Source organism: Camelus bactrianus, chromosome 25 (genome assembly GCF_048773025.1).
Source record: "Camelus bactrianus isolate YW-2024 breed Bactrian camel chromosome 25, ASM4877302v1, whole genome shotgun sequence".
NCBI lineage: Eukaryota > Metazoa > Chordata > Mammalia > Artiodactyla > Camelidae > Camelus > Camelus bactrianus.
The window spans coordinates 10,530,280-10,602,124 of record NC_133563.1 but is presented as its reverse complement, the minus strand read 5'-3'; the positions used below and the strand labels follow the sequence as shown (position 1 = coordinate 10,602,124).

Below are 71,845 nucleotides of genomic sequence, written 5' to 3'. Positions count from 1 at the left end.
AGAACAAGGTACAGGGAAAGGTTTATACAGCGAAGCTCCAGGAATGGTTTGCTGAAGATGTGGCCCCTGATTCCCTCCCAAAGGACACTTGTGGGCAGCCAGGTGCCAGTGGACATTGGTCACCATATGCTGGATTCTGCTGCCCTGGCACACTCATCCCTGGGCATTCCTGACTGTACCACTGTCACCCTAATAATTTCTAACTGACCTTGTATCTTTGAGACATGCCCTCATGACTCAAAGTCCCAGGTAGGAGCCTCTGACTGGCCTTGTTCTATATGCCACAGGAGAGGAGAGAAAACACTTTCTCCTGTCTTTGGCTTCTACAAGCCTTGGCTTCTATAGTGGGAACTGGGACCCTGCATCCCAGAGTTTTGTGATTTCCCAAATAAGAAGGGCTTTTGAATGCTGGCCAGCCAGTGACGAATGTCTGCCATAATGCCAAAACCCTCCAACAGCTTCCCCTGTCACTTCCGAGTAAAATCCCCAAATCTGGCTTTCACAACTGGCATGATCTGGCCCCTCAGACTTTCTGACCTCACCTCACGTCTTACTCTTGCTTCATGCTCCAGGCCCATGGAGATTCTGTCTGTCCCTTGACCACGCCACACTCGTTCTGACACCAGGGAATCGCTCCTCCCTCAGTCTGGAAGTCCCTTCCCTGCTCTTCTCAAGGAATTTCCTTCTCACTTCCAAGTCTTAGCTCAAATATCTCTTCCTCAATGAAACCTTCCAAAGAGTCTCCACTGCACAATTCTTTCCTTCACAGCACTTGTTTGTGCCTGATATTTTCTTGTGTGTTGAATTATCTGCCTCCCTTCCCCTTGTCGGTCAGTTGCTGCAGTCTCCCACACCTGGGAGAGTGCCTGGCACAGAGCAGGTGCTGAATGCTTGTTGGATGGATGGATGGATGGCTCAATTTTGTTTATTATAGAATTCTACCTGATTAAAAAAAGCAAAACAATTTTGTAATGGAGGCAATGGCAAATGAAATTACATGGATGCTTTTTACAATAATTAACTTTTTGACATCCATCCATGACACTTCTTTTGGAAGTTTTACTAAGGAGTGAGAGCTCTGAGGTGGGCCCTAATAAGGCTGTTTCGATCTTCTAGAGAAACCATGGGTTTCCTTCTAATGGCCACCAGCTGGGAGTCCTCCATTTTGTGAATTAGAGTAGATGGTAAAGTTTAGGTAAGGAAAACCACAAAGCACACCACACTCATACTGAGCATGAAAGAAGCCATATAGCATAATTGCTATAAGCATGGAGTTGGGTGTAAGACAGCCCTGAGTTCTACTCCCACATCTGATTCCTATTAGTAGTGTGTTTGCTGGCTCTGCATTTACATTTGCAAAATGGGAATATCCCTACATCATAGGCTTGTTGTGAGGGTTAAAATGAGTCAATACATAGAAACCACATAGAAAAGTGTCTGGCATATAGTTAGCTTTGATAAAGCACAGTATAGCATAAGCTATTATTACAGTTAGGATCATGTTTGTCTGTTGATAAGAGAAACTTGAACAAGATAGAAGTGTGTTTATCTTTCATATAAGTCAGAGATAGGGAGCCCAGGGTGGGTACGGCAGTTCTATAGTCATCAGGGACCAAAGTTCCTTTTTTCTCCACCACCATCTAATACATGGTTTATATCTTCAAAGTCCAAGGTGGCCACTGAAGCTCCCGTCACCCCAACTGCATTTCAGGCATCAGGAAGAAGGAACAGAAAAGGACTTTATGGCAGAGTCAACACCCTTTAAAGACTCTTCCCAGAAGGCCCACATAGTACTTCCATTTGCATCTCATTGGCCAGAACATAGACACGTGACCACACCTAGCTGCAAGGGGCAATGGCAAATAGAGGTTTTTCAGTGGGTGCATTACCACCCCAAATAAAATTGGCACTGTATCACTAAAGAAAGGGAAAATGGATATTGTACCTTGTGTAAGTTATTTAACCTCTCCAGATTTTAGTTTTGTCATATAGCATGGGAAAAATGGTTCACACCTCATACAACTGTCTGGAAGGTTACATGAAACAGAATCTAAAAACTACTAGCACCGTGCCCAACACATACTGAGTAAGCATTAGCCATTATCCTAAGAAGGAAAAAATATCTCTCTGAATGCTTTTATAAATAAGCTAGACAAAACCAAATGGAACAAAAAGAAGAAAAAATATCCTCCCCCAAAAAGGACTGATTAACTTCAGAAAGAAGTTAAGTTTCAGAAAGAAACTGCCTCTACCTGAAGGTTTCTCCCACCTTTCCATGGCTTTGGCCTCTTTGTCTCAACTAATTCTCACCCGACAAAGTTCCAGTTTTAAATATCACATTACCCTGCCTTACTGCTAACGAAGGGCCACTGTGTCTGGGTGGGGCTGTCTCAGACTCACTGTTTGTGATCTTTCCGGTCTCATCCACCATCCAACTTCCGTCCATCTGCGTCAGTGTTCTAGACCAGCGGATTATGAACCTGGCTGATTCTAAAACTCACTCTCTTGGAGAGTTCAGTAAAAATACAGACTCAGCCCCAACCCCAGGAACCAACCTGGAAAACTTCTATATCTGCCTCACCTGTGTCAAACTGACGCTGGGTTTTTTTGGACCAAATGACTCAGCAACTTGAACATTGACATAATATAAATGAATGTATTCTGAAACACAAATGTGGATTGAATGTCATTAGACGCCAGGCATTTTTCTAAGCACTTTGCATGGACTAACTCATTTAGGTACTATTATTCCTCTTTATACAGAGCAGAGGCACAGAGAGGATATGCAATTTGCTCAAGGTCACACAGCTAATAAATGGGGGAGCTGGAATTCAAGCCCAGGCACTCTGACTTCTGAGAGCCTGTGTATTTAACCTCTATCTTCTACCACCTTCCCATCTCCCATGATCAGCCGGGTTCATATTAAACAGTCAGGGCACTCCAATACAAATTATTTAAAAATTGGAACAGATGTCCTCCTAGCATCTATTAAGTAAATTGCAAGATATTCTTACTCATGATCATTTATCTTCCCAAGCACACGGTGGCACAGATAAGCCTGTTTCAAAGTATTTTAAGACAGCCATCAGAAATGGTGTTGAAACTATATTTTTGTGTGTGTATATGTTCATTGTGATGGATGCTCTTCAGGTAAAGAAATATATACACACACACACGTACACATACACACTGCATATGCCTACAGAAAGTATGGCAGAAAACACAGCCAAGGGTGGCAGTTAATTCTGTGTGGTAATATCATCCTTTTTTAATTTATCTAAAATAAGCATTTGAATTTCGTCTAATCAAAAAACTCAAAATTTAAAAATAAGGTGTTTTGAAGCAAAAGCAATGGAAGACAACAATTATATCCCCTCTGTTTTCTCAGAGAGTCTTACAGGCTCTTCATTTAAAAGTTCCTCCTGTAAGACCCTTTAAAAGGGAATCTGATGGGGAAGGATGAAATTACAGGTGTGTTTCCATAGTGGCTGAGCTCTTGGTTTCAGAGACTAGCAGATATGGGTTTAAATCCTGAGAAATTTCCCGGCTGAGACATAGATGTCAGACAGGTCACTGACTGGCCAGCCCTCACTCAGGCACCTGTGAAAAAGGTCCAGGGGCCGATGCATTTTGCAGGGCGGAACACAGGTCTACAGGAGCTTGATATAAGGTAATAACTGTGGTGAGCAAGCATCACCATCAGAACATACCTCAGGATCGTTAAATGCCGATCACAAAACCAGCACCTTTTGGGCTCATAACAAAGATTGTAACTACATTACTGACCAGAGTTAAGAACCCACTCTTGTGAAGATAATCTGAGGAAAGGAAAAGGTCAGGCTGCCTTCTGGAAACAGCTGAGGCTGGTTTAAGGTACTGTTTCTAGTTCTGTGCCTGTATGTTACCTGGGACTCACTCAACCCCTCTCCACTGTGGCCTACTAGCTTCTGAATTTTCTGTTTTCCAAAATACAATACAGATTTATCCCTGTCCCGTTGTGCTGTCTCTGCGGTCAGCTGCTCCCATCCCACCCCGGGCCATTCCCAGCTCTCGGGCGCCACTGGAGGCTCTTAAGCCCTTGCCTCCTCCCTCGGCCTCCATCTGGCTGCCTCCCCTCCAGCACTGCTGAAGCTGACGTCTCAGAGGTTAGGGTGACATTCTCATTGCCAAATCCTGGGTTCAGCCTTATCTTCCTGGACCTTGCTCAATTAATCATCATTCCTGCCACGTCTCCAGGCACCTTCCTCTCAGTCCATAAACATGCTCGAATTTCTGGTAGCCTTAAAAAAATAATACAAATATGAATAACCTTGGCTTCACATTGCTCTCCAGCAACTGTCACATTTCTGGAATCCCAGCTTCTGAGAAGCCAAGAGTTTGGACACTGAAGACTTCAGCTCCCTGTTCTGTCACTTCCAACTGTGTGACGTTTTGCTTAACCTTTTCTGTGCCTTAGTTTCCTCCTCTGTAAAAAAAAAAAAAGGCTCTGGATAATACCTACCTCCAGGTTGTTGTGAGAATTAAATGCATTAATGCAGAACTTTGCCATACAGAAGGTGAGCGATAAATGTTAACACTGGGAGTCCTACAGTCTCACCTCCCTTTCATCCTTCAATGTAGCAGAACCGGGCTCAGGCCCTACCACTCTGTAAACGTCACCAATGACCTACTACTTGTCAGTCCATGGTGCTCTGTTGCACTTGACATTATTAGTTACTTCCTCCTTGCAATATTCCAAATCTCATCTGCTGCCACTTCCTGCTGCACACATCATCATGCCCTAGTTTACTCTGAATGAACACACACACACACACACACACACACACACACAACTAGGGTTTGTTTCTTACCTTCAAGTCTCTGCTGTTGCTGAAACTGCACCACTGCGTTACCACAGAAGGCACCTTCTCACCTTCAGTGGCCAACCCTGCCTTGTCCCCCTCCCCCTCCAGATCCTCCTCTCCCTGCTGGCTTACCCTGGTTAACTTCCTCTTATCCTTGTCCTCACTTCCCCAGAAATCCCATCTTAACACCCTGAGTTAGCTGCCCCTTCCTGGTGCTTCCATGACACTTACGTAGCTCTCACACTGCATTATACCTCGGTCCCCCTAAAATGACGGTGAGCAACCTGGTACAACTACCAGAATCATTTCTTCTTCTCCCTGGAGTTTCCAGCACTTGATACGGTGCCAGATACACAGTAGGAACTCAGTAAATATTTATGGAATTAAATGCTCAATTAACTGATATGAATACTCGTCTATATCCCCTGAGTCTTAGGCAGTAGGATTCAGAGCAATTAGACTTACAGGGAGTTAAGTTAGAAAGAAGTCAGGGATGGGGGAGAGTGTAGCTCAGTGGTAAAGCACATGCCTAGCATGCACAAGGTCCTGGGTTCAATCCCCAGTACCTCCATTAAAATAAATCAACCTAATTACCGCCCTCCCAAGAAAAAGAAAAAAAGTTTTTAAAGAAAGAAATCAAAAGCAAGGGGGGAAATGCACAAGGTCTGACAATGTGTGGTAAGGAAGTTGGGGGAGGCAAGCAGCATTTGGCAGGAGTAAGAGGGGCTGTCGTGTGCAGAAACACTCAACATGAAGAGGCAGTGGCCTTGGGCAGGCTGACTTCCCTAAGCTCTTAAGTTCTTACAAAATCATTAGCTAAAAGGAAAGCAGAAGAAATGTAAAGTATGTTCATGTTCCTTCTTGCTTCTTTCCAAAAGAGCACAGTTAAAACCATGATACATGCTAACTCTTTGTGTCCTCCAGATACATGCTATTTGTTTTTATGCTAGAAAAGTGAGAAAGAAAAAAATTTGTTTTCAAAAACGGAGGAGAAATTCAGAACATTCTCTGCAGGCTGATACAGATTCCCACCGGCACAGTTCATCATCTACTTGGGGGCATCTCCTTTGCCAGCCCCTATTGTACCCTCAAGCAAAGGACTCAAAGAATGTAGGCATTTTTAGTATCTTTGTTATCACTGCTTTTGCCTCTGACAGTAGTAATTATTAAGAGAGACTAACCACTCCTAGAACAAGTTATCACCTAAAAAGTAAGAGGTATTGAGCATTAGTACTAATAATTAAATTAAAAAAAATCAGTCTTCAGCTTTTTAAAAAACAGATAATGCATTTACATAGTTCAAAATTCAAAATATAAGAGTGTAGAATAAAATTTTTTTCTTCTACTCTGTCCTTTAAGAGGTCTTCTGCTATACAGAAGAATACACACACATATATATTTTTTTCCTACTGCCTGCTTTTTGCTAGATCCTACTATACACCCTGTCTTGCACCTTGTTTTTTTCACCTAACAATCTGTTTTCACCTAACAATCAGTACAAATAGAAAATGTCCCATTTTATTTGTTACATTATATAGACAAACCACAATTTATTTAACCACTTCCCTACTCATAGACCTACAGGTTGCTCCCAATATTTTGAAACTCAAACGGTGCTGTAAGGAATAACTTCTACATACATCATTTTGCACATGTGCCAGAATATCTGCAGCATAAATTCCTAGAAGTGGATTAGCTGAGCCAAAGGATCTATGCATCTATGATCTTGTCAGCTGTTGCCAGTGTTCTCTGCAGGGAGGCTGCTGTACCAATTCACCCTTCCACCAGCTCCCTTATGCCTCCACCAACAGTGTCAGCTGACCTTCTAGGCTTTGCTAATTTAGAAGGTGACAAATAACAACTCAGTGTATTCAAGCTTGTGTTTTTCTTATCACAAGTGTGGCTGTACTTTTTTTTTTTTGAGTCCTCAGTGCTATTTATACTTTCCTCCCTCTAAGTATAAAATAATGATAACAATAATAATAATAGCTAACACTCATGGGATGGCTTGCCATCTGCCAGGTACGTTACAGTTCTGCCCCTCAACAGTTCTACACTGTAGGGTGTTTATTATCCCCAATTTACAGAGAGGGAAACTGAGGCTTGGGGAGTGGAAGTAGCTTGCCCAGCGTCTCACAGCAAAGTGGCAGAGCCAGGGCTTGAACCCAGGCTCCTCTGACCACAAAGCCCATGTTCTGAAAAACTAGGCGACTTCCCCTATTACTCAACAACCACATCAAAAATAGAGGACCTGGGGTGTTGACTCTCAGATTCCCTCCCTGAGATTCCAAGAAAGTAGCCTGCTGGGGTCTTCTCACACTCTTGCCTCCTTTCGTGTTCCCTCAGGTTCTTGCTTCTCTTCAAGATGTGCTGTAAGGGGCCCACAGAGATGAGACACTGACGGAAGCCTCCCAGAAATGCAGCCACGTGAGAGGAGTAAGTGGCGTTTAAGTGGACACGAGCTCATGAACAGCAGCCTCAGGCCTACAAGTAAAGTTCATTCATTCAGCAAACATTTACTGACCATCCACTGTGTGTCCAGCACTGTTCCAGGCACTCAAATGTGGCAGTGAGCAAGACGAACCAGGTCCTGGTTCTCCTAAAACTTGCATTACACTGGACGGTAAATAAACAAGAAAAAACAAAAAGGATAGCAATAAGTACCATACAGAGGGTTAAAACCGTGTAATTTGGTAAAAAGAGGCTGCTTTGGATTGGTTAGTTGAAGGCCTCTCTAAAGGAGGCGCCCGTTATACTGAGAAGTAAATGATGTGGGGGAAGCAGCTGTGGACGTTCAGGGGAAGAGCAGTTCAGGCAGAGGAGCAGCCAGTGCAAAGGTGCCGAGTTGGGAACAAGCTGGTGCATCTACCACCAAAGGGAAAGCCTGGAGGAAGAAGGAGGGGAGGTTCTGGCAGAGGCTGGAGTGGAAGGTGTGACCAGATCTCACCTCAGGGCTCTATGGACAGGAAAGAAAACCTGGATGGTACCAGGTCCAGTGGAAAGCAGTGGGAGGTTTACGTGGTGTGAGGGAGTGGGGAGAGGGGGGTGTGTATGTGTGTGACATAATCTGATTTAATTGTTCTTAAAAAACAATTATTCTGGCTGCCAGGAGGAGAGCAGATTGCAGAGAGGTGAGAAGGTAAATGTGGAGATGAGTTGGAGGCTATTGAGGCGGCTTGAACCAGAGATCATAAAGACTTAGACCTTCTCAAACTTTAGAGGGCATCAGAATCCTCTGGAAGGTCCCATCCTCAGAGTTTCTAACTCTGGAGAAGACCCCAAGATCTTTGCATTTCTAACAAGCTCCCAGGTGACGCTGATGCTGGTCTGCAAATCACACTTTGAGTAGCACTGGACTGACTGGAGATGGAAGAAGTAGACAGATTTCAATAAATTTTGGAAGCAGGGTCAACAGGATTTATGCATCTGGAGGATGAGTGAAGGAGAGGAATCAAGGATGACTTTGGGGTTTTGGTTAAGCATCCAAGGAAACAATTCAGGCATAGACGGAGACTAGAAAATGGAAGGAGGGGCAGGTGGAGGGGGTGAAAAACAAGAGTTCTGTTTGCAGCAGGTGAAGTGTGAGGGGCCTGGGACACATCCAAACGGAAATGTCAGTCATCGGGTGGTGAGTTCTGGTGTTAGAGTGAGAGGTCAGGACTGGGGAGACCTCAGCAGAAAGATGAAATTTAAAGTGATGGGGCTCTTCCTCGGCACTAACCACGGAGGTGGCAGCCATCTCCTAGTTGGCATCACGGCTGCCCTCAGACCCCTCGTGAAGCCCAGGATCATCAAAAAGAGGACCAAGAAGCTCATCCGGCACCAGTCAGACCGATATGTCAAAATTAAGTGGAAGTGGCGGAAACCCAGAGGCACTGACCACAGGGTGCGCAGGAGGTTCAAGGGTCAGATCTTGATGCCCAGCATCGGCTACGGGAGCAACAAGAACACAAAGCACATGCTGCCCAGAGGCTTCCGCAAGTTCCTGGAGCTCGAAGTGCTGCTGATGTGCAACAAATCTTACTGTGCTGAGATTGCTCACAACGTCTCCTCCAAGAACCGCAAAGCCATTGTGGAGAGAGCAGCCCAGCTGGCCCCTAGAGTCACCAATTCCAATGCCAGGCTGCGCAGCAAAGAGAACGAATAGACAGCTCATGCACATTGTATTTGTGTTAATAAAACCTTTCATACTCAAAAAAAAAAAAAAGTGATGGGACTGGATGCAATGGCCCAGGGAGAGGTTACACCTGGGGAGGAGAAAGAGCAGAGGACTTCGCCCTGGGCAGCAAGCATCTAAAGGTCAGGAAGGGCAGAGGGATCAGTGGGCAGGAGGACAACCTGGACACTCAATGTCACTCGTGCCAAGAGCCGAAAGCCTTTTAGGAAGGACGGAATGGCCAGCAGTGCAGGTGGAGGCAAGGTGTGCTACGAGACATCCAGAGAGCTCAGGAGAGCATCCTGGGGCCAAGACAAGAAGAACCAGCAAAATGACTGACGAACTTGAGAATCTGTAGCTCTCTGTCACCTGAGATGGAGTCTTTAAAAGGCATGATTAACCATCAGCTCAAAGGAAAGGGCCCTACGCTTTTCTCTGAGGAAAGTAAAGACGTGAGGAAGCCTCTGATATATTACAGCTCACTCTCCAGCCAGCCTCCTGTCCTGGAGTGGCGGCCGCGTTTGAGGAGGGAAAGGAACAGAGTTCCGGGAACGGGGCCCGGAAAGGGGAGTATAGGTAGGAAGATGTCTTGAGATTCAGAAATGACGACAGGTGGCTTCTCAGACAGAAAGGCTGTACCATTCTGGAACCGTCTTCACTTTCACCTCACAGAAACTAGCATCCCTGTTCCTGACCAAGAGCAATTCTTCACCCAGTGTTTGTGAGTCCGGTGTTTGTGGGCCGCCTGCCGAAGCTGAGCCCTGGCTCCACCGGCGGTCTCCTCCCTCGTCTGTATTTTGATGGTTTCCTCTGGCCTGGCTCCTTCCCCTCAGACTACAATAATGCCACTCCAGCCCAAAAGAAAGCCCTGTTCCTCCACCCTTCCTCCCCTGCAGCTCCTGCTTTCGTTGCTTTCACCCCAAACTTCCTACACCCATGCCGGTGCTTCCTCACTTTCTTTCTCGTCTGCACCCACTGGAATTTGGCTGTGGATACTGTCTCCAAAGCCACAGCCACTGCGTCAGAGTCATCAAACCCAGGGCCCGCTCCTCCAGCTCCTTAACCTCAGCCCATCTCCCTGCAGCGTTTCACACAATGGCCACCCGCTCCTTCTGGAAATCTTTGCCTCCTCCTCCCAGGGTCCTCCCCGTCCCACACCATGCTCTCCCCTCCCTCATCATGGCCTCGGAGGGAACAACCCTCTGAGTTCCATGACCGGTGGTCCTGTCTCCTCTGCCCTCTCTCAGATGACCTCATCTAGACCCTTCCACAATCACCTGGCTATGGTCTGATGATTGATGACAATTTATGCTGGTATTTCCAGCTGCCCATGTGAGAAGCCCATGTTCTGCAGGTGTGTCAAAGATGTCTGAAATGAAACCTAGACCTGCAGTTTGCACTTCATAAATGGATATTAAGAACACGTTTATTGAATGAACCGTTTCCTGTTTGCCCACTCTTGCCTTCTACATGTTAAAGAAAAACCAATAAACAATAAACAAAACACAAACACGTCTTCCCCTTCCGTCTGGATTAGTGGAATCACCTCACACCCTCCTCTCTCATACATCTAATCACTCACAGAGTCTTGGTGATTCTGAGTCCAAAACGTTCCTGAAATTGCTCCTCTTTCCTCCTTTCCACAGCTACTCTGCTGCAATTATCCTCTTTTCAGCTGACTGACAGTAGCCTAACTCTGGTTCTCCAAGCTGGCTATGCATCAGAATCACATTAGAAAGAAAGATTTTGAAAGTCCTCATACCCAGCCCCACCCCAGACTAATTATCAGAATGCCTGAAGGTGAAGCTAGTGCATGGGTATTTCTAAAAAACTCTACAGATGATTATAATGTACAGTCAGATTTGAGAACCACAGATAATTTCCTTCTCCAGTATCCAGTATTTCCTTCCCTCCTCCTCAAAGAATCAAATATCAACACTCTTCTGCTGTAAAACTTCGGTGACTTCCTATATCTTACAGCTGGATTCTTAATATGGAATCCAGTTTTGAAGGATCTGTGAACCCTATTAAATTATACACAAAACAGTGCACATATGGAGAAGATTCATCCATTCTTAGAGGAGTCTGACTTGAAAAAGGTAAAGAACTATGACCCGGGTAGTAGTTAATAGTTATTCAACACCTACTGTGTGCCAGGCACCGTGGTACACACTTTACATACACTAGCTCGTTAACATTCAAAACTGACCCATAAGTGTATTACCCCCATTTTACAGATGATGGTTAAGTAATGTCCCCGAGTTAGCAAGCCCTTGGAGTCTGGACTCACATGCAATTAGATTTACTCTTTACCACCTTCCTCGTTTGCAGGACTAACCCACACCCTTTAGCACAGCAAACAAGACCCCCTCCATCTAGGCTCCGGTTAGCCACTTTCCTCCACTCTCTCGTCCATGCCTCTGTCCACTTCAGGCTGTAATCACTCCCTAGCATGTCTTCCCTTCACTTCCCTGCCAGGCAGAATCCTATTTACACTTCAGCACAAATGTCCCCTAAATTCTCTGAAACCTTCCCTCCCCTCTGATACTTTCCCAGAAGACACTGATTATGGCACTTTCAGCATCAGATGATAGTGGGGTTCACATCTCTCCCCTGCCAGGCAGAGTTCCTTGAGGGAAAGGACTGTGTCTTGTCCACCTGCAGCTCCCCCAACATCTCACAGTGCCCTGAGCCATAGGTGGGGCTCAATAAACATTTGTTGAAAATAATATAATCTAAGTGTGCTTTCTACTTCTACTAGGGAGTACCCAGGTTCTAAACAGGGGGAGTAAGCCTTTGTCCTGTGACAATGACGTTTGGGATGTTCTTATGTTGCCAGGATGTCCCCACCGATCTCATAGGGTTATTGTTAAGATTAGATGAAATAATTATTTAAAAGTACTTTGCATTGTTAAACACACTATGAAAAAGGCCTGATTATTAACCAACCCTCTGCTCACATCCAGGGGCTAACAGACCATTATGAATGTCAGGAAATGCAGATTAACAGTCACCAGCTACATGCCTTAAAAAAATGTCTGTCATCGCATTGGCATCTCCTGCTCTGAAACAAACAATTTCCTCATAGCTGTGGCATTCTGCACAGCTGAAAGAGCCACACCAGGAATGCTCAATTGAATTAATACTTACTTAAAATTAGTTTTGTAAAACGTGTCTCAAGTGTCTGAGAGGTTCAAACAAAATTGCTTCTATAGGGGTGAGAGAAAAGAGGCATCAGGAGTGCAGTTGTACATACATGGGCAATTATGAAGTTCCTGATTTTGAAGATATCCTACTGAGCTAACCTGAAAAATAGAGCCTTTGGGAACGAATGAGATAAAATTGGTCTTTTAATGAAAATTACAAAATTGTGGCAAATTCATAAAGTTTGACCCTAATTTTGAATGTTTTCGTACTTTCTAAGCACTCTTAAAGGTTACCCTAGTTTGTCCCACATGCTAAAGAAAGACTGGGATATTTCATTTGTGGGGAGTGCTTTCCAAGCCCAACCCTACAGACTGGTGGCAGAGAAAATTGTTAACCTGATAATAGCATAATATGCCAAGCATCATAATGTGTGAGTCATTTAGCAACTTATGAACAAAACAAAGAAAGAAAGAAAGAAGGAAAGAAAGAAAGAAGGGAAGAAAGAAAGAAGAAAGAAAAAGGCAAACTAAAAAAATTGAAAGTCTAACAGAAGATGAAAGGACACATGACCTGATTCCCCATCAATGGATAACAATATCTAAATACTTTTTTGTTGGAAAAGTGACAAGCTATGTTTTGTGTGTGTGTGTGTGTGTCTGTGCTCATGTGCATGTACTCACAGTAGAACATTAGAGCACAGTCTCAAATTGTAGGGAAGGATCAGAAAGGCCTTACCAACTCCTGATCTCATCTAATTCTTCTTAGAGTATGATGAATGTAATAGTTAAGAGTTCTGACTTGGAAGTCAAACTGCTAGGTTTGAGTCCCACTTCTACTTCGGATGGCTGTAGAGATCGCTATTTGTTCTCTAGTGCCCATTCTCCTTTTCTCCCCTGAATTTTAACTGGACACGTGGCCCAAAAACTACATTTCCCAGCCCCCTTTGCAATGAGTTGTAGTCATGTGACCACATTCTGGCCAATAGCATGTGAACACTATGTCCACGCCCTTAAAGGAGCAGGCTGTGCCTCCATTTCCTTTCTTCTCCTGATGGAATACAGGAGTAACGCTGCTCCAGCTTTGACAAGAAAGAGTAGGGCAGCCCTTCTGATGGGGCAGAGCAACATGAAAGAAGCCTGGGCCCCCAACAAGGCTGAGCTGCCTTATCAGCCCTGGACTGCTCCTGATGAGACTGACAGGAGAGAGAATTAAATGCCTCTCTTGTGTAAGCCATTGTTACTTTGGGCTTTGTTAGTAGCAAACTTGATATCCTAACAAACAGAGTAATTGCAATTGTGATTAAAAGCGAGTTACTTAACCTCTGCGGGACTTAGTTTTCTCATCTGTAAAATGAGGAAAATACAATAACAATGACAAAAATAAAAATATCTTCCTCATAAGGATAGGGCATGTCAAATGATTAGACAAGTTTCTGGTGTATGGTGAGTACTCTTAAGTGTTAGCTATTATTATTAAAGTAAAATGATGGGATGCCATTTATGGGTATGGCATGAGAGTAGCCTCCGGTGGTTTTAAGTTCATCCTCTATACGGCCATCCTTTTCTCGTTGTGTTTGATTATGAAACACTATTATATTTGGTGTGCAACAATTGTATCTTCTGAGCATTGCATGGTGTATTTTTTTACACAGCTATCCTGTATGGATTCCAGAATAGGACTTTCATTAGTTAGGATCCAGATGAAGCTTAAAGTTATATAGACTTGAGAGAATTCAGTGATGGGTAGCTTTGAAACTCCATTAAAATCAGGAGTTATGTCTATAACAGGAAGCTGAGAGGTCACATGGAGAAGCTCAATATGTTCAGGACTGATTTCATCTCCCAGGCCCTCCTCAAACTCAGTGCTCCTTCTTTATTATTACAATTCACTTTAACCCCAAAAGGAACTCAGCTGCAAGCACTGAAATCAAAAACTTATCTGTGTCCCCCAATCCTCAGTGCTGGGCTGCTTCCGGTGTGTGAAGTGAGGTGATGTTCCTCTCAAAGGCTCCCATGTTTGCAACCTGCAGAGAACTTTCTGCAAAGAAACGGTGAGACCTAGAGCCTCTCTTTATAATGTAAAAGTTAATGTAATATCCCTGCTGGACTTGGGCTGAGGTCGGCTGGCAGTAAAGAACAGCAGCGCCCCTGAGGAGGCTCAGGGCCATAGTGGGGTTCTGCTCTGGAGAGCTGGCTCTGAGAGCAGTCCCAGAGCTGGTGCCCTGAGGTCCAGCCACTTGACCCCACGGGCGGGCGCAGGGAAAATGGCTAATTGTGAATGGAAGAGTTGGTCGCTGAGGGTGTGGGTGCTCTTGGTTGTGGAGCTGTCACATTTAAGCATCACATGGGGTGTCTCCCTGCTCAGCCTGAGACTGGGGGCCTCAGGGACACCCAAGCTTTCTGTTGTGTTCAGGATCTGGCCTAGACTACCGTGCCGACTGGCAATCATGCCCCAACTACTGCAATAGGTCCAGGGATGGATGGAGCCTCCTGAGGAGATAAGACCTCTCCTGCCTCCTCCCCCATGACTTTCTGCTTGGAGCCCTTTAGCCAAAGGAGAAGGAAGGGCTCATCCATAGACATAATGGTAACCAGAACTGACCCCTTAAGACTAAGTGAGCTCCCTGGGGTTTCCTACTACACACATCCTCAGAAAAAAAGGAAATAAAAGGAGGCAGGGAAGAATGTTTCATCATATTTGCTTGAATATACTTTTAAAGTATTTCTGGAAGGATACATAAGAAACTAGAACTGGTGGTTGCCTGTGCAGGTTGGGTGGGGATTGAATGGATGGCGCACACTCTTCCTGTCCTGTCTTGAATTTTGAACCATCTTTGAAACTGAGTCAAAAAATAAAATAGAATAAACTAAAATACTAGTAAATAAAGTAAAATGTCCATCTTCAGATAATTCAGGAAGGCTGAGCAAGGGTGTCCAGAGAAGAGGAAGGAAGAGGGAAGCAGCTACAGACCCCATTCTCATCACTAGTCTTGCGGGGGGGGGGTCCCACAGCTTCATCACAGAAGGGGGCACGGGAGGACTGGCTGCCCTTCAGGTCCACAGATCTGAAAAGAAATATGACCTCATTTTGGACCTCAAGCTAATAATACAGTTACAATTATTATCTCGTCTCTGCTGCCTCTGAAATGGCCTTTGAATCTGGGCTTTCTTCGACTCTCATCTTGGTTACTCTGACAACTTTCCAAGGACTCGGTTTCCTGGTGCCAAGCTTCTAATCCCTCCAATCAGTGCACCAAGCTTCACATTTCTTTTTGGAAAGGAAAACCTGGTTGTGCCCCTCCAGGTGCCCTCCATGCTTAAAGTCCTTCTGCAGCATGTGATAACATCTAAAGTCCTTCTTTGTCCTTCCAGGATCTTGTCACTCTCCCACTCACCCTGCTCTACTCACACATGGGGGCTTGGGGTTTCTGAACGGTCCATCCTGTCATGCTTTGTGGCTTTCCATTTGCTGTCTCCTTAAAGTCCCCCTTCATATTCTGTCACCCTGGAAAACTCCATTCTTCCATCAGGATTTGGCTCCAACATCATCTTGTCTCTGGGACCCATGATGGCGCCTCTTCTTGCCTCCAATCCTGACCCCAGTCACCCACAACACTTTGAAATGCACATCTGTTGACACTTACTTTATTAGTAGTATTTCTACATTTTTGTTAGACTCTCAGCCTCATGAGAGCAGGAATTATGCCTTATTCATCTTTGTATTTCCAGCATATGGAAGAATCTTAGGTTATAAATGGATGAATGTTTTGTTCTGAATTAAATCCTCAGGATTGGCCGCAGAGAACAACTGTTAAGGTACCCTGAGGTTAAGCTTGCCTTCCAGAATTCTGTAAACTTGGCTCTATCCCTGTCTAAATAATGATGAAGTTTAAACACTGCAATTGGCTCTGTCCCTGACTAAACAATGATTGGAGTTTAAACTCTAGCCAAAAAAATCTTTGCTTACTTTTTTTTTTTTTTTTAATGCTTAAGTACTTGAAGGAGATGTGGCCTTACACCAAGGAACAGAGTGGTTTTATGTGCTGTGTGAATGCTTTGAAAGTCAGGACATGTCCCATTCCTTAGTAACAGCACAGTGATACTGTAGCAACAGGTAGGGTCCAATAGCAACCATGTGTGGACAGATTCACTTTGGGGAAACTCCAAGGAGTAGAGACTAGTAGTGTTTTCTTTTCCAGCTGGGAGAGCCAAATGTGGTTTTCACATGGTAGTCCTTTCTGTGGGGTAGCTATGGTGACTGTTAATGGAATTATAAGCTGCCAAAAGATGAAACCCCACAGTACTTTTTGTAAAACACTTTTGGTGATTTTTAAAAATTATAGTAAAATATATATATTTTTTATATATGAAATTGATCATTTTAACCATTTAAAAGGTATAGTTCAATGGTGTTAACTACAACATTGTGTAACCACTGTCCATTTCCAGAACTTGTTCATCATCCCAAACAGAGACTCTGTCCCCTTTCCATTCATCTCCCCCTCCAGCTCTTGATAACCTCCAGGCTACTTTCTGTCTCTATGAACTTGTTGATGCTAGGTACCTCATACAGGTAGAATGGTACAATTTTTGTCTTTTTGTATTTTGCTTATTTCACTTAGCATAATGTTTTCAAAGTTTATCATGTTGTAGCGGGTGTCAGAACTTCATTCCTTTTAATGGCTGAATAACATTCCATTGTATGGATATACCACATTTGTTCATCCATTCACTCATTGATAGACATCTGGATTGTTTCCCCCTTTTGGCTACTGTGAATAATGCTGCTATGAACAAGGATGCACAAGTATTTGAGCTCCTGCTTTTAATTCTTTGGGGTATATACCCAGAAGAATTGCTATACCATATGCTAATTCTATGTTTAACTTTTTAAGGAACTACCAAACTATTTTCCACAGCAGCTGCACCAGTTTACATTCCCACAAACAACGCACAAGAGTTCTTTCTTCATATCCTTGCCAACACATGTTATTTTCCCTTTTTTGTAATAGCCATCCTAATGCATTTGGTAGTTTTGATTTACATTTCCCTAATGATTAGTGACATTGAGCATCTTTCCATGTGCTCATTGGCCCTTTGTGTATCTTCTTTGAAAAAATATCTATTGAAATCCTTTGCTGATATTTTAGTCGGATGTTTATTTTTTTCTTGAGTTGTAGGTATTCCTTATATATCCTAGATATTAATCCCTTTCAGATATATGATTTGCAAATACCTTTGCAAAATTTTAAAATTTCATGCAAAAGAAAGTAATGTTATAGCAAATAGCTATCAAAGTGGTGATGCCCAGCCTTTCCAGTGCTAAAATGAAAGTTATGTTACCAACTGGGAGACACGCTTCCTTCCTGTCAGCACCTCAGAAGTGGGGGCAAGCAACCAAGAGTAACAGGTGGTAAGAATGAGAGTGCAGCAAGGTCAGGGTAGGAGGGGAAGGATGACCAGAGCCGGAGTCTTGTTTCAGGAACTCAGAGGGTCAAAGGAAAGGCCTGGGTTCTCCCTCCTTATGCCCCCTGTTGCCAGGGATATTGACTGAGAAAGTCTTTTCTGATTCCTCCACCCAGAGCCTACTCAGAAACTTCACTTCACTAACCTGGAGAGAGCCCACCCCCCAGACCCAGCCCCAGTCCTCCCCTCCTAACCCTGTTTGCCAGCCAGGAGTCATGCAGTTATTTTAGGCAAAGTTTTCTTTTCACTTTGTTTCTGGGGCCTCATTCATCAGAGGCTGACAATGGAGCTGGTCACAAGACAGCTGAAAGCTCCCATCTCCCCCAAATAGAGCTGGGGCTAAGCACACGGGCTCAGGTGTCAAATTGTAGCATCATGTTTGAGCTCAGTCTTTGAAGCCACTGGCTGCGTTTGAATCCTGGATCCCCTGTTTATGAGCTTCTGTGATCTTGGGAAATCACTTCTCTATGCCTCAATTTTTCATCTGCCAAAGGAGGATAATAATAGGATCTACATCAGAGGGCCGAGGTGAGGACTGAATGAGAAAGTTCCTGGAATGTGCTTAGACTAGGGATGGCACGTTGTGAGGGCTTAATAAGCATTAGCTATTATTATCCTCGCTCCCTCCAAGGTTCCTCCTAAGCTCTGGAATTGGCAAGTTTCTTTGAGTGGCCCTAAATGTTGTTCCTCCTTTGAATTTCTGCTCTGCACCTTTCTCGGATGGCTGACCATGTTCTAGGGAACAGGGGATGATGCTGCGAAAGGGGTCCAGCACTCATCCCTGATGATATTAGAAACTGAGTCACATTGTCCAGATACAAAGCGAGAGAAGAGGGTGTCTCAGAGGAAGGTGAGTCACTCAGTGCCACCCAGTGCAGAGCATGGACAATGCTATGTGGTATTTTCCTTGCCCACCTAAAATAGCATCATGCTCACTGAGGAACTTGATATAAGTTCAGTGTTTCAGCCAAGAAGAGCCAGTGGTGACAGTAGCCACCTAACCACAGATAGGTCTAGCATGCCCAGGAAGAGATGTTTGAATGGATACCCTGACTCAGGACAGAATCACTAAAGGCAAAGCAGCAAAAGTGTGGGAGCTGGACTCAAGTGGCCTAGATTTCTACCTGGGCTCTGCTTCTCATCAGCTGGGCAACATGGGCAGATAGCTTAACCTCTCTGGGCCCCAACTGTTATCTGTAAAATGGAGATCAGGGTACTACTCACCCCATGCTCTTTTATGAGGATAAAAAGAGTCAATACGTGACAGGACTTTAAACAGTGCCTGGCATATATAGTAAGCACTCTCTTAAAAATGTATGTAATGCTCTGAGTTCATCAACCACTCAACACATAGCAATGAAGGAGACATGTAACTATCAAAGAGAGACAGATGGCGAGGGAGACCCCAGGTCCACCCAGCAGCTTGCCTGGCTGTGTGGTGAGGGAGAAGATAGCGTGGTGCCCCGCCCGGGTGCTGGCGCTCAGCGGAGGGGTTGCCCTCACTATTGCAGGGAGACACCTGCCTAGCAAGCAGAGTGCGGGCAGGAAGCTGAGGTAGGGAAGAGACAAAGCCCCCTGGGGCTCTTTTGGGATTAGACACTGGGAGGTACCCAGGGCAGGACATTCATTCTATTCACCCTCTTGGACAAAGACCAATTTATATTTGCATATGACTTTAGCAACATCAACTTCATTATTTTTTTCCAATTTGGAAACCCTTCCCTGGCCCTCCACACCCCTGTAACTTCCAAACTGGGTTAGCATAAGGCAGTGGCCCAGACTGCTGTATTTTCTGCTCCTAACCAGGCACATGGGGCCTGCCCTCCATGCCCCGACTTAAGAGTCCCAGGAACACCTCCACTTGGCCCCGTGGTTTCCAGGTAGTGAACTGCTGCTTCTCAGGTTTCAAACCCCTTCTGGTTTGACACTTTGGCAATGATTCCCTTCCTGGCTTAACTGGCATTTCCTGGCACCCACTCTTGTTAAATTCATTGGCTTGAAGCAGCACTGCAGCCTGGTGCTTAAAAGCGCAGGGCTTGAGACTCAGATGAGAGTGCAAAGTTGGCTTTCAGTTCCCACTGGCCCTGTGGGTTTAGGCAAATGACTCCATCTCTCAGAGCCTTGGTTTCCCCATCAACAAAATGGGTACCACCTGCACCTCCCAGCTCTCTTCTGAGGATCACAGGAGATAAAGAAGTGTTTGGTGCATACCTGGCAGAGTGAGCGCTAGATAAATGCGAGCTATTATTAGCAGGCACTGGATAGCACATCTAGGCCCTGCAGCTGCTCTTCTGAATCCCCACCCCTCCTCCCTCCTTTCTCCCTAAAACAGTCACCAGGTTTGAGGATTAGGAGAATTACTAATGTGTTGACATCTGGGTGGGGCACAGGTATATTTAAAGTTACAAACCAGATTGTGACAAACTATTTCAGCTATGCAGGTTGTAGGGCACCATTTGCCCAGGCAACTAATTGCTGCTGTTTTGGGAAGTAATTTGAGTTGGGAATGGGAGTGGGGACACCAGGGCAGGGTCCCAACTGCTGGGCTCTGCTGTTGGCATGGGGAAGTACACTAATCTGGGAAAGAGCTCCAATGGAACCCACCCACAGGAAGGGAAGAGTTGGTCCCTCTGTGTTCCAACTGGATTACCTGCGAGGTCTGGGGACAACTGAGTCACAAGCAGGAGGTACGAGGCTTTGTTTCTGGCACCAGAAAATGAGACTCTAAACTGATTGTGTATCCACTCTTGCAAAGCAAAACAAAACAAAAACCATCGCTGCCACTACCACAGCAAACCCAGGTGTCTTTGGCCCATACTGAGCGCAATGTTGACCTCTGATGCTGTTCACAGACTACTCTACTCTAATGCTAGTATTTGGTGACCTTTGACAGGACTGGAATGAGCTCTACCTGTCTTCCAGGCAGAAACAAAATAAAGAGAGCTAAAGGTCCTCTAGCTCAAAGGAAAACAGTCTTTATCTCTTTGAAGTCAGCCTCTTCCCTTCTTGTCTAGTACAAAAGGGTCAAGGTGCCAATGCTTATCTCTCAGCCGGTGCCAATGCTTATCTCTCAGCCAGATCCAGCTTTCCTTCGCTGAAAGCAAGCTTTTGGAATTGGCCACTATCCACTAGTTTCAGGTGAAATGGATCATTCTTCCTGGAGTCCCCGGGGCTACTGCCTTTGGGGTCCAAGGGCCCCCAAAGGTCCTCACCGGGAAGCATCCCGGTTTCATGAAAGTTGGGGTAACGTGGCCATATGCACTATATCTCACTTCCTGTTTTGCATCTGTGGAATCCAAACTGGAGCTTTCTGTTGATGGGAGGGGGGCAGAGGGACAGGGAAATGAGGAACTAAGAAAAAGCAAAATTCCCTGTGGCATTTTTAAGAGGGGCTGTAATTTACAAGATGTATTATCTTCTCTAAAAACAACATTTGTAAAATTTTTTTTTTGCTCCAGATTAACCTTCCCTGAAAAATCTCCTAAGAGAGTCCTGGGTACAGGTTTCCTTTCTTTCTTTTTTCTTTCCCTCACCATTCCTTACTGCCTTCTCTTGCTCACCTCCATGGACATTTTTGGAGGCAAATCACCTCTTTCCAGGCCACAGCAGAGCTCGGATATGAAAGTAAAAATGGCTGGACATATAAACCTCGCCACAGCTTCAAATTTGACACACGTTCTCTAACAGCCAGTGCCTCTGAACAGAGCTGTCTGGGAACAGCAAGGGAAGAGGTGAGTCACACTGGTTGGTGTGTAATCCTCAGGCCCACCAACTCTCTGCGGGTCTCTTGGGGACCATCTCAGAAGCAGCCCACTTGCCCCAGGCCTCTCTGCTCTGTCCCTCCCACAGTGGCCCAGCAGCGCCTAGGGTGACCTGTTGTGCTGACATCAGGACTGGAGCAGTTACAAGACTATGGGTGAGCATCAGTGTGTCAGGTCCCTGAGCCTGCAGCTCCCTAGTGAACAAGCAGCACATAGCTGAGCCCAATAGAACTGGAAAAGGAATAAAAAAGGAATCCAGAGTCTCCCCATCCACAAGTCCTTAGGGACCTTCCTTAAGAGGTGGGTGAGTGGGAGCTTCTCCCCAAAGAGGGGCTGGGCTGCATCCGACAGGCTCCCTACCTTGAGGGGAGACACAAGTCCCCTTGGTATGCAGGGAAGCAAGATCTGGAATTTCCCTGGGCCTTCTCCTGGGTCACTCAGTCTGCCTTGGCTTTGGCACAGGAGGGGAGACCCCAGAATGGTGTGAAACCCCTTCCCCGCCTCCATGGGGTAAAACACCTCCTCCATGCATGAAGGGGAAACCTTTCCTTCTCTTACCTGCGGGAGCCTTGGACACGAGAGGTTTTAGCTTATCTGTCATCTTTGTTTTTCTGTAAGTGCACAGGAACCAAAATAAAACAAAACCAGCATGGTTGTTATTATTGCTATGGAAACTTTTTTTTTAAGTTAAACAAAGGCATAGAAAGATTTCTCTAAATTGTTTGCTTAGAGGACCAAACTTGAACTTCTACTTTTGAAGGATTCCTGGAATGCTGTTTAGGTGAGCACAGAGTCCCCGCTTATCCCACAGGGGTTTTGAATTTTGCTGCCTGGCCCCTCCACACATGCCAAATAGACAACGTGTCCTAACCCCAGAAGCTGAAAGTCTCGTGAAGCTCGGTCAGAAAATCGTCTGAAGGAGGCTGAGAAGAAACAGAGAGTAGCAAGGCCGCAGATGGGCCGTGAAGAATCTCACCGAAGGTAGCTCACATTGTTTTGCCTGCAGGCACCGTGCCGCTGCAAGTGTATTCTCCCACTTGAACATCACCACACCCATTACATTTTGCCCATTTAACAATTTGTGAATCAGAGGCAGAGAAAGATAACGGCCCAACAGTCAGTTCCTAGAGTCACACAGCCAGGTTCAAATCCTGACTCCATCACTAACCAAGGCAGCGTGACTTCAGGCAGACCACCTAACTGTCCGTGCCTCAGTTTCCCCATCTGTACATCGGGGATAATAAAAGAACTTATGAGTTGCTGTGAAGAGTAAGTGAGATAAGAGACACCCTGAGCAAAGTTCACAGTGAATGATGTTTTATCATTGTGACCTTTTTCGCCCAGCTGGGAGCCAGAATTAGACCCAAGTTATCTGGCCACCAAGGCCTCTGGCTCCAGATTGTGCAGGTAAATTCTAGGAAGCAAGAAGCCAGGGCCCAGCTGGCAAACCCTTGAGGCAGAGCCTGACTTCTCCAGCCTCAGGTGCCTCCTACTCAGGCAGGCCCAGGTTTTCCCTTTCACACGAAGGCTGAGCAGCAGCTTAGACACCCTCTGACACGTCCACCAGCAGTGAACCTCGAACACACAGACAAAACCTACAAGTACCCATCTTTCCCCGCAGCAGCTAGTTTGTGATGCAAAACCCTGCTCTGAGTACCGATACTGAGAGGCCTTTGCTGTACCTTTCAGCCCCAGTGTCCTGCCAAGCCCTGTGCTTAAGGTGGCCTCATTCTCCAGCTCTGGCCTCTCAGGCACCACTCTTTTCCGTGAACAATTCAATGAGCTCTTTCTTCAGCCCAGCCATGCATCAGCGAGGCCCGACGTGGGCTTGGCACCACCTCCAGTCAGTGGGATTGCTGGACTCCAGTCACCAGTAGGGGTGGCCCCCCTCCCTCTGTGGGCTGCTCTTTCTTGGGTCTTCCCTGGGCTGGTACCCTCACCCTGGTAACTATTCTGAAGGGACTTCTGTGATTGTTATTAAAGTAACTGCCCCCACTACTATCCCCACACTCCACCGTTAGGCAGTGCCTCCCTGATCTTAGGGAAATAGACCCAGACTTCAAGCTCATGTTGCTGCTTCACGGAGAGGCTTGAGGGACTCCAAGGAAAACACAGCCTCTCAAGGTGGTTGTGAGGCTTGGGGATATTTCTGTAAACTGTTTAGCACAGGCCCAGCAAATTACAGACTTCCGTTAAGTAACCCATATGCTATTGTTATTATTTGCCATGCAATCAACCTAAAAGCAGTCCCACTAAAACCGAGCTGGAAGATTTGGAACTGCAACTCCCAGTGTTGCTGTCTTACTGTGCTGGACTTTTCCTCCTGTAGGCTGCCTGTGAAGTTCAACGTCAACTGGGCTCTTGGCATGGGAGGGAAAACACACAAGGTGGTTTGTTCTACAACTCCATTCGGGTCATCCTTTCTTAGAAAATAAGGCAAATAAATCGAATGGGTTGGGGGCAGCACTAGCTGTTTGGGAAGTGTCTATCATGTTGCTGACTGCAGAAAGTGGGGGTGAGGCAGAGAGGTGGCAGAGCAAACATGAAAAATGGGAAGGATGTCCCAAGGGCACCTTCATCTGCTTTGCAGTATTGTGCATGATCAAGATGACAGCTCCAGTCCCTCTTTCATCCTCAGAAAGTCCTTTGAAGTAGAGTATTATTAACTTATTTTCACTTGAGAACCCTGAGGGGAGCAGTCGGATAACTTACCTAGGGTTCAGCAGCTGTTGGCTGAGACGCAGCACTGAGCGCTGGGACTCCCCTCAGCTCTGCCTAAGCCAGAGCTTACTGCACTCTTCCCAGCTGGCTGCCTTTACCATAGTGGTCCTGGGGTAGGGAAAGCAAGAAAAATCTGGAATGAGGTAGCCTGGTTTCCATTTCCTAACCCAAGCTAAAAGAGGTGGGACAGCACTGGGATCCCCCCGTCCTAGGGCCTGGCTACCGTAGGCTCCCAGGGGACACTGAATGGGGCCAGTGAGGACGGAGGTCAGGTCAGTTCTAGCCAGGCCGTGGCTGTAGGGCAGACAAATACCCAAACTGGAAGTACCATTTGCATCATTCCTAAATGTTCTTCACTTGCTTCTTCCACAGGGATCTTGAATCAACAACCCAGAGAAAAACATAATTATATATTTTGCTTGGGAACTATTATTTTTCATTTATTCATCTATTTTAAATAGTGTAGACAATATAAGAGTGCCCATGAGATACTTAAAAAAATAAGGTTGGCCTAAATAATGTATATATAATTTATAATTCATGCTTAATGACTTTTCTTTCATTCTAAAATATTTAGAATGTATTCTTACATTTGGGGGCTGGAGGGGATCTTGGCATTTTTCTGATCAAATCCCCCATTTTTCAGATGAGAAAGTTAAGACATTATCTTGTGGCTTGTCTAAGGCCAGGCTCTATGGGGCAACAGGGCTGGTTGGAAGGCCAGGGCACTTCCTACAGGCCATAAGTTTTCAAACTGTGGACAGTGAACCATTAATGGGTAGTAAAATCAATTTTGTAAATTACAACCAACTTTTATTTTTATTTTACTTTTTAAAAATATTTTTGATAGATTTCATTTTTTAGAGCAGTTTTAGGTTGACACAAAAATTGCACAGAAGGTACATCTGTGTACTTTTGATGAACTGATACTGATACGTGGTTATTAAGCCCACAGTTTATGTTAGGGTTCATTGTGCTGTATATTCTATGGGTTTTAACAAATGCATAATGTCCTGTGTCCATCATTACCATATCATACAGAATAATCTCACTGCCCTAGAAGTGTCCTGTGCTCCACCTATTCATCCCTCCCCTATTCCTCCTGGACCTCCGGTTCCATTATTTATATATAAGATAGAATAGAACAAAAAATCATAGCGCCTACCTCACAGTATGGATACTTTTAGATATTTAGATATGAAACTTTTAGATATTTATAAACATATGTGTATTTAGGTTAAAATGTAAATATATTTCTTAGTATGAATTGGAGAGGAAAAGAAAGTTTGAGAAACACTGCTCTAAGCTGTCTCTTACTTAAAATTCTAGGGAATAAATCCAGAAAATGAATTCACAGATGGAACATTGCATATATGAAACCAGAACAAGAAAAACACATAGCCAAGAGACATTAAGAAAATAAACAATACAAAAATGCCTGGAAGAGAGTACAAAGAGGTCAGAAAGTTACTGTTTTTCCCTCAGATCAGTTTTGATTTTAGTTTTTCTGTTGGGATTGCAAATCATTCAGATTTGAAGACTTCAATGTTCTCAGAGTATATGATATGGAATGTGTGTGTGTGTGTCTGCGGGAGGGGTGGGAGCAAGGATTTCATCCTTGCAAATTGATTCTGTTCAAAGTTTCCAAAAATATTATCTCTAAATGGTAATCAACAATAAAAAATTTCTTTTCAGGAGGGTTTTTGAGGTTTGTTTGGCTCTACAGCTTCACACTTTTTCATCAGAAACATCATGGAACTAACAGGGATGCTATTGTTTTTAACTTCATGTCATGCCACATGTCTGAAGATTTCTAAAAAAAATGAACTTATGCTTTCCATCCATTGATATTGATGCTTCATCTGTCCAGGAGACATGTGGAATCTAGATACACCAGAGTGTCCCAGAGAAAATCCTGGTTTCAAACTTGGAATCGCATTGGCCAATTATGTATATGGCAGGTGGACGAGGGTTTGAATCCTAGGTTCTACTACTGATCCATGCATGAGCCTCAAAAGGGATTCTCTCCTAGGATTCTTTTTCAAGAATGATATATAAAAATTCCATGTTAAATGATGCCAAGGCTATATTAAGAGCTTCTCCTTGTATGAATAATGTGCTGGGATAAGCCCTTTGCACGTGCTTCTAACACCATCAAAAATTCTATGACACAGAAATTACTGTACTCAATTAACAGGTGAATAAATTTAAGCTCGGAAAGCTTAAGGAGCACGCCCAACACACCTGGAAAGAGAGTGGTTAAGCTAGACTGGAACCCATGCCTGAAACAGCAGGGGCCTCTTCTTCTGTGTGTCTCCAGAGCCTAACCAGTGTTTGGTACATAGTACATGCTCAGGAGATGTTTCCTGAAGGAATGACTGATGGAAGAGCAAAGGCTTAGCAAAGATTTTGGGATGGGATAAATAAGATACTACCACTACTGCTGCAATATTACTTAATTAAATAATATACTACTACTACTTCTATACCTGTCATTCACTGAACCCTTCTTTGTGACAGGCACTATGTTAAAGGCTTTACATGTGTTCTGTTATGTACACAATGTACGTAAAAGAATTAACACAAAGTATGGCATATAGGAAAACAGTGCTCCTAACATTATTACACGTCTCTGTAATGGTAGCTAACATCATGTAGCAAAAGAGCTGAAAGGTATGATCTCTTCCCACCCACACACTCAGTGCTCCTCTCAGAGCTGTATGGAATAGGTCCCACGGAGGGTCCGCCCTTTCAGCAGTGAACCAACCCCAAACCTGGTTTCTTCTTCCATCTCTCTTTCAGGTGGGTGCAATTATAAAATGCTGCACTGGTGAATTCCTATATTTCATAAGGAACCCCCAGTGTGCCTTTTGGTGTGAGGAGGAAGAGGGTTCCGTTTCTGTGCTCACACCTAGTTTGCATAACGGGCTCTTCTCTTTCAGGCTGAGCTGAGAAATAAGCCACGTGGTCTGGTGGCGGCAACTGGGAGGAGTGGTGACTCAGCAGGGCCCTGTGTGGAACAGTGCGGGGCAGCTCTGGGGAGCAAGATCAGCCTCCCCCTACCCACATGGGGGTGCGAGCTCTGAGCAGAATCATCTGACAGGCAGCCCTGGCAGGGAGGAAGGAAAGGAAGACAGTTGCTCATGGGGGCCTCTGGTGAGGCTGTGTCAGTGGCCTTGGGGACACTGTGAAAAAGTTCTGGGGAACAGGACCCTGTGGCATCATCCTAGTACTGAAAGTTCTCTGTGACCTGAGCTAGCATATTTCACAGTGAGAAAGTACCAGGTATTGCTCATGGGTCTAGATAAGTCTTAAGCCCAGAGCCTTGAAATTCAACTTCCAGACGGTAATTGGAATCCTTCAAGAAGCACATGCCTCAGGCAGGAGTATTCTGCATATTTTTAGAAATAGAGCTCTTTATCACAACAATAGGTCTTCAATCTAGTGGTCCTACTATGGAACTCAGTATCAATATATTTTGAAATAAGACTCATATAAATAGAATACAATAGAAGTTATTGTTGCCTCTAATGGCTTGAAAGTCTTTCACAAAAAATTCTTAAGGAAGAGAACTTAGAGTTCATTCATTCCTTCAATCTACTGTTTAAAATTCTTTAAAAATACATATATTCTCTGATGTAAAACTGATGGTGATGTGAGTAGATAAAGATCTTGGGAAAGTCTGTAAAATGTGTATTAAAATTCTTTGTATTCTAATAACTTTAAAAATTCACATGAGACAATGTACGGAAAGTGATTAGTAAGTGGTAAAGCACCATATGAAATTATTGCGTTTTACCTATTAAAGAAACTGAGACATGGAGTAAACAAAAAATTTACCCAAAGGTATAATTAGCTAGTTAAGGGAGGACCAAAGATGAGATGTAAAGTCAGGTGACTTGACACATTGCAGGCTGGAACTGACTCAACAAAACAATTTCCTTTTTGTAGTCAGGATGTGCGTGGTTGTAAGAAACATTAGTCCAACTAAGGGAAAAGGAGTACTTACTGAGAATACACAGGATCCAGGGACAGAAAACAAAGTGTTCCTGGGCTTCACTCAAACTGGCCAGAGAATTGGGGAGCCCTCAGGAACAGGGTGGCTCTCTCCTGTGTCTGTCTTTGCTTCTGAGCCAGCTTCAGCCCTTCCTCTGTTTTGCCATCCTTCCTCTGCTCCTTCACTCTGTGAGAGGCACAACATGGCTGATCATCCTGGACCTAAACCATGAACACTAGCTCCGGCATCCACCCTCAACTGACAACGCACACTTAAGTTCTGCAGGGAGGGAGGAAACAGCCTTGCTCTTCTGAGAGAACCTGGCCACAAGGCATTTCTGAGCAAGTAGTTGTTTCCTGCTGGGTCAGGTATCTGCTCACCCCTGGTCCAATCAGCTATGAGTTTCCCCGCCCTCATCAACACCACCACTCATCCCAAGAAGTCACATTATCTTACATTAACTTGTGCAGCTCTATCTTCCAGAGAGCTGTGGGTGGCAAGGGTGCTAAATTGCCAGGCTGGATGTTATCACATAAAGACAGGAACTATTTATAGGGAGACTGTATTTGAAATGATTTTATGATGCATTTCAGTTATGAAATCTAAGACCCAAATTTCCTGATTCAAAAAAAAATCAATTTAATAAATATTCTATTGGGCTCTGAAGATAGACATATATATCCAGAAGACACATCCACAAATAATTGTAATACAAGACAGTCTCTGAAAGTTTCTTGGAAAACTTTCAAGAAACTTGTAAAGTTACATAAAGTTACATGGAAGCATATTCAAGGACTGCAGGGGTTCAGAACAGGCCTCCCTAAGATGCGCTGCTTTGGCAAGTGGATTATTTTGAGCTAAACGCAATGGAGACCTTGCAGGCTCGAGAGAAGTCACTACCCATCCCTTAAATACTGGAAGAATGAAAATTGGGGATTTTTCTCAGGAAAAGAGTTATTACTAGAGATAAATTTTATCTAAGTGGCCCCATCTGTAGGGCAGGGTAAGCAGCTAATCCCCAAATGTCTTCTCCTCCTCTTATCATCCTGGAATGACCCTCCTGTCCTTGGAAGCTGCAGGCCCCTATCCCACTCTTAGCTCAGGATGGCGTCTATACCTCATTTTATCTTCTGTCTCTGAACCTCTCATGTACGTGGGGTTTCCGTCTGTACAGATTAAAGTTTGATTTTCTCCTGTTCATCTATCTTATGTCAATTTAATTCTTAGACCAGCCAGAAGAACCTATAAGGGTAGAGGTAAGCTTTTCTCCCTCCCTGACAGTTTTAAATCTCCTGGGGGTGGGGGTTTTGGGGTGTCAGAAAACTTTCACTGAATAAGTGCAATTTGAGATATGTCGAAGTGTATATTTGTTTTTTGTAGAGGGAGGTTGCAGGAGGACACACGTGAAGCAGTGGCGAAAGAATGAGCAAAAAACTGGAGGAGTGAAACTACGTCTATGCGCGCAGGCAGTGAAACCTCGGGTGTGGCTGAAGAGCGGGGTGCAGGAGGGAGCAAGAGGAACCAGCGTGAACTGACTAGTCTCAACAATATGCCAGACATTTTCAGATGTCTTCTCATTTCATCCTTTCAGCGACCCTTGAGGTGGTGTCTATTGCCCCTATTTTACCAAGTTTTCAAAGGCAGAGGCCGTTCCCTCCATTGTCCCGGGGGCAGGATGAGGCAGAGACGGTGGCAAAGAGCAGAGGGAGGGAGGTCGCCCACCATGTGACCAGTCTCCACTCAACTCAGAAGGCACGGGGAGGGAAGCCACCCAAGAATTCTGAGCAAAGAATGGCATGATTGCCTGTGAATTCTAGAAAAATAATGCCGGTGGTAATAGAGTATTCTTTCTCTCTCCTTCATTCATTTAATTAAAATATATATATTTAAAACTTACTGTGGGCCAAGACTACCTACCAAGCCTGTGGGAAAAAAATGTTTGAGGCCAGACACAGCCCCAAATCTCATGAAGTTTCCAGTCTCTGGGTGTGGGCATATAATACGTAGCTTATATATGCCTTTCTCTATGTATATATTTTATAATATACACATATATGGGATGGTACATAACAGGAGAGTAAATATACAATATATAACAGGAGAGTAAACTTTTAAATTTTAACTATCTTTTAGCTCACAAAAATAGTATGATAACATTTTTTCTTTTAAAATATTATCTGTATAGTCTGGATATTAATCCCTTATTAGATATATAATTTGCAAATATTTCCTCCTATTTTGTGAATTGCCTTTTTATTCTGTTGATAGTGTCTTTTGATGCACAAAAGCTTTAAATTTTCATGAAGTCCAATTTGTCTGTTTTCTCTTTTTATGACTATGTCTGGTGTCATATCCAAGAAACCACTGCCAAACCCATTGCCATGAAGATTTTTCCTATTGTTTTCTCAAGAGTTTTACAGTTTTAGGTCTTTGGTCCATATGAGCTATTTTTTTTAAAACAATCTTTTTATTTTTTCTTTCATTTATTTCATTTTATTTGATTCTATTTTGAGGAGGAGGTAATTTATTTATTTATTTGCTTATTTATTTATTTATTTTTAGAGAGGTACTGGGGATTGAACCCAGGACCTCACATATGCTAAGCATGTGCTCTACCAGTTGAGCTATATCCTTCCCACCATTTGAGCTAATTTTTATACATGATGTAAAGTAAGGTCCAACTTCATTCTTCCTCAGGTGGATATACAATTTCCCCAGCAATATTTGTTAAAAAGACTGTCCTTTCCTCATTGAATGGTCTTGGCACCCTTGTTAAAAAATCGCTTGACCATATATTCAGGGTTTATTTCTGGGCTCCCTATTCTCTTCCATTGGTCCGTATGTCAGTCCTAGGCCAGTACTGTATTGTTTTGATTACTATAGCTTTGTAGTAAGTTTTGAAATCAAAAGATGTCAGTCCTCTGACTTTGTTCTTTTTCAAGGTTGTTCTGGCTACCCCCCACCCCGAGATTCCATATGAATTTTAGGATGGGTTTTTCTACTTCTGCCCCAAAAGCCACTGAGATTTTGAAAGCGAATCTGCAGATTGCTTTGGGTAGTATGTACACAGCATTTTGAATGCACTAATTGCCACTGAATTGTACACTTTAAAATGGTTAATTATATGTTATGTGAATTTCAGCTCAATTAAAAAAAAGATTGGGCAGTGACAGGTATGGGGGACACTGCATGAGGCAGCTGAAAGGCAAAGGAGGTTGTGATCAGAGGGAGGAATGCTGGAGTTGAAGACCCCAAAAGCAAACACTTTAGGGTAGGTAAGGGCCCCTGGAGTAAAGCCGCAAAAATGCTTGACAGCTAAGGTGATCCAAAGGTTGTCTACAAAGACATTGACATTACAAGAAGATTCAAGATTACAATTTCAGAAGGATACATGCCCAGCTAAGAATGGTGATTATCACTGGAATGGGGTGGGTATAGCTAGAATTACAGGGGAATTTTATTATTATGGTATCTTTTTAAGAAAGAAGAATTAAAGTTGTTTTAAAGTTGTAATAAAGGAAATTTAATTTAGGAAAATAAGACAATGAACTAAGTGCCTTTTTTTTTTTTTCAAATCACCGTGGGAGTGGCAGGAAGGTGTTAAATGATACAGGCACGGATAGGGAGTAGGCATGCCAGCTGGCTTAATCTCTTATTTATTTTCAGAGTAATGGTCTGGCAGTAATATTGTAGAGCTGGGAAATGGCCAATCCTGCCTCCCAAACTTGAAGTATACGAGTCCTGGTAGAGTAAACACCTCTCAATTCAAGACTGAGGCAAGGGAAGCTCTGTTCCTGTATGATAGCCAGGTTTCACTTAAGGCAAGGAATGGGGAGTCAGGCTGGTGCCAGGGAAGGATTTGTTCATCATGAAATTGGGGTTCCAGAGAAAACAGAAAAGTGTGAGAAGGAAAGGAACAGCTGCAGAATGAGTGTGGAAAGGCACAAGGCAGCCTGGGGACCGGTGTTCAGGATATGACAGAAGACCAGAGGCATTTACATTTTAGGTACTTATGTAGTATGGGAATAGGTGGCTCAGTGAGGAATAGTGGCCTTAAGGGCCCAGAAAGACCTGTGTTGTCAAGATTAATAACAGTGGAACAGGCCTCCTGGGGTCTAAACAGGATATTGGACTTTAGCAGACCACTATGGGTAGTAGAATTTGGGTAGACAAGAAAACAACAGTAAGGAGTCCCAGAGGCAGCCAGTAGCACGGATAACTCAAGGACGCATGAGCAATCCAGACAGACTAAAGTTGAAGATTTGTGTGGGGGATTAGAAGGCTGGCTCCCAGGGGTGGGGCTGAGTTCTGGAGAACCTCATAAGCTAGCAGAGGAGTCCAGACATGATTTGTAAGAAACAAAAATTCATTATGGGTTTTTATCAGTGGAAGGATGGACAAAAACCACATTTAAGGAAGATTAATGTTAGAAATATCCATGCAAAGTGGACCAGAGCAGGAAAAATTGGGCTTGCTTCAGATTCTGCAATTATCCAAACATGATGTGGGGTAGAATTAGACTAGGGAGGAGAAAAAGAGATAATTGCAAAATAAAAACAAACAGAACTTGCTTTACATATGGGAGAGAGAAAGAAAAGAAGGGATTACAGTTTTTCAAAAATTTGAGCCTGGCTGAGAGTTGTATCAAGCATGGGCAGGGGAGACCTGAAAGAGGACAATAAGTTTAGGGTGAAGGAGTGGATGGTAATGAATTTAGGTTGGGATCCAGATTCCTTTGAATCTTACACTAAATGAGACTTTGCATCTAGATAAACAAATCTTGAGTTTGAGATAGACACAGGACATCCTAGAAAAAAATGTCCTAGAGGCAGCTGGCCACTCATAGCTGCACTTGAATGACAGAACAAAACTAGTGATACCAATTTTGGAGTCATAGGAATAATTTTGTCAAATAATTCTGTAAGAATGGATGAATTATCCAAGCGAGAGGAAACAGAGTGAGAAGACTAAAGACCTAGGAGGAGATCGCAGAGAACTGAATCAAGAGGCAGAAAAGAGCCAGGAATTTTGGCTTTGCTATTTCCTAGCTATATGAACTTGACAATATATTGATCCTCTCTGGGTCTCAGGCTGAAGTCATATCAAGGCTTGATGGGGTGGAGGTAGGGTGGGGGTGGGGTAGGATCTGCTTCCAAGCTCACTCACATGGCCTCTGGTCCTTGGCTTTGGCTGGAGATCTGGGTATCTTACCATGTAGGCTTCTCCATAAGGGCACTTACAACATGGCAGATGGTTTCTCTCCAAAAATGGGTGATTAAGAGAGGATGTTTAAGACAAAGCTACAGTCTTATAACCTAATCTGAGAAATAACATCTCATCACTTTTGCCAAATTCTATTCATTACAAACAAGTCAGTAAGTACAGCCCATATTCAAGGGGGAAGCAGACAGGATGGAAGAGGGCAGGGCACAACCACTCAAGTAATGACAGCAATTTAACACCAAAATGGTGGAAGATTCACCTCCTTGCCGGCTTTAAGGATTAAGACGTTTAACTTCTAGTAAACCTTGAGCTTCATTACATGCTCATTGTAACAGTGTGATCAAATAACATGCCCGCAGGCACCATGACAGCCCCAAGGCTAACCACAAAAGGCCAAAGAGTGGGCGTGGCCCAATTCCTGGTAATCTCAGCACCTTCCCTAGGGCAGTTAGAATGGTTTTACCTATAGGGGTGTGAAGCTACTGAGCCCATAAAAAGTGGTAACACCATGCTTAGCAGACTTTTCGCTCCCTCCTCTTTGGAGATGGCCCGCACTCTGTCTATGGAGTGTGTACCTACTTTTACTTTAACCTGAGCACCTAATTCCCACACCTCTCTCCTTGCCTTTCTCTTGCCTTACACTTTATGCAGTATGTTATCTCTCTAAATAAATCTACATTTACTCAATGGTGGCTCGCACTTGAATTCTTTCCTGCACGAAGCCAAGGACCCACACTTGGCGTGGCACATCCCAGGGGCTCAACCGAGACCTGGGACACTGCCCTCTTCATGCCCCACATCCGTTTTCCTGCATTATCTGGGTTATACAAGGGTGTGAATACCAGGAGGCAGGTTTACTAGAGGCCATTTTACAGACTGTCTGCCATAATATCTAACATTTATGTTCTTAGACACTTATACTCGTTTCTTTACTTTTGTAGCTAGTTCACCTACATTGGCAATTCAATAAATACCGAATCCACTGCCCTGGCCACAGGCACAGCTGGGGCACAAAGAATGCAAAAACCAATCTTACTTAGAGGGAAAGACACAGAAATTTCCAGGAAGGAAATTATGCTTGCACTGATTCATAAAGAATAAACAGGAGTTTATCAGGAGACAAGATGGCCAAGGTAAAAATTACCCGATAATTATAATTTTGACTGTGGAGTTCTTACATAGTGATTTTAAAGCTGAGTGGAAATTGGCAGGCATGAGTAAAATATTTCATAATTTGAAAAATCTCCAATCTTATCAAAATGTAAAACACTGAGTGAGTCACAGGATTTTATCATTTGATTTCAAATACATCTTCAGAAACCCTAATAGTTTCACTTCATCTCCCAGAGCTTGATAGCATTTACAGAATCAGCACTCTTCAGCTTCATCTGTTTTCTAAAAATATTTTTATGAGCATACTGATCAACTAAAAACTTGCATGAAATAGTTCAGAAATTTCTTTAAGATTACAATTTAGAATGCACCTAGGAAAAACACAAAGGCTATTCTCCCATTTTCAATGCTATTATTCTTAAAAATAAAGCTGAAATTCTAGTTTTAGTATTCATTGTTCATCTTGCTAATTCTGGGAACTCTGTGGGGCCTCCATAGTTGACCCACATTCTAGTACCTTCTTGCTTTCTTCACCTATACATTCAATATTTTGGATGCTTAGGGTGAGGAGTATGGCTGAACTTCAAATAAGCTGGTTTGGCAGTTTCCCAAAGTGGCAAAAATGACAGAACACTAAGGAAGTTTCCCAAGGGCTTCTCTCCCCATGACTAGGGCCGTCATTGTAGAAGAGGTACTCCCATATTCTTCACTGTTAAGTCTGGATTTACTCTCTGGGGCTGTCTGATCACCCAGCCTTTGGCCCAGTCTCATCCGACTCCCCCAGATCTAAGTAAGTAATGAGAGGGCAGAACAGTGATGGGCGGCCCTAAGTAAGGCCAACTCATCATATTTGGAAGAATATTGATTTTGCTTTTCTGACCATTGTTCTCTAACAAGTGAAAGGTTTGGTTCATCATTTTACTGTAGTATCAGCAACCAAATGTTGGATCCCAGTGCTTGACAGTCATGTGACTCTGCTGCCAGTGGGTACGGTGCCTGGGAAGCAAGAAGCATGCCACAACACAGACTCTCTGTGTTCAGTCATCTCCCACTCAAGGGCTGCTGCTGGCAGCTGGAAATTTGATTCAGGAATCAATGCTCTGTTAAGCACTATTGTTTTCATGTACAAAGAACAATGGCTGAGATTGTTTTTTCTTTTTAAACCACTCTTGATGTTATACTATTATAGTGTCCCTCGTTTTCTATTCCTTCACTCTCTTTGAAAAGCAAACACTCTTTTCTTGGTAATTAGGCACACAAATAAACATGAAACATTCTGTTTTTGTTTGACAGTTATCTCCACTTTCATGACTACAGTTTAAAAAAATACTATTCATTCCTCTCAAATTAGATACAGGCATTTTCTTTTTCTTTTCTTTTCTTGTTTTTTTCCTATTGTGGGCTATTGATTTCTGTGGGGAGGAGGAGGAATCAATAATGGCCAATCACAGATTTTAAAAATCCTAACTTTAGTATGAACAGGTAAAGAATTATAAAGAAATAGAACGTTTTAATATATTAATATGCAATCATCACATTTAAAGTTAAAGTAATGCTAAATTTTGCTAGTTTTAAAAAATAATATTTAATGACTAGAAATGAATATGTTTCACCTTTCATTGTGGTTAAAAAAGGAAAGTGTCTAAGAGGTCCCTCTTCCCCAACATCCTCCCAGGGCAGAAATCCCCTCTCTCTGAGCAAGTCCAGTGACAAGATAGCTTTCTGCTCTATGAGACAACCTAGGCATTGCCAGTTATTATATTGATAGGAAGTAATTAGAGGTCTATTGCAAGGCACCGTGCTGAGTATTCTGTGAGATTAAAAAAAAAATAAGAATCAAAATCCTTGCCATAAAGCAGCTTAGTATCTTGTTCACAAAGTTCAGACAATAATTACAATAACATAAGAGAAGAAATTAAGAAGACACAAACCAAAGCTTGTGGAAGCTTAAAGGGAGGAATGAGACAGCACATCTAGTCAAGGGAACCCACTGGTCCTAGCTCTGCCATCTGGACTGACACTGTAGTTTCTCTCGTCTACTTGTAGAGCTGGACGTAGTCTATGGATGAGTCCAAAGAAGCTGAGGGGCCTGAAGCTGGGTCTTGGGCATTCAACATTTTTGGGTATGAATCTGGACCTTCTCTTTTTTAGTTGGGTGATCTTTAGCAAGTTACATTCTTCACTGTACTTCTGTTTTTTCATTTGTAAAATGGGCATTGTCAGAACTACATGAAAAGCTTTTTGGAGGGTTAAGCAGTAATAGAAAAGGCTTTAGCATAATGCCTGGCACTTAGTGCATTAAAAAATAGTAGCTTTTGCTTTTACTTTTTTTTCATTTTCCGTCTTTTTTTCCCCCCTAATCTATCTCTAACTTTTTTTATCATTCCTAATAATACATGGTTTTCTAGACCTTCTCACCTTTATGGCTATCCTCCTCCAAACTATCTAGTTTTCATTCTTCTGTACAATGTGCTACCTCAAACTTTATAACAAACCTTTCCCCCAAACAGAAGACTACAGTTGGTGTCTGATCAAAATAGTAAATAAAACTGTGACCTCCCTCTGACCTGTACTTTTATTAATGCAGCCCCAAATTATTGCATTCAAAATTTTTTTTGGTTTTGATTTTGTTTTTTAGCAATTCCATGCCTTTGTTGGTTCACGGCAAGTTTGTGGCCAACTACCTTCTCTAGGTACTATTCAGATAATGAACAATCAGGCCTCTCCTGTCTTGTGCTTGTGCAACTGATTTTCTGAACCTAAATGAAGATCTCCTCCTTTCCCTCTCCTGTGGAGGCCTGGATTCTTGGCTGCAAGTAACAGAAAGCTAGCTGAAACCAACTTAAATAAGAAAGACGAACTTCTTTGTTGGTATATCTGAAGAGCAAGAAAAATGGGACAACTGGAATGCTGACTCTCTCTTCTTCGTGATGCGCAGTGGCTTCATTTTCTCATAGAGATCTCTTTTGGGACCCCTATGCTGGCAGCTCCTGGCTCATTCTGTCATAACTTGAGCCACAGGAGAAATGATTCCCTCATCCAGTCCTCCTCCTTCCAACCAAGGAAAGAGTGATCTGAATCAAGCATGTACCAATCGTTATTGAGCTGCCTCTGCCCCCAAGATAGGGTGAGAAGTTGTCAAACCTTAAATCGGTTACTGTGTCCAGGGAAGCTACGGTTGAGAAAATGGTGGTTCCCAGCAGAATTCAGGGTATGGCAGGGGAGACATTCTCCCAAAGGAATGAGGAATACATTTTCTAAAAGAAATGGAGGTTGCTTAGAGTTAAGTGACTTAGCCAAGTAGGGCCAAGACAAAATGAAGGTTTTCAAACTACTATTAAATTATAGATTGTTGAATGACACAAAAAGCTTAATCATTTTTGTGAAATCAAGCAATTTATATTTCTTCTCCCTATTTTAGTAAAGAAAGAACTAATCTTTTATTGTCTTTACTGAGTGCACTTTTCTCCTTTTAGTTAATATTAGGTAAAGCAAATTTAGATTGATAAAAATGTTTATAAGAGAACTTGTAAAACTTCAAATTAAATGACAAAGAAATCCAAAAATTCACATTAAATAAAATGAACCCCAAGTTACTGTTACTAACAATCATTTACGTGCTCATGTGACAGCACTTAGGCTAGGTTATTTATTAAAACAAACAAACAAACAAACAAACAAACAAACAAAAAAACCAGAGCAAACCGTGATTCAAACTGGACAAGAATAGATTTCAGAGCTCCTATTTTCTATGACCAAAAAGTTTAGGATATCTGCCAGGCAGTTGTTTTGGGATAGAAGAATACAAGCCTATCTTGCCATGTATTACCCAACATACAAAACACTACTATCTGGTAATGCCTGGCAGCAAAATGAAAATGAGGTTAATTTTCCAAGGATTTCCAAACTTCCAAGGATTAGATGAAAATATAAGGGAGCAAATTCATGGGTTATATCATGTTTATTCTAGTCATGCATGTTATATTTATTTGTAAAACTGGATCATTGCTTTGCCCTCTTACTTAGGTTTCAAAATAGTCCTCCTAAATTAACAGTGAGTAATCTGTTATTTTTCAAAGTAATAAAGATGTCAGTGTATTGCTTATGACTTGCTTATCTAAGAAATCATGCAAATACCAGCGAGAGGTAAAATGTTGACCTATATATTCAATGACATACAGAGGCGGTGAAATGAAAATAGAAAACAAATCTTTTCCCTTATACCTGGGTTTGTATCTGGGCTCTATCACACCTCTACTTGCCAGACATACCACTCTATAGTTCAAATTATCCTGTGGACAAAGATAAGGGTGATAGATGTGAGCGACTTCAGGTCAGTGCTGGGATACAGGGCACTTTGTCTGGAATGTTGCATTACCCTGCTGACCTAAATTTTGTGAGAAGAAGAATTAACCATGACAATAAAAAGTCTCCTTCCAAATAAAGTGATACCTCATCTGAGGTGAAAATCAACCTAGGTAAAGGAATTACAACTCTAAAAGGTTATAGCAGATTCTTAGCAAATAAAGGATAGCCCTTTATATCAATTCTGTTCAAAGAAAGAATGGTATATAATCTGAACTCTGTACTTAGCAAAGTAATTCAAAGACACTCATTTTTACTAGCACGTGAAAGTTATAGCAGCAGATTCCTGATATGAAAGTTAGGTTTTTGGAAGATTATTAGTGCACAAAAAGATGTAGTGGACAACTGAAATACCACAACATTTTAAAAATGTGAATGTTTTAACTATTCAAAACCTATATATTTTGGTTTTCTATATAAGGAGTACTCTAAGAATGTACTTTAGTAGTAGAAATTCTTATTAAACTCTCTTTAAACATTCTCACTAAATTAGGGTTTTCTCACTCAATTACCATTGGACTCTATTTTGTCACATTTATATATGTGACTACAAGATATTTCTATTATAAACTAGTGATTTTAGGTTTGCCTATTGTCTTTTGAGTGACTTTATCAACAATCTAATTTATTCAGGCCTTTATACCTACTGGCACAAAAGCAAACAAGTTTCAATCAATACATCAGGATGATCTAAGTGTAAATGGTATTATCTCATTTTATCTTAAAGCTCTCTGTTTAGTGATAATACTTCCTCTGGCACTACCTGTGTTTTTGTGTATGAGTAACCTGACTTGGCAAAAGAAACAAAACCTCAAACCCCAAGCACAATTAAATCTGCTGTTCTCATTAGGAAGATATCACTCTGTTAAAGTTACATACTATGTTGTCTAGTTCACTGCAGTACAGTTTTTAAGATTCAACTGTATTCATTAGAAGCTACCATATTCTTTAAATCTGAATAACAAATACTAATTGTGAGGGCACATAGTTCAAACAATAAACTGTTGAGTTGCTTTATGGTGTAGTCCCATACTCTCCCCTTTTCTAAAATCTAAATCACTGGGAGTTTACCCAGGACTTGCCATTTGCCAAAAACAAAACCCTCTTTTCAGCCCGTTTCTGGCATACGACATCCTGATCATTCATTTCATCTTAGAACATCCTCCTTGGATGGCTTGCCATTGTACTACTCTGATTTTCCTTCTGCTTCTCTGGCTGGTCCTCTTGCTGGCCTCTTTTCTCTCTGGCATTTCTCTAGGTCCTGTGCTTATATCCTTTTTCCTGTAGACCTTAACATTTCCTTAATTATCATGTCTGTAGGAAAGGATCCCAAAGTCACAGCCAAAAGGGCTCCAAATTTCCCCATTTCCAGGAGCCTATGAACCATCTTTACATGGGCATCTCATCAACAGCTCAAACTATGCTCAAAGAAGGCTCATCTTCCCTCCAAAATAGGTCCTTCTATTTCTATCTCTGTCCATGATTCCAGAATTCTCCCTGTTGATTACTTTGATATCCCCAAATCATGACACCTTCTCCTCTCCCTTGACATTCAAGATGACCTTTACCTGTTCTATGCCTTTTCCCTCCCATCCATTCTGAATCATCTTGTACTCTTCTTAACTGCTGTTAAGAGTCTCCTTCACTATTTCTCTCCCTTTCTATCTTCAATCGTGTTGATGCCAGAGTAATCTTTTAGAAGTATCTTTGAGTGTATCATGTCCCTGATTAAATGGTTCCAGACTGAAGTCCAAGCTCTGACCCCTTCTTGATCTCACCCTAACCCACCTTTTCAGTCTCATTTGCAACCATGCCCTATGTTGGAGCCAGAAAGCTCACTCACAGTTCTCTGCACTTCTCTCACCTATTTCCCTTGTCTGGAATATCTGCTGTCAAAATCATTTATTTCCTATGTCTGTAACGTCTGCTCTCAAAATCTATCTCTATGTTTCCCTAGCAGCCTTTCTCTCACTTAGCTGCAATCATTTCCTCCTTTACCAGGTTCCATGCAGCATTTGATCTATTTATCTGTCAACAATTTAGTTATTTTGTGTACTTGTCTTATTTCCCCTGCTAGACTGTAAGCAAGATTTCAAGTGGTGTATTCATTCCTAGCCCTCCTCTCTCCACCAGGGGGTCTAGTAAAGTGCTGTGCTTATAAATGTTCTGAATTGGAAATGATTTTTAAGGAATGAAAGAGAAAATTAAGAGATAGCAGAGTGAAAAAAATGTAAATACAATAGCAGGAATAGATTTCACAGCTCCTGATTTCTATCTAATACTTTCACCCCAGGTTCCCCATTTCAGCGTTGCTACCTTTCCACTCAGGAATGCTCTCTCGCTTCCTTTTTAATTCGATGATTTATTAATCAACCATAGTGCTGTCTACAAAGTAAACAGACGGTGGGGAAGTATGAAAGTGAAAAAGTCAGGGTCTTTATTTCAAAAGATCTTGATTTTGATCTCGACGGGTGTGTCAATACACATTTCGTTTGTGCCGCTGAGTCTCAGTCTCAGTTGCAAGGCATTAGCCCGGGAGGACTAAAGGTTTCTATCAGCAGTGCGAAGACATCTTAAAAACATGAAAATAAATTAAAATCTATGTAGGTCGTCCTAGGTTCGCCAGTAAAAATAAGTTTGTTATAGAGTAGTAAAATTAAAATGACCACAAAACAAGACGTAAGGGGATTAAAATAATCCCCTGGTAACATCAGTAATGCCCTCTCCAACACAGGTCCTTCACCAATAAGGACTGGGTCTGACTGCACCAACCCTTTCAAAAACGAAGACATAAAAAAATTTCTACTGCACCATACTGCAACGTTCGAGCACTGGGGACATTCCCACGCGGTCACGAGCCTCTGCAACACCCGAGCTGTCCTGGCCATTAGGAACTCACTTCCAAAAACGAGCGCCGCATCCCGTGGGGGATGGAGTCTCATCCTGGGAAGGCAGTCCCCAGGCGTACCCCACAGAGTTCTCACAAAGCAGAGAGCTCTCGACAGGGGAAACTCCGAAGATCGCCCACACAGGCCGCCCTTCTACCCTCTCTAAGCAATGCACGCGTCGCGCCGCCCCTAGCCCGGGACTGCGATCCGCGCCGCGACCGCTGGGCCCAGGTCCTAAAGCGCCCAGGCCGGCCTCAGGAGCGAGCGTAGGCGCCGGAGGAGCGGCCGCGCAGGCAACACCGCGCTCCGTGCGAGCCACCTCCCTTCTTCCCCGCCCGCCCCCGACCGCGTCGCTGGGGAGCTATGGAGGGCGGGAAGCCGCGGGGTGGCGGGCACCTGCACCGCGGGGTCGCCCCGCCCCGCCCCCTTTAGCTCCCTCCGCGCCGTCTACCCTTCTCTTCCGCCCCCTCTCTTTCGGAGCCGCAGCCCCGATCCCTCCCGCTCGCGCGGCAGCCCGGCCGGTTGTGACGTCCCCAGACCCCGCCCCCTTACTATAAATACTGGCGTCTCCGGTGCCGCCTTCCCACACTCTCTGGCTCTTTGCTAGGCTGCAGTGTTTCCTTTTTTTCGCCTTGTCTGCCTCTTCTCATCCTTTCTCGCTCCTCTGCTCTGCGGTGTGACGAGGCCGAATCCTCTCCCCACCTAGCCCTCGCCTTTCTTCTTGTACCCGCGCCGTTGTTCTATTTCTCTCCTTCGGCTGCCGCCGCCACTGCTGCACAGCTGGTGTCGGTGCCGCGTTTTCCCCCCTACGTCTCCCCGCAGCCTATGGCCCAGGCCGCCTTGGGTATTTCTGCTCAAGGTAACCACATCCCTCTTTAAAAATTCCGCCGAAAAAGAGAAGACGCTTTACCCGACTCTTTGGGCCGTTATCTCACGTGAGTACCGATCTGACGGGCGCGGGCGGGCCGGGTCGCGGGACTGGCCTCAGGGAGCCGCCGGGGACCTCGGGTTGGGCCCCGCCGCCCGGCCGGAGTCCCCTCAGCGACCCGGAGCCGGCCGAGTCGAACATGGCGGACAGCGGCGTGTGTGGCGGCTGCCGGTGCCTCGGCGGCGGCGCGGCGGCGCGGCGGGCTGGGGCGGCGAGCACGCCTCGAGCCCTCGGGCCGGACCGAGCCCGAGCTGCCGCGGTTGGGGCGAGGGGGCGTGTGCGTATGGGGGCGCGCGCGGGGGTCTCGGCGTCGCCTCTGGGAGGCGTGCGGCCCCCACCCCGCTCCCGTGGTGCATTGCTGTTTCCGGGGAGGGGGCCAGGCCGCAGCCCTGAGGGGCCTCGGTCCCGCAGCCGGGCCCTGAGCGGCGCCTCGCCTTAGCCTCCGGGAGCCCGGTGGGCGGCTCGACCGGCTGCAGCCGCCACGGCCTTAGGTTATGAATGGAGCGGGGCGGGCCCGTCGCCGGCCTCCAGTGACAGCTACGGGAGGAGGACGGGTTCTCGAGGGTGCGGGTAGTGCGGCCCCCCTCTGCTGGAGGAAAGTTGACGCCGCAAGGGGCCCGGCGGCGGGGAAGCCCCGGTGTCAGGTAGCGAGCGAGAGGCCTTTGGCCCCTTCTGGAAGCCTCGGGGCTGCTGCTCCGCCCCCTGCGGTGCTCCTGATTGGGCCGAGTCGCCTTCACTCACCGCAGCCACCTCCTGGAGCCCGAGGATTAGTCACCATGGCTTCGTTTTCCCGTCCGTGCCGCGATTCTTGGGCTAAGAGGGAGAGCGGTAGACTTGGGTGGCTTATCAGGTTCTATTTTGGCAGCTAACAGTTAATGATGGTGTCGTGTTCTACCCAATATATTATCCTGAACGTATGTTTCTTCGGCTAAGATGCTGGCTTGGAAACCTGAAACGGTTGGGGACACAGTTTCCAGCCCCATGATGTTTCAGCAGATTGAACTGGATTTTGTGGCGGCATATTGGATACATTAAGATGTTTTGTCTCCATCGTATTTCCACCGTTGAGCCCCCAGGTTGGATGGGAACTTGAGGACTCTTAGAAAGGGAGAGAGAATGAATTGATGTGTGATCAGGAAAGGTGGTTGTGGCCGAGCCTGGCAGAAATACAGCTAATGGCTGTGGGGCGAGGCCTTAACAGTCCTTTGATTTCTTTTGCAAATGTAGAAGAATGCAGATGCTGGTTATGAAGACAAATAAAGCCTGAGGAGTTTACATTTAGTAGAAAACATAGGCTTCTAATAATTATAGGTGATGTGGTAGGTGCAGCAATAAAGTGCCCTCCCTCTTGGCACTCAGGTTTAACTTTGGATTTTCAGATAGAAGGTGAAAGAATTGTTCCCTCCCCTAGAGTATACTAATTTACATTTCGCTTTATTTGCCATCTATCTAATCCATCTTCTGTACATGTCAAAGTAAGTTGGAGACACCAGAACACGTCATTCCCTTCAACCTAAGTTTGCACACATTATTAAATAGAAAACTATTTTTTTTAAATTTTGGGTAAAAGTCTCAGAACAAAATGCACAGATCTTAAGTAATCGTTTGATGAGTTTTGACAGAAATACAGCTGTGTAATCGTTTGATGAGTTTTGACAGAAATACAGCTGTGTAATCCAGACCTCTGTTAAGGTGTATAACGTTGCCATCAAACTCAGAAGGTTCTCTTTTGCCCCTTCAAACTCCATGCCTCGCTACCCACAGGCAACCACGGGTCTGATTTTTTTTTAATTAACCGCTGATTAGTTATTTTATAGAACCCTATTCTAGAACTTACGTATAAATGAAATTGTACTGTATGCATTCTTTTATGTAAAAGGGTTCTTAATTCAGCATATTTTTGATAGTCATCCATGGTGTATTCATCAGTAGGTTGTTCTTTTAACTAATAGCCCATTATATAAATATCTTGCTTGATTTTTTTTTTAAACAACTTGATTTTGGAATAATTTTAGATTTACCAAGAAGTTGCAAAGTGCAGAATTACTTCATACTTATCACCCAGTTTATCTCGTTATAAGAGGTGGTACACTTTTCAAAACTAAGAAACTGACTTTGATACATTATTATTATCACCTAAACTCCAGACTTTTTTGGGATTTTGCAAGTTTTTAATGTCCTCTTTCTGTCCTGGGGGCAGTCCAAGGTACCACATTGTTGTGCCACATAGTTGGCATGTCTTCCTAAGTCATTTCTGATCTGTGACAGTTTCTCAGTTTGGTTTTCATGTCTGACAGTCTAGAGAAGTGCTGGCCAGTAAAATGTCCCCCAGTTTGTGTTTGTCTGATACTTCTCTTATGATTAGACTGTGGTTTTGGGTTTCTGGAAAGAATACCCAGAGCACTTTGAAAAGTTATTGGTAAAGGCAATGTGAATTTTCAGAGAAATACTGATAATTTGGGGATACTATCACAATGATTGGAGGTCTTTTTATGACTTACCGGCCAACTGCTGACTCAGTTCTAGCTCTCCTGTGCTAGTTACCTCAAGAGACTCTAGCGAGAAACATTATCTTCAAACAAGGAATTTAATTACAATGTTGTACACAATCCAACTTACATACCATTCTAAATGAGAATTTATCTTTTCCTGTATCTCCTTTTTCATTTAACATCATCTCTTGGTTGATCTTAATTGTACAAATGAACATTCTATTTACCCTGTATATAAATGGCCTTTTACCCCTTTTATTTTTATTAAAAATGTGCCTTTCAAGGTTTAGGGCCCTCAGTTTCCGACTAGTATCTTTTTTGTTAGGTAGAAATGTTTTAGAAGTCCTGCTGAAGAACTTTCTTGAATGTCTGAGAATTAATGTCCTGAACATTTCACAGCACTGCTGTTGCGTTGCACTGAATAGCAAAATAGCTATGTGTATATAGTGTGTGTGTGGAGGGGGAATGAAAATGTCTCACCCAGGATAATTTCCTATTCCTTTGGACAGTTGAGTATAAATTCTGCGTGTCTCCAGCATGAGTCAGCTTTCAGTTAATTTTTAAAATTACATTGATATGGGAAGAACTGGAACCTTTGTTTTGGAGCACTTACGTGGAGTCTAACAACATTATAGTCACTGTTGTGTGTTGGTATGGGTCCTCATCATCTATAAGTGTCATGTTAGCATGTGAGCAGATACCTCTAGTAGACTGAAAGAACATTTTATCTGCCCTAAGAGTGCCTCCATCCTAATTGACATAAGATACGCTGACAGTATACCTAAGAGTGCTTCTGAAATCTTAGATTCTTATAATTAAGTTACATCATTTTCCTGGTTTCCTTCTTACCACCTCTTTTCTAACAACTACTATCAGGTTGTATTACTTTAAAATAGTAATCGCTGAATTACAAATAGAAGTATAGATGTAGTGGTTTAGATTAGAGGTGGTAGTCTATCCAGTCAAACCATAATAACTTAAAAAAAATTTCTAAAACTTATTTAGCATTTTGTAGTGCACTAAGCACGTTCACTCACATTCATGTTCCTACTGGTAGTAGGGTGACTTGACTTAGATCTAGATAGGTTAGGTATGAGCAGGAGGTAAATCTTAAGAGGTTACTTATCTAATACATAAGGCAGATCTCAGAAGTTACTTCACATGTATATATAAAGTATTAGCTAAGTCACAAGATGTTTATCATTTTGATACGTAGTAGGATTTTACACCTAAGTAAAGAACTTGGAATTTGGAGAGTAGAAGCAGTAGTATGGATAGTTTCAGACTACTTGATCATGCTAGAACATTATACATAGAAAGTCTTGAATACACACCAGGTTAGAGAGGGTACTTGGACATGATGAAATTTTAAACCACTTAGAATTTTTTTTTTTTTTTTGAGGACAAATAAAAGCAAAAATGAAGTTAGGAGAAGGCAGGAAACTGAGTAGGTAGATAGAGCAACTTGGTAAGATGACCATGACGTCATATTCTGTGAATTTTGTACTCGGCAGCTTAGAAATGCTTACTACATAAAAGAATACATCGTACTGTGGTAAACCCTTCGGAAACATTATTTTGTGTAATACTACCTTAATGAAACACTCTCAAAACCGAAACAACTTCTGGTAGTTAGCCTTTAAGTCAATTCAACCTTCTTGAAGCCCAACCTAAAGTTTTAAAACATAGGAATTAACATAGTACTTTTATTTTCTTCTTTAGGGCGAACTTTCTGACCAAGTATACAACTATCCAGAGGGCCTAGGAGAAGTGCTGTATAGAGAACAGTTCGACTTCAACGCCGAGCCACCTTGGGAACCTAGCTGATGATAGGGGGGTTCCATCTCCTAACTTGTCCATGTAAGTATTTTTCACATCTGTGCAGGGGTTGGAGAGAGTCTTGAAAAATAGAAATAGAGTTCTTGTTGCTCTGTCTTTTTAAAAACCTGACATTGTATTTACCACTTCCAAGTACAGTGACCCTTAAAGCTCTTTTAAAAGTTTTGAAATAGCAGCATGATGGATACATTGATTCAGTTGTATGCATTGTTTACTAGTGACTGGATCACTATGTATTATAATAAATACATACTGCAGGCTAAGTTTCAGGAAATTTATTAGTCCACTTTTTAATATAAGTTGGAGAGTTTTGTTGTTGTTTTTTAAAATATGGGCAGTTGTAGAATGTGGCCATTTAACTCGGTGGATTCAAGTATTTGTGCTTAAAAATCAGAAAAGAAAAAATCAAAAGATTCTGCTCTCCGTTTCACTCACTGAAGCTCTACCCCAGAGCCTGGGATATGAGAGGTGAATCTTAGTTCTTGTTTTTCTGGTTATGAGCATCTTGACAGATACAATGTGATTTCTGGAGTTCATATTCTTTTTCACAAAGTGAGTTTGTATAATACTAATCTGGTGGAAAAACTGGTTGTTTTTAAGGGACTTACTAAGAGGTGATATGTGCTTGACTCCCAACTTGCTGCCTTCCCAAGAGATTTTTCAGGGATAGTTTTTGGCTATACTTCTGTGTATGGATTTGACTTTGAATTAAATCTCTGTGCAAAATGCAGTTTCACAGTAAACTGTTGTTTGAATTTGTGCTGCTAGATTTGTGTGGTTCATTTTAAATTTTTATTTGTAGATTTCTTGCTATTAAAATTTGGGTTTTGGTATTGAAGTTTAAATGTTTTTAAGTGGGCCAGAGATTTGGAGGGGGTAACAAAATTTCAGGAAAGAGAGCTAACTGGAGAGTACGTTAAAGCAAACCTTTTCAACACAACCTCAAATTACAATTTTAGACTTTGTTTTCATAAGTCTAAAGAGAAAGGGGGGGACCAGTTTAAATAATAAGATAGATTTCTTGAAAGTTCTACTGACTTAGGAAGGTTTTCCCATATTGGCTCCTCCTAGTTATAGGATATTTGAGCAAATTGCTTTTTTTAATATCACAACTGTAAAATGAAGTTGAACTAAAACAGTCCTTTTAGCCCTAAACTGGTAGAATGATTTCTCTTTTATTGAGTGTTTTAACTTTCCTTTGTTAATGCAGTGTGGTCTTTGGAACAGTAGCATTGACATCCCTTAGAACAGAAATGCAGACTCTCCATCACACCGAAACCTGAATCAGAAATCTGTATTTTAACCAGGTAACTTGGATGCATATTAAAGAGATGTACAGTTGCCATCAGTTCAGTGCCAAGCCAATTATCTCTTAATTTTTGTTAGTTGCCTATTCTATTTCCAACATATCTGAGGTTTCCTCCCAAGTTGGCTTGAAGACTTAAAACTTTTCTGAGTGTAGTGTAGTTGACTTCATAGTCAGGAGTAGATTCTAAAATGGAAATTTAAGAACAATCTTCATGTTTTAAGCAGGACCCTATTAAAAGATAAAGCTTCTTTTATTTCAAGTCTCTTAAATGGAAACAATTTTGCATTATATTTAATATTTCTAGATGTGTTTCATAGACTTGAGAAACTATCAATTAGCTGATACATTAATGATTCTAGCAACTCAGGGAAAAGTAATCTTTATTTAGAATAAATAGTATTGTAGAACTCAAAGTCTATAGTATCTCTCCCTTTTTTGTGTATGGAGGTGTGATGAGGACGGACACAAACAGAAAATGCTAACAATTTTAATTCTGCAGGTTCTGGCAGCCAAAGTGACACTTATTATGCCAAGGTACAATGTATATTATGTTAAGGGATATTTTAGTTCTTCATGCTTTGCTGTAAAGTTAAGCGACAATCCCTTATTCATACAATTCTGAAATCTGAAAGTTATTTTAAAAAAATTTTTATAGCTTCCTTGGTATGACCTAACCTGATTTGGGAACAAAAAGTTGACCTGAATCTAAGCTGATTTGAGGCTATTTTTATTTAGACTTATCCCATTTAGTGCTAATATTCCTAAATCTTGCTGCAGAGATATTATGATGGGTGTTAACTAATAGCCCCCTGGAGAGTATTACATAATATAAAGTATATATACTAACTTACCATTTTAAAATCAGAAATTTTGAATTCAGAAAGATACCTGGCCCCATATGTTTCCTGACTAGAATTAGTAAAGATGGCAAGAGAAATTCTACATTCCAAAAATGTCCTTAGATATTGGTAGCAGTTTGGGATACTGGACATTGAAATCCTGAGGTTTTCTCTGGAGCAACAATAGTATTTGGAAAACTAGAAGTCGTTCAGTGAACTTAACACACTGGCCTTCGTGGAAAATGCTTGGTACATAGCATTGCAAAATGTCTAGTTACATGAGCTGTATTAGTTACATGAGATAGCTCTATTTGAATCATGTTATACTCCAGTACTTCAATAGAATTTCTCTGCAGGTGGTGTAAGCTCTAGGATGTGGCTTCAGAGGTAGGTTTCTAAATCAGGTAACCATTTAAATTTTGAGATAGTTCATTACATTAAGTGTTTGGAAACTTTGTAACTTGCTTACATAGTAAAATTTTTTTCTTTTGAATATGTGTGTGGTGTAATGTGTGAGCACTATAAAAATACCTCAACATGCTTAAACCAATAAGATCTCAGATTAATGAAGGGTTCTTATTGTGGAAACGTTTTTGAATGCTTTTGAAAAAATTTACTAGGCTCCATGTCTCAGTATTTTTTCCAGTGGACTTGGTTTTCAAGCTATTTTAGCTAGAGCTCTGATTATAATTAATAGATCAGCCTAATGAAAAATTTAAATACTGTTTCAGAATAAATTCTCTTCTAACCAACTACTTCTGTTAGCAGATCTGCTTTGATGAAGTCAGATTGAGTTGATTAGCACATCCCTTTTAACGTTTTGTATCTAAGAATGCAAAAGGCAATTAATGATTTTTTAAAATGGACTCTTAAATTTTTAAATATTCAGATTCTCTCTCTTGATTGTTAATATTTACGTATCCATTAATAGGGCCTGCCTTACCTAGATTGGGATTATTTTAGCTAGGGAAATAGAGTATCTTGTATGAATTTACTACATAGTGCTATTTCTTTCATGTTTCACAGTTAATTGTAGAAAAGGCAGGTTTTGGGCTCATTATGGAGACAAGTTTGGTAACTTAGATTCTGGGATGCAAGCAGATTCAACAGAACCTTTATTAATGGTGGTATTCTTTGACCACAAAGATGACAAAGATGAATAAAACTATCATTGAAATACACAGATTTAGGGACCAGTTGTTAAGGTATGTGTATCCCCTTGGCATGCATAGAGTTGCTTGTGTAAAATTGCAAAACAGCTTTCTATATAAGCCCAATGAGAATAATAGCATGTTAATGTATAAAACAGGGTTTAGGGGACCTGGTATTCTTTCTTTAGGCAAATTTAGACTCTTTTCTGGGAGGGCCAAATAGAATGGATAGCAGTGTAAATCATTTTTTAAAGGGGATAAAATGGTTTTTGCATTTATTATGGAAGATGGTTGAGCTGGAATACACAGAAGTCCCTACCAATCTGTGTATTCCATTATACTTCCTTTGCCAGAGTTGAGTTTGGGGTTCTTCCTCTCTGCCCTCAAAAAAAGCATTTTGAGACACTTAATTCTGATTAGGAGTAAATAAAAGTATTTTGTAAACTATATCTTATAAACTATAAAATCTAGGAAAATGGTAGGCTGCTGTTTTAGGCTGTCCATTGTGCAGACAAGCTTAGGAGGCCGTTGGAAGTGAAATGCTCTCACATTCTGGTAAGGCCTAGAAAACGCTAATACTTTTGTCCTTCACCTCCATTCCAGGGACATCCATGCACACTTAATTAAGCAATTTGTCCCAAGCTAACTGAAACAGATTTGCCCATCCTTTTTTCTAATCCAATGAATAATGTGTAGAACATTATAACTTGAATAGGAAATATTGGTACAGCATACTGAGTTGCAAGGATTAGTCTGGTGAAACCCTATCTAGCCACCATGCAGTCTTAAATGCCTGTAACTGAGTGACTTGCAGCAGGAGCCAAGATGATAAACTGTTGGAATGCTCTACTCTAATTGCCTTTCCTTCATTATCTTAGGTAAGCACACATTTTATCTCTAGGATTTACTTGGTGTGGAGTTTTGTTATCTTTTGTTCCTTTACTTTCTAGTTTTATAACCTTGTGAATTGATCTTTGTTACCTTGAGCAAAGTTATTTGGAGGTAGTGGGGAGCACAATGTTTTTTGGTTTTTGAAATCTGTAATGTGTGGGGACGTGATCCTTAGACATTCAGTTGCTTGAGACATTTTGAGTGCTTGGGAACTATGTGTGGCTAATGGCTATTGTTTTGGACAATGACAAAGAACATTTCAATCATCATGGAAAATTCTGTTGGACAGCATCACCCTATGGTAATTGTCATCACCCTAGGATAATTATTATTGTGAATGTGATTAGTATTAGCCATATCGATCTTTTTTTTACTGCAAAGATTTTCTGATGCCCAGTTTATAAAGAGCTTCTAAATAGTATCTTTTTAGCTCATCAACTAGGTTCAGCATGATTAGCATGTTATTATTTGTCATGACCAAAAGTAGGGTGGGCTGTCCTAATTGTTCAACATAGGCACTATAAATAACAAGATAAATAATACTCAGTTGAGAGAGATTTGCTATCCTAAATTCATGAAGAGCACCTACGGGTCAATAAGAAAAAGCAAAAAACATGATAGGAAAATGAACAAAAAGCTTGAAAACCATTTTTCACTAACAGTGTAGCAGTTTCACTCCCAGGTATGTGGCCCTAGACTCCGGCACTTAGACTAGTGCTACCTAAACTGCTAGTCAGCAAGATAGACTCTTGTGCCTGAATGTCAGGTAACACGCTGCTTGATTTTAACTTGTGGATCAGCTAGTTTGCAGATGACAATGTGAGTAGTGCTGCCTTTTGGTACATAAATAATAATAAGAAATGACAGTGTTTTGTAAAATGGCAAAAAAAAAAAAAAAAAAAAAAGAACCCATAGGTCCTATTTGGGCAAATAAACGTGGTACATCTACAAAGAATACCACGCAGCAATGTAAAATAAATGGACTTCAGTCTTATCTATCTGCATGAAGGAATTGAAACTGTAAGGCTGAGCAAAAGAAGTCATGGTAAGAAAACAATGATTCCAGTCATAGATCAAAACCAGTAAAGCCAATATTTTAGGGGCACATAGAGGAATAAAAAGATTAAATAACAAGAGAATGATGATTAGAAAAGTCTGAACATGCTTCTTCTAGGTACCACTGCTACCTGGTGAAGATGGGTAGAGGCTTCTAAGGTTTCAGCCTTCCTTAACCTGGTGTTTTATTGCAGTAATTGTAATACACACATGCTTTATATAATAGAAATAAGTTTTCTTCTTGGGGAGGTGGCAATGAGATTTGCCTGAAGGTAATCAAAATAGTAGCTAAGTGCATTTGTTTTAAGGGTTATTTCTTGTGCTGCACTGGGAAAAGTAAAAAGCTTGTAAGGTTACTACTTTCTAATTATCAAAGGGATTTATTTATTTACTTCTGAACAGGTACATACTTCCTCGAGAAAAAAAAATTATTTAGTCTTCACTTCAAATAGTCAAGACACTTTTTTTTTAAGGGAGCCTGATCTTGTCCCTTTCACTCACAAACATATTGCTATGAAAATTCTGTATTTCCATTTTCTCATTAAAATGTATTTTAGAACTGAGAATTATTTCATTGGGCAGCCTTTTACATGGGTATTTCAAACTTAGCCATGTTGGGCTTGTTTCCTTTGGGATTTCACTGCCCTGTTATATTCCCTATTCATTCTTGTCTATTTTTTTTTAATTTTTTATTTTTCACCTTTAATATTATTCCTTTAGAGTTAGTTTTTTTTTCCAACTTTGTCACCTAAAAAAATAAAACTTAAGGGTGTCTATTGCCATTATTGGCTTACCTCTTAATTGTCAATTGACGTAACCCCTGTTCTGATTATCCTAAGTTCTCAATGTAGGTTATTATTATCCATCACTTATTTTTGATCCAGTATGGCAAGAGTTTATATGGTCTTATGATCATCACACAATTTCTACCTACCAGTTCTGGTGTGTACCTTCCTGAAACTACTTTCCTGGAGGCCTGCTCCAGATCTCATGTTTGCAGTACCAAAGTCATCCTTCTGTTCTTCTGGCCAATTATTTCTAAAATATTCTGTGTGGTAAGTAACATTTTTCTGTCAGATGTGGAATGTAGAGGTGACTCTAATAGCATTGTGTCTGTTTTTAAAGCTGTGAGCTGAGTTCTAAGTCATCAAATGCCAATGTAAAAAATAAAAGTGGAAATGCCCTTAGGCTTCTTCAGAGTAATAGTAGTGTAAATTTCAAAATATTTTAAGTTCTCGTTTTTAATGAGTAAAAATCCTTTTAGAAAACTGGTGTTGGTTGGGTTTCCTGCTTAGATGTCTCTGAAACAATACTCTCAACCTTTCAGCTCTCCCTGTTCTACTTCCAGGGAGGTCTTCACTTCAGAAATCCAAGACTCATATTCATCCAGCTTGGTGTCAAGTGGGCTGTTGCTGCCAGAATTATCTTGTGATTATTTGAGAGATGTATCAGTTTCTTCTGAAGTACAATCAACTGTAGAAGCCTTTGTAGCAGGTGTGTAACAAGGCAAGTGCCCAGCTGCTGTAGCCACTCCTCTTGGAGCTGCCCTCTTGATGACATGAGGACTCACGGCCTCATGAAAGGCTCCAGGGAGCAGTGTGCAGTTCTTGGGAGGCTTTTCTTTCCTTGGCAGCTTTTCATGGAAAATGTATTATCAAAAACACCAATATGAAGCTGTGAATAAGGAATGTTAAACAATTATTTTCTTCCCAGCTATGATGTCCAAGAGGAAATTACTTATAAAAATAGTATAGTGATTGCAGTAATTGTATTGGTGTAAAGTAAGCCAAGCTTTCTTTCACCATATATTAAGGTGTTTGGTTGTGAAAATAGCTTAAAGGCTCTTGTGGTGAGTAAGAGGACACATCCTTGGTAAAAATAAACTTTGGAGCTTTTGTTAAAAATAGGCTTGCTTTTAACTTCTAATGCATTGTGAAGAAACTCTAAGATTAAATAGGATTTTCTTAAGTTTAATGTAAGTCAGTGTTAAGCAGCAGTAGACAATAGTATATAGTGGTCCATAATGTGTTGGAGTCAGTATATCAGTCCTGTTTCTGATTTATAAGCCATAAAAGAAAAAATGGTGCATTGTCTTAGGAATTACACCCAGGATTGGAGCATGGGGGAAAGTTTATCATCACCTGGGTTTGAGTCTGCGTTCTTAATAGAGAGGTTCCTGGAAATTCCCTGTGGTGTGGATTGACTTGGTAGATCTGGCATACAGTATAGACTCTCCTTACCCCCAACAACACTTGCACACTTATTTTCATTCTGACTCCCTAGAACATGCAGTGTGTCATAGATTTTTGGCTTAACATTATCACCAAGTGACTTCAGATGCCTTTTAAACATTTTAGTCAAATTATTTCTTCACTTCAGTGCATTATAAAGCAGAAATGTAGAACATAAACCTTTTTTGCAACAGTGGAGCTTTAAAGTATTTTTGCTTACATGTTAAGAAAATTGCAAGCAAAGCCTTCTAGGGTTATGGTTATGAACTGCTTTTTAGGACTCTGAGATATTGGGGGTGGGAAAGACTCAATCAAGATCAGCCTACGCTTAGCCACCTGCTTAAACCTTTTCAGTTGTTCGGAATATTGGGCTTTCAAGTGACATTTCACTTGAACAAAGGGTTTATTGGCTCAAAACTCTGTTTCCTGAAGATTTTTTGTTTTGGATTCTTTTGAGGAATTAGTTTTTTCTAGGCATAACTTTTAATTTTTAACTGACAGTTGAGCTTTTTTGCATTTACATGTGGCTCACTTGTGTATCAAGGTTTGGGGCTACTTTTAAGGATGGACCATCTTTTTCAACACACTTCAGGGAGTTCTTTGCTGTTAACCACTCCAACTGTAAAGAATTCCCCATTCTTACAATCATCCTCGTCCTCCTGTTTCTCAGCACCTACTATGGGCTAGGAATTATGGGAATCTCAAAGCCTTCCCAGTGAGCATTGAAAAAGATGGACCAAGATAGAGCTCACTTATCTCCACATTTATATATAGACTTTATTAGTATCGGCTTTAGTCAACTATTGCAGTGCTCAGTATAGTTAAAGTAAAAAATACCACGTTTACATCTGGTGGTTTCAGGTGTGTTAGTCCTGTAATCCTTTTTGTCTGATATTACCAATATAATACATTTTATTTTTCTATCACGGTCCTTTTGTGCGTCAGCTACAAATTGGTAAACTAACCCTACCGTTACCTCAGAAGTGAGACCTCCAATTCAGTGATGGTAATATAGCCACCCTGCATGCATTATAGCTCTCCTTTAGAGCAGGGCACACTTTTGCATGTTTTTATTCATGTTGGTAGTACAGTTATTTGTCAGCTGTTTTAGTTTGGTCCTCAATGTTTAAAATTATTTCACTTCTACAGAAGTCTAAAAATTTATAGTGATAGAAAACAGATAAATTGTTACCTGAGGTGGACTTGGGGGTTACTGCAAAAGGGACTGGAAGAAATTTATGGTAGTGGTGGTTACACTGGTGTGTACATTAGTCAAAGTAGGTCCACACTACTTACTGCATGTAAACTGTTGATAAGATAGGTGAAAAAGGAAAAAATAATTTCAAGTTTAGGGTTTACCTGAGAATTTAGACAAAAGATTCAGAAGGAACAAGGTTGAAGTGTAAAAAATAGTCATAAGAAAAATTGAAAGGCTATGAGTAGGCACAATAGGACGTTTTGGTGCCATGTATGTTTATTTAAAGAATTTTTTTGTTAATTGGTACCATATGTGAATAAACTTTGTAGAGTTTATTAACAACTATGGGAATTTATGTGTAAGAGAAATGGTTAATTTATTATGGGAGTTTCATTAAAGCTCTGTCAAAAAGACTGAGAGTGGTATTGCATTTCCAAAAGAGGACCTGTGTTTTCTAGGGGACTGCTGGGAGACCAGTGTTTCCTTCTAACATATAGGCATACCTCATTTTATTACATTTGGCAGATATCACAAAATTACTTTTTTTTTTTTAATAACAAATTGAAAGTTTGTGGCAACCTTGTGGTGAGCAAGTCTATTGGTGCCATTTTTCCAACAGCATTAATTTTTAGTTAAGATATACATATATTTTTTGCACACTTAGTAGACTACAGTGTTGTTTAAAACATAACTTTCATCTAAGACTGGAAACCAAAAAATTTGTGTGACTCAGTTTATAGCAATATTCATTTTATTGCAGTGGTCTGGAACTGAACCTGCAGTATCTCCAAGGTATGCCTATAATTTGGTCATCAGCATCTCTCGAGATAGCCTAATTAGTTGTTCTGTGCTGTAGTGTCTTCATCCATAAAATGAAATAATACCAACTTTGTGGTTTTAAAGGTTTACAGAATATTATATAAAGTATTTGGTACACTGCTATTAAAAATAAAAACTTGAATTTAGATTTAGGCTAGTTTAGCAGGCAGTGGGAGTTGAACTTGTACATTAATTTGCAAATTGTTGGAAGGAAAGAATATCCTTATCCCTGTGTACTATTCTAGAAAAAGCTCTGAAGAATGTGGGCATTCAGTAGTTAAGATTGGACTGAAATGGGCCTGATGTTTTTGTAACTATTTAGAATCCTGATAGTAGAGAAAAACTAGCCTTTCTGTAGACCCTGTAGTTGTAGGAAATTGAGCTTCATCTTGTTCTGGCTTTAAAAGCTTGTCTTTGGGGCGGGAGTGGGTGGTGTCTATAGGTCAGTGGTGGAGTGCACGCTTCGCATCCACGAGGTCCTGGGTTCAGTCCCTAGTACCTCCATTAAAAAAACAAAACTAGAATTTGCGTTTAGTAGCAGTTGTCTGTGACAGTTTATAATTGATAACCCAAGGTTCCCTAGTAAATACTGCTATATATAAAGTAGAATATACTCTCGTGAGCTGAAGTACGAGGCTAAAGATCTTAAGTATTTTTCATCATTAATAGAATAAGTGATCTTTTTGAATGACTATCTTTTATCTTTCCTATTTGCTTTAGTGCATAGTTGAATATCCCCCTAAAATTGATGTTCTAGCTGGTCTTAACATTGCTTAAAATATATATCCTCAAGCTTAAAATGTCTACTTTCTGGGCACAGATTTTTTTTTTTTTTTTTTTTTTTTTGGTGGTGGGGGGTTAAGTAGGTTTTATTATTTATTTTTAGAGGAGGTACTGGGGATTGAACCCAGGACCTTCTGCATGCTAAGCATGCGCTCTACCACTTGAGCTATACCCTCCCCTCTGGACACAGATTTAAATCATTTCTGGTATAACAACCTTTAGAGAATGTCCAGGCTATGATTTGAGTTTACTTGCCGTAAATATTAGGTTTCATGCAGATGTGCCTAAGTTAACTCCTTTGATAAAGTAAAAGTATCTTCACCTTTTGTAGTGTCTACCATTGCAAGAAAGAGATTTGCTCAGCTAAACTGAATGTAGTTGACTTCTTAGAAATAAAGCTGTTAGTGTTTTTAAAATACTGTTTGTGTTTCATGAAATCTGACTAATGCTATAGCTTACTGATGAGTTTGTTTTGGTGCAACCAAAAAGCTGACACTTTTGAGAAGGTTGAAAAGGAGTGTATTTTTAGGACAAGGGATGTTACCCAAGGTGAACTTCCAGCATAGAGCAGAGGGAGGGGAAAGGAGAGGAGGAAATCAAGGACACAGGAAAAGCTGTGCAGGTTTTAAAAGAGGTTGCCGAAAGCAAGTCTATGTCCATTGTTAATGTGGCAACCACAAATCAGTACCAGGCAATGAGTGGCATCCTGTCTGGGGGACTTGTTTTGTTTATGGACTTTCTTTGTGTTAAAAGAAATCTTTGCCTAAAAGTAACCTAAGAACCAGTGAATTCAGCAAAGAAGAGATGTGAAATATGTGTTGCTCCAGAGAACAGTGGGTAATCTGGAGAAAGGGGGAAGGTTTGTTTGGGGGAAGGATTGGATTTGGTCTGATGCCTTTTTAAAAATCAGAGTTCTTAGTACATAAATGGTTTAGGATGTATAGGTCTCATAAGAGACTTAGATTATTAACTAGTTCCATTTTAATTTAGCTTGTGGTGGGATCTAGGCAGTCTGTGAAAGCTACTGGTTGTCCCCTCAAGTTGGCCTCCACTTTCACCCATTTCTACTACTTACATTTCATATGTACTAGAATTTTACTTGGAAGGCGGTTGTCTGCAGTTACCTGGTAGCACGCTGTTATGTGGCTGGCAGCGTATTGAAGTTCAGACTATTTTGATTTCTTAGCTGAGGATAGTTATTTCACTATCTTTCTTTACTTAAAATGAGTAAAATTTTATGTGTTAGGAAAGAACTACAAAACGAGATGAATAAAACAGACTGGGCCTGCAAATATGTAAATAAGGTAACCATGTTGACTTGTATTAAATTGTGCGTATGTGATGGCTACCTTCTCAAGAAATTGTCATATTGCGCTTGTTTTTAAATGTATGAGTACACATTTGCTTTACAGTGGGCACTAGAGGAAAGGATATCAATGATCCAGTGTTTCTGAAAGTGTTAAATGATCACAGATTGCTCACTAAATTAGGTACTTCTTATTAGCACACATGACAACTCCTACATTAAGTTTGACTAATGAAATAATACTGACTTTGAAATAACTTCTGTTTTGACAGTTTGTTGCATATTCTAAGGACCCAGACATAAGGCTTGGTGGCCCGTCTCTTGTTTTTCCTGGTTTATGACTTTCGGCTTTGTGGAATACGGCTGAGATGAAAGGATTTATTGACGATGCAAACTACTCCGTTGGCCTCTTGGATGAAGGAACAAACCTTGGAAATGTTATTGATAACTATGTTTATGAACATACCCTGGTAAGTGTGCTGTCTCACATTTTTCAAAGTACGGTGTTCACAAATTTCCGAATTCTAAAGCATCAATGCTCTGTTTCCAAGATCTTAATCGAGTAATAAAAGTACTTTGTTCAGATGTTGACTTTTCTAGATTGTCTTAACTTGACAACTCCCCATACCCCTTACATAGTGATGAAGTTTTCTTTCTACCTTTTTTTTTTTTAATGCTTCCTGACAGTTCTTTCTCTGTGTGCACCTGACTCTCTTAATTTATATTTCAGATAATCTTGGTTGTGAATGTTCGCTGAGAATTTATTCTGAATGCTTACTCTCCACTCTCCTCCAAGTGTCAACTGATTGTTGAAGAATTGTTTTCATGTTACTGGTTTCAGTAATAGGATACCCAAAAAACTTCTCTCCTTCTTTTGACCTTTATAGATATGCTTCAATTTCCTCACATACCAGCAAAATCCTGTTATTTTTCTCTTGTACTGTCAAAATTCCTTTTTAGGAAGTGAGAGAGAGTGACACTGTCATATTGTTCAGTCTATTCTACAGCCAAGCCATTCTAGTTTTCTCATGTCACTAGGAACCTCCTAGTGGAAGTATGGTGACCTGTCTCTTAGTCACTTAACAACACTCTTCTTGGGTCACAATGTTAGGGATGGCAGCTTGCCTTTTAAGGACAGGGTAACTTCAGTACAACTGTCCTTTATATGCTACACATAACCTGTAATTTCCAACATGTCTGTTTCCCGGTCAGTATGTTTCAATAATGTACATTTTCAAGTGATGTGGATAAAAAAGTAGAAAACAGTAATATCTTCATGGCTTTTCAAACAATATTTGAATATTATATATTCTAAATAAGATTATTTTGTCTGCCATCTAACATTAGGTAATTTATGTTCTGGCTGACATGCAGTCATCTCTCTATCCTTAGAGTAGCCTCAAATTTGAAATCATTTACTGATCTCTCCCAGATCCCTAATTAAAATCAAGTTTTCTTTCTTTTGAGGGAAGAATATGCTTACTAAGGTTTATCTGACATTTAGCATACTTCCATATTTTAAAATTTTGCCATCTCTGTGCACAGAGACTTAACCAAATGCATCTCTTTAAAAATGGGTTTCTTTTGTTACCTTGTTTTACTGTCTTTAGGTGCAATTCATAATGGAGATAGTTCTTTTTGTTTGTTTTTGCATTCCTGGTTCTAATTGTAGGTCTATTTTAAACAGTGGAAGAAAGCATGGAGCGAAATAGGTCTTTCCCTCCCCTCTACTCAAAAAGTGAAATTGAGGCAATTCTGAAATAGAAAGTCATATTTTGAGAAAATGTTTAGATTCTCCTTTGTTTGCTTGATCTATCTTAATTGGTCTTAAAAAGCATTAAATGTGGTAATATGTAAATGTTTATGTTGGCTCATTTGTGGAGGAAACCAAGGGAGTTCTTCCCTACTCATTATGATGCTCTTTTCAATAGCTCTTAATGTTTCTTTTTTTCAAAACCATAATAGACAGGGAAAAATGCATTTTTTGTGGGAGATCTTGGAAAGATTGTGAAGAAACACAGTCAGTGGCAGAACATAGTGGCTCAGATAAAGCCATTCTACACAGTAAAGTGCAACTCCACTCCAGCTGTACTTGAGATTTTGGCCGCTCTTGGAACTGGATTTGCATGTTCCAGTAAAGTAAGTCATTTTCATTTTGTTAAAGTGCAGCATTTCAAAATTGACTAACTTATGGTGACCCCAAACAGTAGGAGAACAATTGCAAGGAAATTTGACTTTTGAATGAGTTTTTAAACTCTTGTTGAAATTTGCAGTCTAATGGAAATCTACAAACTTTTAAGTGTACCCATGAAAGGAAAGTTTCAGTGAAATGAGACTTCATAATCTTTCTTTATCTTTAATCAACAACTTTTATTTCTCATTCTTAGCCTATAGCTTGCTAAAGTTACTTCCGATTACAGCAAGGTAATAGCCTAAAATACGGGATTTCTCTGATGGTAATTACAGGCATACCTCTGATGCTGCAGGTTGGGTTCCAAACCACTGCAATTAAGCTAGTCACATGAATTTTTTGGTTTCCCAATTCATATAAAAGTTATGTTTATACTACCCTGTAGTCTGTTAAGTGTGCAGTAACTTCATATCTTTAAAAAAAATACAACATACATAAATAATGCTGTTGAAAAATGATGCTGATTGGCTTAATATGGCTTACTCAACACAGGGTTGCCACAAATCTTCAGTTTGTAAAAACGCAGTGTCTGCAGGTTGCAATAAAATGAGGAGTGCCCGTATACCTTTTTAAAGGTTTTAAACAGAGTAAAGTGTGGTAATCATTACCAGAATCTGAACTATGACATTATGTAATCCTAATTTAACCTTATATAATTTGAATTTAACCAAAAAAAAGATGTATAAGGCAGTAATGGAAAAGTAATAGAAATTTTGCCTTTTAGATGACATTGTTTAAAATCTATTTTTAGACGGAAATGGCTTTAGTGCAAGAATTGGGTGTGTCTCCAGAAAACATCATTTACATAAGTCCTTGCAAGCAAGTATCTCAGATAAAGTATGCAGCAAAAGTTGGAGTGAATATCATGACATGTGACAATGAAGTTGAATTGAAGAAAATCGCACGTAATCACCCAAATGCCAAGTAAGTATAAAACTAAGTACATGGGAATTTATTACTTAGGGTTTGGGTTTTTGACTTTAGCCTATAGGGAGGGGGGCATTTATGCAGAGCAGTGGTATATGTTGTAATTATTTTAACTTATTTGAAGTTCCAATATGGAAAGTGCTAGCATTTTATAGGCTGCCTGCGTCTGATCCTTCATGTGGAGTTCAGATGAGATAAGGGCATTTGGGGATATGAATTTATAATCTTTAATTCAAGGAAGAAAATTTGGTAGGATAGTCAGATTACGGTCACAGCTACATTTTCATAATTATTAATCATGCTAGTTATTTGTCATATTGGGAGCAGGATGTGTTTTGTTGAGCTTTTTTTCCTGGTTAGCTAAGGGTTTAAACTAACCTTGGCCATAGTTTCTTGAATGGCCATCCTTAGTGTCAGGAGTTTTAAGAGGCTAGTCCATAGATTCCAGAGATTTCTTTAAGGCCCATACCTCTCTTCAGACAGGACGTTTAATGATTTTACTCTTAATCACACATGCGTCCCAAGATTTTTTTTTTAATGGAGGTACTGGGGATAGAACCGAGGACTTCGTGAATGCTAAGCATGTGCTCTACTACTGAGTTATCTCCCTTTCCCCCACCAAGATTTTTTTTAATTAAAAACTTGTGAAAAATTTTAAGGCAAAATTCATGTTGTCATGCACTATCATGAGAACTTAAGACTATACTAAAAGTATATTAATACAAAATTGTTTACTTTTTTAAGTGAGTCTTTGTGTATGTTACATGTTTCTGAAAATGTGTTATCATGTCCATATTTTGCTAATATCTATAATTTTCTTACTGACTTTAATGATATTCTTAGAAAAATTGTCCTGATAGGATTTAAGATTGCCTAAGTCTTGATCATTTTTGTCTTGATTGTCATGATTTGGAAGGAAATAACCAAATAGATTTGAATCAGTAGTCTAAAAGGCTACTGTTGAGACACATTAACTTTAAAAAAACTTCCCAATTTTTTTGTTAGATGTATAAGGCTAATGAGAGGACTGTTCAGAATAAGTGGTAGAAGTTCAGTTAGCTAAAACAGTTCAGGTAATTTGAAACATTTAAAGCCCCGATAGTTTTTACTGAAAGACAACGATGGCATTGCTGTTCAATTTAGTCTTTCTAGGTGGATTTATGGACTGGTGGACTTCATTTGAAAGTAATGTCTTTCATTACAGAGCCCAACCTACTCTTGCTGCTACAAAAGAGTCTTAACTTCCTGCATTTTCCACATTCCCATCCTTGTAAGCGTCATTCTTTAGGCCCTAATTGCTAGTTTTTTCTCTATACAGGATTGTTTTTCATTAGGTTCACTTGATTCATCCGTCGCTGGATTTTGGAGCGCTGACAGCATAGTCAACACACTTCCTACAATCTTCAGGCCTCACATGTGCTGATGATGATGTAAACCAACTCTGCCCCAATCATCTTCCCCTTCTCTTAGGGTCTTACTACATATTGCAACAGAAGATAATATTGGAGGTGAAGAGGGTAACATGAAGTTTGGCACTACTCTGAAGAACTGTAGGCATCTTTTGGAATGTGCTAAGGAACTTGATGTCCAAATTATTGGGGTTAAGTGAGTATTTGTTTTAAACTTCATTTTGTGTGATAATCTTTGTCTTTATGCTTACTGATTTAGGGTTTCATTTGCATAAACTTCAGTAGATTCAATTTTCAGCTTAATATACACATTTTATTCGTTTAGGAAAATAAATATGCTTTATCATTCGTATTATTTTGTGCCTGCCCCTCCCCACCCCAGAAAGAGATTAAAATAGTCAATAACAATTCAGTTAGTAATTTAAATCACCTCTTTTTAAATTGAATGCAGGGATTTACTAGCATTCTAATGAACACCAAAATGACATTCAACTTCTAAGTTGTAGATGTTATTTCATTTTTTCTTTTTCGTATCCTGAAACTTTTTCTCTTTTTTTTTTTTTTTTTAACTTTTTGTTGTTTGGTTTTGTTTGGGGTTTTTTAGAGGGAGGGAGGGAGGAAAGTAATTAGGTTTATTTACTTTTAATGGAGGTACTGGGGATTGAACCCAGGACCCCATGTGTGTTAAGCATGCACTTTATCACTGAGCTACACCCTCCCTGCTTCTCCTTTTTAATCCCTCAGGGGCACTTTAAAAAATTAGTAGACTTTATTTTACCCTCTCAATTTGTATATGTAAGGAAACTGAGACCCAGGAAGAGTTAATGATTAGATGATAGTTTCAGAACTATGGTCTGTCACATTTGGAGCACAAAGCTCCACATTTTTAAATTGTTCATCAAGATGGTCAAGAATAACTACTTTTTGAACTTCCTGCCTTAGTTGACAACATTGACAATATTTGAGAGTTCTCGTATTTCAACTAAGTTTTAACTTTTTTTTAGTTAACATAAAGGAAGGTTGACTGAGGGTGTATTCTTCTGTGAATTTTAACATATTTGTGTAAACCACCACCATAATCAGGGTGCAAAAAACCATATTTCAGTTAAACTTACATATTTGAGTTTTTGAAAAGTATCACTACTGATAAGTCATTCTAACTTATCACTAGTGCTCAGCTGACTTGATGTTCACTTGTATTTTATTTCACAATAGATACATTTTATACTTTTTAGATAAAACATGTATCTAAAGATTTTGTCACCCAATTATTGGTGATGCTTGTTACTTTACCATACACGCATAAAGCGTGTTCCTATCTGATAGCCATGGAGCATGACTGATACCTTATTGTAAAAAAGATTGTTTATAAAATTGTATTATCCAAACACTGCCTTTTCTAAAAGCCTCATGCTATAACTTGGATGATTAGAGGCTGTGCTTCTAATGCTTTAAATATTTGGTAAGGTTAATGTGAATATTTTTTTGTATCAGTATGGTGAATGAGAATTGAAAGAAGTTATAGAAAGTGCTCTAAAACATGCTGTGACTTCAAATTTATTACTCTATTTCTTTCAGATTTCATGTTTCAAGTGCTTGCAAAGAATCTCAAGTATATGTACATGCTCTATCTGATGCTCGGTGTGTGTTTGACATGGCTGTAAGTTTTTCCCTTTATTTTAATATATGTATGTATATGTATAACTGAATCACTTGGTATGCATAAAACTAATATTGTATATAGACTATATGTCAATAAAAATAACGTTAAGTTATTTTGATATTTTAAGTCAGGATGTTATTTTAAGACTAAGATTCAGTGGTTTTCTACCTCTGAAGTACTCATTTGTGACATGCACATTTTTTAAAATGAGTGTGAAGGGATGATAAAGTAATTTACTTGCATATGTCTAAGGTAGTACAGACAACATAAGACAGTATAAATAACACTGAATTAACCTGCTTCTGTTATTAGAAAACAAAAAATGAAGGTCAGAACAGATACTATTCACCTCCCTGGTTGGGATTTTTTGAAATGTCCCTGTATGCATTATGATTTGGCAGAGCATTTAAAGATTTTCCTCCCCTTTCTCTAGGGAGAATTTGGCTTCACAATGAACATGTTAGACATTGGTGGAGGCTTCACAGGAACTGAATTTCAGTTGGAAGAGGTAAATGTTCAGTAGATGGACATAACTGGAATAATCTCCCACTCTTGGCTACCTACGTGGTAGATGCGTGTGTAGTTTTTATAGAAGGAACTAAAGCCTGTGGCATCTTTTTAAAATTTGATTCTAAGAAAATGAATGGGCAGTGTAAAGACCTAGCCATCTTCGACAATTTGAACTCTGTAGCATGATTTTATCACAAAAGTTTATTTCAGTACTTGACGGCACAAATGAATTCATAACTTGGACAGCTTGAAAACTGTTTTATCCAGATACACATCACTCTTCACTTTTCCAGTTTGGAAACTGATTTGAAATTTTGGTCCTTGGTTGCTAGTGACTGAATATAGAAACATGACTTTAATCACCAGTAGCTCTTTGCCATTGGAGTTAGGAATTTTTTTTTTAGGTTAATGCTATTCTGATAGTTAGAAAATAAACTTTGATGACTTGAAAGCTTGCTTCAATGCTAAGCTTCCTGGCCTATAATTCAACTACTTAATTTTCCTAGAAAATTTAATAGCTGTTAGTCTCTTACTGTTGTGAATTATCTAATCCAATATTGAAACCTTAATGTGGGGTTTAAAATCCATAGGTTAATCATGTTATCAGCCCTTTGTTGGATGTCTACTTTCCTGAAGGATCTGGCATTAAGATAATTTCTGAACCTGGAAGCTACTATGTGTCTTCTGCATTTACACTTGCAGTTAATATCATTGCAAAGAAAGTTGTTGAAAACGATAAGTTTTCCTCTGGAGGTAAGTTACAAAGTTTATAGTTTTGTTTCTGTTAGTAGATAATTCCAATTAATTTGAAGATGAATTTATCAGATATTACTCAGGTATAAATTATACTGTAGGACATTTTATGTATTATAAAGTTGTAGGTGGTCTTCATCCATTATAGGCAACAGCAAGGGAGCTTTTCAAAATGCCCTAGCCAAAGTCCCACTCCTTAAGACTTTCTGAATCCAACTCTTAATGGTGCTGATGTTTGACAGGTGTATTTTAGGTAAACTTCCCCAGGTGATTGATTTTTTCCCCTTAAGAACCAGTACAATCTTAAGCGTATAATTTGACAAGTTAATGAAGGCATACACCGACATTCCTATAAAAATATAAATTTCTTATCTTGGAATTTTTTCCCATTTTTGTTCCACTGCCAGGTAATCACTATTCTGATTATTTTTCTACCATAGATTAGTTTGGGCTGCCCTCGAACTTGTGAATGAGTATACATTTATCCATTCTAAAGTGGCCTCCTCTCCACTGTGCAAGTTGCTCCTCACCTTTACTGATTTTGTGTGTGTGTGTGTGTGTGTTTTAAATTTTATCCATTGAGCAGTTGTGTGGTGGTGGTACCTCATTGTAGTTTTAGTTTGCATTTACTTGGTAACTAATGATGTAGAGCATTTTTTTCATATGTTCAGTGGTTGTCCTTTGTGAAGTGAGTTCTGTATTTTAGGCTATAGTTTTAAAGTATGTCAGTATATTGGTGTTTATGTTTTGAGGAATGTGAAACTGAGTCAGTTGATAACTACTAATTCAAGCTATTTGATACGCCTTTTAGATGTTTTACTATAAATTCATCTATACTTTCCCTGTTTTATTTCAGTAGGAAAAACCGGAAGTGATGAACCAGCCTTCATGTATTATATGAATGATGGTGTTTATGGTTCTTTTGCAAGTAAACTATCTGAGGACTTAAATACCATTCCAGAGGTTCACAAGGCAAGTTTTATTACAAATAATATTAAAACTGCTTATTTGGCAGTTTATGAACTGAGCTGTTACTTCTAAGATGCATCCCAATTTTGGAGTAATACTTTTGGGTGGGGAATGTAGTTCCTTTTTTGAGGATTTGCATTCCACTGGCTAAGTCCCTTTAGTTGCTGCCTCCAGTGGAGTTAAGGAGGAGCACCACTGCCCCTGACTCTAGGGCTTTCTTTCAGTGACACATTGGATCTGAGGTAGTGAAAAATGCTCTTATCAGCCTCAAATTCAGTGCCTACCTGAGTAAAAATTTAATGAACAAGAACTCCTTTTTCCCTACAGAAATACAAGGAAGATGAGCCTCTGTTTACAAGCAGCCTTTGGGGTCCATCCTGTGATGAGCTTGATCAAATTGTGGAAAGCTGTCTTCTTCCTGAGCTGAATGTGGGAGATTGGCTAATCTTTGATAACATGGGAGCAGATTCTTTCCATGAACCATCTGCTTTTAATGATTTTCAGAGGCCAGCTATTTATTACATGATGTCATACAATGATTGGTAAGATGGTGTTGTTTTATTTTAAAGCAGTTTGGGTATTTTAGGTGACATAAAATGCTTGCTAATTTTAATTCTGTAATGAATGCATAACTTCGTAATAGCAAAATGATCTCTTAAGAGTGATTGGAAGACCAGTTATTTTATAGTCCTATTTCATTATTCATTTGTTACGTGGTTGTGTGGTCTTTGTACTTAAATTCAAACGTGTTAATTTTTCCTTATGTAGGTATGAGATGCAAGATTCTGGAATTACATCAGACACAATGATGAAGAACTTCTTCTTTGTGCCTTCTTGCATCCAGCTGAGCCAAGAAGATAGCTTTTCCACTGAAGCTTAAGCAGGCATTAATGCTTCTTTAGATCTGAAGTTGCAGGTTAAGCTTGTCTGGTCTACATTCCAGTGTGGAAAAAATTTGAACAATCTTATTCTGTTAATTCTCTTGGAAACAAAAACTATTAGTAATAGCTATTTGGGACCAGACGAAATCAGCTCTCATCTATAATTCATTGGGCATAATTGGGAGATTTAGATAATGTATCCAGATTTAAACTTACCAGTTTGCCCTACCCCCTTAAGCATTTAAAATAAAATATGCAACAAAATGGATGACTTAGTGGAGATGGAAGCCCATGAATTGGGTTCCCCATTAAACCGTTTACATACAAGTACACAGTTTTTATACTAAGGATTCGTGTTAAAAAGTCTTGTAAAGTTAACGTCTTTCACCCAGATATATCAAATGTCAGTGGAAGACCAGTGTGACTTCATTAGATACGTTTAGTGTATTTAGAATGTGTAAATTTGTGCTTTGAACTGTAGTTTAATAAATGTAAAATTGCATCATAGTATTTGTTGTATTTGACCTAATGTAACCCTTGTATGATTGCAATAAAATTTTGTGTAGATTTTACTGTTTTTTCAGGCTAAAACTTTGGGAAGGGGGCTAGCTAGCAAAGGTAGTTTTGAAATAGATGTGTATATGGACTGTTTTGAAGGTTATTTTCCTTTATAGCCATTTAAGTTTAGTTTGGCTTAGTACTATTTTTCAGTTATTTAATTAGTAATTTAAGTAAATTGTTTGGTAAATCATTGTGAAGTTCAGATTCATTATGGAGAGTTGATGTTCAGTAAGCATGATGTTTAACAATTTTAACACCAAAAAATGTTAATTCTGCATAAACCAATTGTAATAATTAATAGGTGTTTCTGTATAGATAGAATGCATAGAGTACCTTAGTAAATCTCTGAATCAAATCTTTTGGCTGAAATGGAAGATTCTATTAAATACTTTGAATAAACTTTGGGGGAGGGAAATAAAATTGCAGAAAACTGCAGCGCACTAAATCTTAAAGAAGGGCTACATCTATATTCAGAAACTGATGCTCTTTTGCACGGAATATTATTTAAATTCAGAGTTGTGAGGGGATTGGGGTGAAGCACACCTATTTTCAATTTCTCAGTTGCAATGATTTCAAACTTAGGGTTTGTTGTTTTAGCTATTCATTTAGTTTCTTATTTCCCATTTTTTCAGCTTAGTGTAATTAGTTTTAATTCTTTTTCATACTAAAATTTTATGGTGATTGGGGGAAGGGAGTTAGTCACTAACCTGACAGTTGTTGCCAGGAATTCACATTGTTCACTGCTAGTATATTAGTAATCCTAGATCTCAGAATCACAATAGTAATAAAATAAACAACAGGGGTCATTTTTCCTAACTTACTCTATGTTCAGATGTGGAATTTCTGTCTCCCAAGAGGAAATGTGACTTCACTTTGGTGCCAATGGACAGAAAATTCTACATGTGCTACATAGGAGAAGTTTGGAATGCACTTAATAGCTGGTTTTTGCACCTTGATTTCAAGGTGGAAAGAAATTGATCATGAATCTCTAATAAATTTCAATCTCTTAAACCAGTAGGTGCTTAATATTTTTGATTTGATTAATTCCCACTTGAATTTTATGGGTTCTATTAATAAAAAAAAAAATTAGGACCCCAATCTGTTGTCATCTAATTACCCTTGGACTTTCCAAGGTATAATGTGGAGTTTTATGCAAAATTCCAAGCTACCATGCAACTTTTTTTATCTGTAACCAAGGAGGAGGAATTGTTCCCAACCTTCTTTACATGTTGTGCTTTTTGGTCCAGAAACGCCAAATCTTTTAAAAGATGGTACAACTTTGAGTTCTTGGCTTGACTGTACAACTTTGAGCTTCATGGCATGTCAATTTTGCCGTATTTTATAGGAGAGCTATTCTGTGCATAACAGCTCAGAGTTGCAAGTACGACATGTGAATGATAGGGTAACTTTAAAACTGTCTGTATTGTATTTGAAGACTGTTTGCCATAAATTTGAAGTTTGAACTAATGTATTTCAATTTGGTATGCTAAAAAAGTACTGAATTACTGTAACAATCTTTTTTTAAAACAACGTTGTAATCTCAGTTCAGAATTTAACTGAAAATATAAAACCCAAATGATTTCTATATAGTAAATTGAACTGTAAAGGTAACTTGTGTGTGATTCTGAATACACAGATAAAATGTTTTTATTCCTCCTTATGTTTTAGTTTTACTTTGTGTCATGAAAGAGTTGTAATTTTACACACAACTTTTTGTATATTAACCTGCATTCTTTCAGAATCTTTTTTAACATAACAAAGTGAATCTGGTAAAATGATTCTGGGTATTACATAATGGAACCCTGAAGGCTTTGATAAAGTCCAATATATATGTGAGTGCAAAGATTTTTCTAAGGCCGTGTTTTCTAGACACGGTAATTCACCAGCTTCCTAACAATTTTAAACTTAGACTTAAATGAAATAGTTCTGTATAAATTAAGCTAGATATTCCAACTGAAGGTGTGCACTGGTACCATTCAGTGCAAATACTGGGTTAAAAAAAGCCACAGTTCTCTTTGTTGTTAGGGAGTTACTCTCCATTTCCTCACTGGAGTTAATAGCAACTGGACCATAATGTAGTAAAGAATGCTTGGTTAATTGGCTTCAAATCAAAAATCAGAAAAAAAAATTAGTCTTCTACATTCAAGTTGTGAATAAATCCTGCAAATACTTTAATCCCTGCCTTGTCCACCTTGAAGTAAGGATGGAAGTGTGGTATAGTATGTATGGATGCAGGATTTCGTGGGAATAAACCTGGCCTAGAGGTAAGAAACAAAAAATAGTTCTCGTCTCTACCTGCTTAAAGCAATAAGCTACCAGCTTTAGGATGGCTGTATTTTTGTAGCGTAATTCACAGCTATGATTTCTGGAACCCTTTCCAAACTGCTGGAACTGGAATCAATTAGTCAACTACAGTTTGGATTGGATTGTTTTTTAGCTCTTTGTGTTGCTAATTCGAGGCAGAGGAAGGTCTAGAAATGGGAGCATTTTATGTCTTAAGTTTGAAGAAGCTCTAGTGATGTACAGTCATCCACTTGGGAAGTAAAAGCTAACCTGAAAAGATTTCCGAAGAGTGGCTGTTACCTATTCCTAAAGATAGGAATTTTGTTTTCCTTTGATTAATTGTGGGAGCTGCATGTGTCTTACATATCGTCCCCCAGATAGGAATACAGAGAAACACAAACCCATTCCAGACTCAAAGCGCTTGGACTTCAGTGTTAACAGTTTTAAGAATTTGGGTTTTTCCTATTGGAAGCTGGGACTGGGCAAACTTACGTGTTTTTTTTTTTTTTTAATGGCAGTGAATAGAAAACTTAATCTACTCAACATGGTCATTTTGTGTGTTGTCTTGGAGCAGGTAAGCACCATCTTTCTTACTCCTGAATTTCTTGACCTAAATTTGACTTCAGGAATTCCATTTTAAATGATGTCACATCTACTGTAGTACTGCTTATGCCTGTCAAAACTCTTCATGGTTGATGGTTTAGTGAGAAGATTAGCACTGCATTAATTATGAGAGGTTGAAAAGCTAGTCTACAGTTGACTAACAGATGAAGTGATTGTACATTTGGCAATACAGGGGTTGCATGAGAGTGCAAAAAGAAGGCCCTGCGGTAAACTAGTAGGCTCTTAACGCTGGTTAAATTTAGCCCTAGATTCCAGTTAAAGCTTTTCCTAAAAGATCGTGCCAGACTACATCCTGTGTGCCTGTGCCTGCAACTTTGTCACCACTGAAGTTTTTAGTATGCAGAGGAAGGGGGGCACTCCTGGGCTAAAATTGAGATTTTAATTATTTGAATTCCATTGATTTCCTCCAATCTATTTTCTGTTTCTCAATTACTTTATGGGAGATTTTCTCAGCTCCACATTCCAAGTCTATTTTTTACCTCTGCAACTTGTACAAGCTAAGGAAGAGTGCACTATCTTATCTCCAAGAAAGCGTTTTGGAAGTTCCCCCAG

The 71,845-nt window shown here is 40.6% G+C and overlaps 2 protein-coding genes and 1 long non-coding RNA gene across 5 annotated transcripts; 2 read left to right on the top strand and 1 right to left on the bottom strand.

The window, feature by feature from the left end:
* The first annotated feature begins 7,624 nt into the window (after positions 1–7,624).
* Positions 7,625–10,683, top strand: LOC105069672 (large ribosomal subunit protein eL32-like). The gene has a single exon (XM_074352646.1). The coding sequence runs from the start codon at positions 8,365–8,367 to the stop codon at positions 8,989–8,991; it is 627 nt and encodes a 208-aa protein (XP_074208747.1). The 5' UTR covers positions 7,625–8,364; the 3' UTR covers positions 8,992–10,683.
* Positions 10,684–41,206: 30,523 nt separating this feature from the next.
* On the bottom strand, positions 41,207–42,137 carry LOC141575062 (uncharacterized). Its single transcript, XR_012502340.1, has 2 exons — positions 41,692–42,137; positions 41,207–41,364 (listed from the first exon to the last, which is right to left on the bottom strand). It is a non-coding gene; the product is annotated as an uncharacterized LOC141575062 (long non-coding RNA).
* A 133-nt stretch (positions 42,138–42,270) lies between these two features.
* Positions 42,271–70,046, top strand: AZIN1 (antizyme inhibitor 1). 3 transcript variants are annotated; one of them, XM_074353247.1, is made up of 13 exons: positions 42,272–42,615; positions 46,823–46,960; positions 53,534–53,679; positions 58,795–58,992; positions 60,488–60,661; positions 61,465–61,637; positions 63,111–63,245; positions 64,628–64,709; positions 65,146–65,220; positions 65,813–65,975; positions 66,832–66,947; positions 67,272–67,486; positions 67,713–70,046. In XM_074353247.1, exons 4-13 carry the CDS (start codon positions 58,891–58,893, stop codon positions 67,822–67,824), a joined length of 1,347 nt encoding a protein of 448 aa, XP_074209348.1. In that variant the 5' UTR covers positions 42,272–42,615; positions 46,823–46,960; positions 53,534–53,679; positions 58,795–58,890; the 3' UTR covers positions 67,825–70,046. The 3 variants fall into 3 exon arrangements, with proteins under 3 accessions (XP_074209349.1, XP_074209348.1, XP_074209347.1); XM_074353248.1 differs by lacking the exon at positions 53,534–53,679 and having other exon boundaries at positions 42,271–42,615; positions 66,835–66,947; XM_074353246.1 differs by lacking the exon at positions 53,534–53,679.
* Positions 70,047–71,845: the final 1,799 nt, after the last annotated feature.

Bases quoted from the DNA above. Each gene is read 5' to 3' on its own strand.
- LOC105069672 (XM_074352646.1), top strand. From the start codon at position 8,365: ATGGAAGGAGGGGCAGGTGGAGGGGGTGAAAAACAAGAGTTCTGTTTG.
- AZIN1 (XM_074353246.1), top strand. From the start codon at position 58,891: ATGAAAGGATTTATTGACGATGCAAACTACTCCGTTGGCCTCTTGGAT. The intron at 60,662-61,464 runs GTAAGTCATTTT...ATCTATTTTTAG, and splicing joins GATTTGCATGTTCCAGTAAA to ACGGAAATGGCTTTAGTGCA. The intron at 65,976-66,831 runs GTAAGTTACAAA...GTTTTATTTCAG, and splicing joins CGATAAGTTTTCCTCTGGAG to TAGGAAAAACCGGAAGTGAT.